Source organism: Cnephaeus nilssonii (genome assembly GCF_951640355.1).
Source record: "Cnephaeus nilssonii genome assembly, chromosome: 2".
NCBI classification, from domain to species: domain Eukaryota; kingdom Metazoa; phylum Chordata; class Mammalia; order Chiroptera; family Vespertilionidae; genus Cnephaeus; species Cnephaeus nilssonii.
In genome coordinates this window covers 34,068,185-34,126,403 of record NC_137073.1, presented here as the reverse complement: position 1 = coordinate 34,126,403, position 58,219 = coordinate 34,068,185, and the positions used below count along the sequence as shown (strand labels likewise).

General features: G+C 47.7%; 2 protein-coding genes across 2 annotated transcripts; one reads left to right on the top strand and one right to left on the bottom strand.

Moving 5' to 3' along the window:
• Nucleotides 1–7,493: 7,493 nt before the first annotated feature.
• RHBDD2 (rhomboid domain containing 2) lies at nt 7,494–19,229 on the bottom strand. Its single transcript, XM_079760618.1, has 4 exons — nt 18,968–19,229; nt 16,317–16,724; nt 11,099–11,249; nt 7,494–8,609 (listed from the first exon to the last, which is right to left on the bottom strand). Exons 1-4 carry the CDS (start codon nt 19,143–19,145, stop codon nt 8,255–8,257), a joined length of 1,092 nt encoding a protein of 363 aa, XP_079616744.1. The 5' UTR covers nt 19,146–19,229; the 3' UTR covers nt 7,494–8,254.
• A 73-nt stretch (nt 19,230–19,302) lies between these two features.
• On the top strand, nt 19,303–57,930 carry LOC307093001 (C-C motif chemokine 26-like). Its single transcript, XM_079760637.1, has 5 exons — nt 19,303–19,414; nt 37,635–37,748; nt 53,668–54,411; nt 54,500–54,614; nt 57,790–57,930. The coding sequence occupies exons 3-5, from the start codon at nt 54,339–54,341 to the stop codon at nt 57,914–57,916; spliced, it is 315 nt and encodes a 104-aa protein (XP_079616763.1). The 5' UTR covers nt 19,303–19,414; nt 37,635–37,748; nt 53,668–54,338; the 3' UTR covers nt 57,917–57,930.
• Nucleotides 57,931–58,219: the final 289 nt, after the last annotated feature.

The window sequence follows — 58,219 nt, the reverse complement described above, 5'->3', positions numbered from 1 at the left end:
TCTCAGGTAAGGAGAAGGGAAACCAGATTAGCAGGATTTGACACCTGCAGCTCAGGCCAGCTGTCTTCTCTTATAGCACGGGGAGGGACATGGGCTCAGTGCTGTCCCGGCACCCATGGCCAAGGTGGCAGGGAGCTTTGCTTCGCCTGATAGAGCCCTCGGGAAGTCAGGGCTGAGACAGCCTCCTTCTCTCTGCCTACTTCCTCAGACAGCGGAAAGGGGAAGAGTGTGGAGCAGGTGAGACCTGGGAGAGTAGGATACCTGGGCTCCATCCTTCCATCTGGGGAAATGGTCTATGCCGTATTTTACCTCTAATGCCAGGTAACTTTTCCATGCACCTGGAGCCCTGAGAATAATAGAAGAGGGACCACACCCGGGAGTGTAGAACAACAACAACAAAAAAAACAACAGAGGTCTCAAGGGTTTTAGATTCATTTTCTGCCAACCACAGGAATGCCCCTGGCCGAAAGCCCGTGGCCATAAGCCAGTTCATCGCATGACAGGCCTGGAGACCTGCGGAGAGCCAGTTCACCCTGTGGTAGAGATTTCAGGCCCCTGGAAGGGCCAGCTCTGCTTGTCCCTAATCATCCAACCTCCTCGAGACCCTTGAGCCCTGGGTTCACAGGGGCAGCTCCAGGGGAGAGCTCAGTTTCAGCCTGGTTCTGTCCCTAGGCAAATTTGTGTGGCTCCCTTCAGACCCCTGCACCAAACAAGCAGGGAACCTCACAGTCTCTACCGCCCACAGGATCGAGACCAAGTTCCTTAGGCTTGGAACCTCCACCATGGCGCCTGTGGCCTCTCCACGGTCATGTCTTTGCTGGCCCTGTGGACCCTTCCACACCTAAGTTCCTGGCTAGTCAGACTGAACACATTTGTCCTGAAATATGCTGTTCTTTCCCCCGGGACACCCTTCTCTACATTCCACTCCGAGCGGGCTGCTCTGCGCTCCAGGCCAGGTTCAGGGGTCAGCTCCTCTGGGACACCTTCCCTGGGCCCTGCAGGGCTGACGGCGCCCTCTTCTGTGCTCTGCAGTCGGGGAGCAGATGTCTCTTCTGGATCTGGTAATACTTTGGGTTTCATCTGCCTCACCAAATGGCACTGGGACCAGGCCTTGGTCGTTTGTATGTCCCCAGGCCTTGGAATGAGGCCCAGAATGCAGCAGGTGCTCAGTAACTATTTGATGAGAAGTGAATTAATGAATAAATTAGTAAGTAAAAGGGTGAGGGTGGACATTGCCAGGGGTTAGGCTCCCAGGATCTATGTATGGCCCTTGACTCTGAGTTCCCTGTGGGCCAGGTGGATAGGTCACTGGGCTTAGAGCACTAAACTGAGCATGAGTATGCCCTCTCTCCCACACCCAAGTTGCCCAATGCAGTTTCCCAGGGTGATAAGTACTGATTGAGCAACAACCACTGTGTGCAACACCACGTGCCATCTATCTCCCCACCCTCCAACTATTCTGTCCTGTTCCTTGAACCTGCCCAGCCCATTCCCACTGGGCCCTCTACTCTTGTTCCTCTGTCTTTCTGGAATGCTCTTTGTTCTGATCCTCTCATGGCTGCTCCTTGGATTCTTTCAGGTCTCAGCAAAAAACTCATCTCCTCAGGGAGGCCTTCCCTGATCTCAAGTTGCTGCTCTCTGTTCTCATTAGCCTGTTTAATGCTCTGTACCATGCTAACTCATATTTTTCTTGTTTATTTATTTGTCTGTTTGCCAATTGTCTTTCCCTCCCCTGCTCCTCCCACAACATACGCACACATTGTTAAGAAGGCCGCATTTGGCCATCTTGTTCACTGCTGCATCCCAGCACTGGAATAGCACCTGGCACACAGTAGCTGCTCAGTAGATGTTGAGTGGATGTTCAGTGAATGAGTATAAGTGAATGCCAGGCTTCTGGGAAAAGGGTCCGAGCCAGACAGTCTTGTCCTCAAGGAGTTCACGGTGCAGTAGTCAGACAGGTACCCGGAAAAGGCTAAAGGAGATGGATACAATTTGCCACCGTTGATAAAATCTTTCACCACCCACAGAAGCTGCATTGATTGCACATCACGCCAGGTGCCTCTGTTCTTTAATGTTCACAACCTCCCTAAAGGTAGGAATTACTATTTCCACTTGCTGGTAAGGGAGCAGAAGCTTGGGAGGTATGCCTGCCTCCAGGTCAAACATGAGAAAGAAGCATGGTTTTAAGCCCTCCCCTCTTTAACATAAACTGAGTGGCCAGATTATTATGATCACCCTATCAGTACTTCATTGGGCCACCTTTTGCCTTCAATACTGCGGCGATTCTTCTTGGCATTGACTCCACGATATGTTCAAAGGTGATGCGAGGAATCTGACACCATGCCTGATGAATAGCACTGTCCAGTTCTGTGAGATTTGATGGTTGTGGAACCAGCTGCCTGATGGCTCTTTTAACTTCGTCCCACAAATGCTCAATTGGATTGAGATCTGGTGATTGTGGGGGCCACCTAAGCAAGGTAAAGTCTCCCTCATGTTCTTGAAACCACTCCTGCACAATACCAGCACTGTGGCATGGCACATTGTCTTGTTGGAAGAAGCCATCTCGATTGGGATACGCCATCAACATGATAGAATGAACTTGATCAGCAACGATACTTAGGTATGTTGTGCTATTCAGACGTTGTTCCACACAAATTAAAGGGCCCAAATCATGCCAGGAAAACATGCCCCAAACCATAACACTGCCCCACTAGCTTGAAGGGTTGTATTCATGCATGTAGGGTGCATGCTTTCATGCTGTTTCTGCGAAATTATCACTCTGCCATCTGCATGATGCAACTGGAAACGTGATTCATCGGACCACATGACTTTTTTCCAGTGCTCGGCTGTCCAATCCTTGTGTTCCTGTGCGAATTGGAGATGTTTTATCTTGGTTAACTGCAGACAGCAAAGGTGTTCGAACAGGCCTTCGGCTTCCATATCCCATACGATGCAGTGTACAGCTAATTTGCCTACAAACGTCAGGTGGGCAAATAATCTGGCCACTCAGTGTGTGTGTGTGTGTGTGTGTGTGTGTGTGTGTGTGTGTGTATTTTTTTAAGAGGGTGAGTGGAGAAGGACTGGTGCCTGCAAGAAGAGCTAAAGGTGGGGATGGATTGCAGGAAGGGTAGAGGTCTATCCCATCCAGCCTGGGGTGGGGGACTCCTTTCTGCTCTCCCCTGCTCAGGGAGATCCCAGGCTGCAGATGGGGTTGGTTCTGTTTGTCCTGCCGACAGGGCCTGATGGGAGAGGTCTCACCTGTTCTTACCCAAGCTTCCTGTCTCTCTCCCAGAGTCCCCAGCCATCCTGGAAAGGTTTGAAGTGCTCCCACACGCCACCACCACCACCCCCTCCCCCCCCCCCCCCCAGAAGAGTCTGTTAGCAGAGGGCCTCAGGATAACTCCTGAACACTGGGCCCCAGGGTCTATGCCTGACCTCCTGGAGTCAGCACCCCCAAGTGGGCTCAGCTGGATCACATGAGAGCCCCTCCCAGCTCACTACTCCATCCAATGACCAGAGCGGTGGAGGGAGCAAAAACAAGTCAGGAGACCTGAGTTCTGTGCTGGCTCTGTTACAGAGTCACTGCGTCCTTAGCCAATAACTTCCTCTCTCTGGGCCTCACTATCCTGAATGCAGTGTGAGGGCTGGACTCTTACAGAGTTCCCTCAATGTTTGATGAGCCTAATTCATAGGAATGGCCCTTTGATGATGCAGTTCCAGGAAGGGTGTGATGGGCAAATGGAATGGGAGGTTTAGAGGACTTTCCAGTTGCCCTGTTCATTATGGGCCACAAATGGTCACACCTGCTCGTGAAGTGAGCCTTTCCAGAGGCGTCCTGCCAGCTGTCTGGTTATCTCACATAGTGCCAGCAGCATGGTGTGTTTGGGGAAAGACAGAAAGGTGGTGGGGACAAGATTGGGGAGGTAGGCTAGAATCATGTTGGACAAGGTGGAGGGAGAGGGAGTGCTTGCTTTGCTCTGTGAAGTAACATGTATACATGCATGCAGGTAGTGTGTACTTGTGCACAGATCAACTTATGCATGATTTTGTGCATGGATAGTTATGAATACATGTAGGTGTGTGCCTTAACCACATACATGTACATTTTTGTGGGTGCATATCTACCTGTTTGGACTTAATGTATGGATGAGGCCCCAGATTTGTGAGCTCAAAATGTTGTGTGTTTATGCCTGTGTAGGGTGTGTGTGTGGGGGGCCTGGGGCCTGCATGGTTCCAACTGCATTGGACACTGGGAAGGCCCGAGCTGTCCAGAGCCACCTCAATGGGCAGCCTACCTGGCCCTTGGTGCCTGGGGGCTGTAGCTAGCCCCCCAGGAGGAGGAGTTCCATTAAGCTAGCAGCTTTAGGATATGAGTTGGCCATGGCTCAAGGGCACAGTTGGGCAGGCAACTCTTTGGAGACCTTCCTGGGGGAGGGGATCTAGGTTCAAAACAGAACCATGGAACGAGGTTCCAGGCGACTGGAGATGGCCCCAAGCTTCAGGTCCAGGTTAGGGTGCTGCTCTTACAGCCAGCAACTGTCTAGGCATGGACGTCAGAGCTCAGGAAGGCATCCTGGGATAGAGGTTGGAGTGGTCCCCCTGTGGGTTTCAGGAGCCCAGGGGTCCAGCACCCACTCTGATGGTCAGCTCCCCCTCTCCTCCCTCCCCCATTCTATACTTGGGAAAACTTCATCCTACTGGATTGTCCTACTTCCAACCCTACTCTGGACTCTCCCCCCTCCCACTCACTGTGAGCAAGCAGGCACCTTCAGGCAGGACAGGAGCACTGGACTTCAAGTGGGAACACTGTGTGTATGTACACTGGTACACTCTCAGCTTGGCCACACTCTCCTTGTGGCCCCAGAAAGTCATTTTGTGCTCTATCTAGGCTTTGTTTCTGCCTGTCCAACCCCACTGGCCAGGGCCTCCTCACTTCCATCTTGGGCTACTGCAACCATCAATTTCCCGTCCACCTCTCAGCCTCTGTGCTCCACCTATTGGACCCCACCTTCCTGTCTTTGCTCACACTGTCACCCTCTGTCCTCCTGGTCCCTCCCTTGCCTTGTTAACTCTCCTCCCAGAAGTCTCTTCTCTGACTCTCCTAGGTGGGCTTCTCTCAGACTAACTCCACACAGCATGTCTCCCTTAGTGAACTAGGAGTGCATGTAAGGCAAGGCTGGTTCTTTTCCATCTTTATGTTCCCAAAGCTCAAGACAGGCCTGGAACTCAGTAGTTGCTCACAAAGTATGTGTTAAAAGAAAGAAAAAAAAAGAGAGAGGGGAGAGAGAGAGAGAGAGAGAGAGAGAGAGAGAGAGAGAGAGAGAGAGAGAGACACGTGTTGAAGGAACCCTTGCAGAATGCTCATTACGTGCCCTTTCACTGCCCTAGGAGCCAGCTGTTTTCCTCCCTCACCCCCAGGGCTGGGGAGCATAGCAGGCCCCAGGGGAGGTTCATAGAGGGCTGTCATAGTGCAATTCCGCTTCTCTGCTGCCTCCTGCTGCTGAAGAAAAGAAACTGCTGGAAGTTTCTCTGGCCGCAGTGTCCTGCCCTGCCTTGGGGATAGGAGACATTTTTTGGAGTGCAGGGAATAATGGCTCTCCCTTATGCTGAATGTGCAGTCTTCTTCATTCTCCCAACAACAGCCAGAGGACATGGTTGGCGCTGTCCTTCCCTCCCTCCAAAGCCCACTCTCCATGCAAGGGTATGAGCTGCAAATCTAATTCCCAGCTTTCCAGGCTGGTCAAGGGGCCTTCTGAGCACCTGTAAAGTGTGGCTGAATTACAATTCTTTATTTATCCATTCCCTGTCCCTCCCCTCAGACCTGGCCTGAGTTACCCCCAAAGGCAGGAATCACCTGTTCATTTGTTCAACAAATATTTATTGAGCATCAGCCTCATGTTGGGGGTTCTCTGATCTCACTGACCTGGGTGGATTTGGACTTTCATCTCAATCTCTAGCCCGACTTGAGATTGGCAGACAATCTGTTTTCAGACATGGGACACTCAATAGGAAAATGGGGAGGAACTTTGGATCCCCTCTAGGTCCTCTAAAATGTATGTTGAGGGGAGAAATGGCCCCCTCTGACCTCGGTCCAGGCTTCCTGCTATTAGCTGTGGCCAGACCAATGAAAGCCCAGAGGAACAGACTAAGAACCAGTCTCAAACAGCAGTATGGCAGGGGCCCAAGTCAGGGGCTGCTGTGGGCTGCGCTGCCAGCACCGTCCTGCCTCCTTGAAACTCCACTAGTAAAACCAGGGCAAAGGAGACGGTTGGACTCAAGGACCTCTGAGGACCCTCACAAGTCTGTTACTTGGGGACCTGTGAGAGGGCCCCCAGCCAGACCAGGAAATGCAGAGCTGGAACTAACCACTGGTGATCCCAAGGCCCACGGCTTCCGCAGCTCCACAGCACAGTCCACACAGGAAGGCAGACACAAGGGATGCCACCCTGCCACACTGGGAGCAGGTGCCCTCTCATCTGCTTCTGGGTCCAGGCCTGAGACTGGGGTGGAGGGAGAATGTTTAAGGAACACATAGCAGCCTGTGTTCACTGAATGACACCATGGGAAAGGTGCCAGATGTGGTTGGAGACAGAGGCCCCAGGCCAGGCCCTGCCAGACCTGCTCTGTGACTGCAGACAAATCCCAGCTGTAGTCTGGGCACCCAACTTCTTGGCTAGCAACCCTACTTCACAATCCCCCTGGGGAGTCATCCTCTGCGCTTCATCCCCCACCCCCTTGTCTAAAGTATGTGCCTGTCACTGTCTGCCCTCATCTAGGCTGGGTGGCTTTGTAGGTGTCTTATTGCCTCTAATACCCAGAATGTATCAAGGAGCCAGCCCAGAGTAAGCCATCTGGCTCCTGGAGTTAACAAATGTCATGTGTTAGGATATCCATGAAAACACCTGCAACTTGGCATGTGTTCTCAATGTGAGCCCGCTGCGAGGAGCTCCGGCTGATGGCTTACAGAAGCCATGAGCTCCCTCAGGCTCACAACCTGTCCTGTTCTGCATCAAAGGAGCCCCCTCCACCCCAAACTACATTTCCTGGGCTCACTTGCCAAAAGGTTCCTGGTTAATTTGGCCCATGGGAGACCCTGATGCTAGAGGACAGGTGGAGAAGTGAGGGCTCTTGCTTCAGATGCCATCACTGCCAGTGCCCGTATCACCCACTCCTTAGTATAAGGTCTTGCCAGGGAGTCCTTCTAGTGGTGATCCCACTTCTGGCTCTGGTAACACCCTCTTCTCCCTAAGAGTAGTGGCTTCCTGCTGTTGCCAATCTCGAGGTTGCCAAACCTTCCTGTCTGCCCTTTTAGTTCTCCCAGCACCTTTGCAGCTCATTTCCCATATCAGATCCCCACTGAGTGGAGGCCATTTGCCTGACTTGACCCCTGCTAGATCTCTCCACTTCACCATCACACCCTACATCACCCCTGCCCAAATCCTGCTCTCCATATTTCCCAGCCAGACCACAGAGACCACACACCAGATTAGAGGCTGTTTCTTTATACAAAGGTAATCAACACGATGGATCCACCAGCATGCTGCTGCGGTTCACATTGGTCCTTCTCACCACTTCTGGGGCAGAAGTCTTAAGGGGTGGGGAGTGAGCAGTCACTGCAGGGGAAAAACACTACACATGCCGTGCACACCAGCTGGGAGGTCCCAAAGGGCAGACACAGAAACTATACAGTCAAGAGTACTATACACAGTGACAGGAAGGAAATGCAGAGCTGGAACTAACCACTGGTGGCTACTGACAACCAAGAAGCCCAGCTGTGCCACTACAGAGTTAGGCATCGTCATATAATCAGTCTTGCTTCTGCTGCTACAAAATGGGGACAATAAACTATATTTCACAAAGTTGTCATGAAAATGAAATAAGGGCCTAGCTGATTTTGCTCAGTGGATAGAGCATCGGCCTGCGGACCGAAGGGTCCCAGGTTCAATTCCAGTCAAGGGCACATGCCTGGGTTATGGGCTCGATCCCCAGTAGGGGGTGTGCAGGAGGCAGTCAATCAATGATTCTCTCTCATCATTGATGCTTCTATCTCTCTCTCCGTCTCCCTTCCTCTCTGAAATCAATAAAAATATATTTAAAAAATCAAAAAAATGAAATAAGGACATATAGCAAAGTACTCAACATAGAGCCTGGCACAGAGGTGTTTAATAAATAATTTTTTTGTCAAGAAAACCTTAGCTCAGAGAGGATCTTCTTTAGAAGGTCAGATGTAAGATAATTTCCCTAGAATTTTCCATCAAGCAACCAGGATCCTTGAGCATTCCTTGGAGTCTGTAGTCTGTGGAGTGGGCAGGGCCCTGGAATATTCAGTGGCAGGGCAGTTGAGGGGGGTGAGGGGCTGGACCCCTAAGGAGCCTGCTACAGAACCTGGGTAGACACAGGAGTTAGGAGCTGTGCCAAAATGGTTCTGCACGTAACACAGGCCGGAGGCAGGCTGGTAAGGAGGCAGGCTGGGAATGTGCCCAGGAGCACAGGCTGGCCAGGAAGCTCGTTTCTGGCCACTCGCGTGCTGCATCTGGGCAACAAGGGGGCTCGGGGACAGGTGAGGGTAGCTGCTTTGTGTGGGGTAGGAGCCGGGCACAGGGTTCAGCCTGGAATGGAACAAGAGAAAAAATGGTTATTCGGCTAGAAATGCCAAGGCACATAGCACCCTCAGCTGACATTCCACATGAGAAAAGCTTGGGGTCTCTGTGCTACTTCACATTACAACGTGCTTTGGACAATGCTGTTACGGACTCTAAGTACTAACCAGGGAGAAAGGTTAAACTCAACGAAACAGAAAACAGATGCCCAGAGAGGGAAGGTCCCACTCATGGTCCTGTAGCAAGCCAGCAGGAGGAAGGGGCATTGGGCTCATGAGTGAGACCACCTGAGTGTAACCTACTCGCAGCAGCTTGCAAACCGGGTGGAGATGGGGACCAGATCACAGTAATCAGCGGCTGGCTCAGCAATTCTACCCAAAGAGAAAGGATCAATTCCTGTGGGAAGGAGGGTGGGAAGGCTCTAATGGGGTAACAAAGGGCTTGGGCCCAGGCCTTGTCTGCTGTGAGATTTTCTACCTGCGATTTCAGGAACAAACACTCACTCACAGCTCAAAGTCCTGGCTGGCTGAAACCAGGTGTGGGTAGCTATCTGTGCTGAGGCTCAAGACCCCAAAAACAGACACATGTGGCTGAGCCTATGAATGGAGGCACAACCTAAGTTTTACCCTCTGAACTTTTGTGCAAAGTTCCAAATATGGAGAATGAATGCCAATACCATTGATGTCTGTTAGGTGATTGGACTAAACCTGTGTACATTGTAAGTAAAACCTGACCTTACAAATCAAATGTACAAGTAAGTACTGACACCAGATACTTAATAGCACTTCCAGGATATTTTAAAATGTAGAGGTTTTGGCCTACCAGAAAAGAGCCTCCAGGGAGGCAAAGCTGTCTAGACAGCCATGTCAACTGCCCAAACACGTGTTGTAATATTGCCCGTGTGCCTTGTCAGACCATCTGACACTGTGTCCTGTTCTGGGTGCCTATAGCATGCCAGAATAATGAGGGACCAAACATGGGAGGAACTGAAAAAGTTACCATGTCCCCCACCCAGATCTGAATGTCACGGTGAAGCAGGATCACACTGGCACCAGTGAGTCAGTTATAGAGAGGTGACTGCAATTCAACATGAAGAACTTTCTCATCAGGGGCTGCCTTGGAGTGAGCTCCCAGCCACTAGGGCGGGGGTCCTCAAATTTTTTAAACAGGGGGCCAGTTCACTGTCCCTCAGACCGTTGGAGGGCCGGACTATAGTTTAAAAAAAAACTATGAACAAATTCCTATGCACACTGCACATATCTTATTTTGAAGTAAAAAAACAAAACGGCAAAAACACCCGAATGTGGCCCACGGGCCGCAGTTTGAGGACGCCTGCACTAGGGGGTGAAAGTTAAGACTCGGTGACCTTGACTACAGCCAGCTGTTTCAGAGGGAACTCTTTCACAGAGTGGGAAATTGCATTCGAGGACCCTTAAGTCCTCTCTAGACTCCATGAGAACAATTAAAAGTCCAAAAGCCACAATTCACCTCATTCTATATTTAAACAGTCTCCCACACAGTTAGACCTCAGGAATTACTTGTCTGGAGCAAAGTCGGTGAATGTGCATTTTATATTTTTGCAATTATCTACCTCCCCCAAATATGTGTTTTGAAAAATGGTCAAAGGGCTTTGAGCCTGTGAAGGTTGAGAATGTCCACCTCCTGAAATAAGAGCAGCCTCCAATTTATCCCAAACCCCATATCCAGGCAGTCACAGAGGGCAACATTTACCTCACAGATGGCTGAAGGCAAAAAGGGGCCACTGGCATCCTGACTTCACAGTGAGCCCTTACTTTTAGAGGAACTATGTCATCCGAGCATGGACAGGAACCAGAGAAGGACAAGAGGCCCACAGTGTGGCACAATGGAAAGGGAATAAGGAAGACCTGGAAGCAGGGGACCCTTGCTCTAGACTGAGCTTTCCTGCCTGTGTTACATGGAGAAAGACTCTTGTCCTCTTCGGACCCCCTCTCTAAAAGGAAGCAATGAGGCTACAAGAGCTCTGACAGTTTGCTTACACTGTTCATTGAGAGTTAATGAGCCTGGACTAGAAATAGTAAACTTCACCTTCTTTTGCTGGGTGGCCAAGAAAACCTGATCTCTCATGTCTTAGGATGTGCTACCTACTAAGCCACCAAGCCAGCTGTGTGGCCTGTCTGTGCTTCATACATAGTATGCCATGCTAGAGCCTAATCCAACCTGCAGAGTGCTTGTCAGTGCCGAGGGCTGGTAATAACACTGTATAGGACCACTCCCTCAAGCTCGCTGTCACAGTCAGTCACAAGTGCTTCTAATGCCTTCCCCCTTCCCATTCCTGCTCACTCCCTACTTCAGATGCAGTTGGCCAGAATCTAGAGTGCTCAGAAGACATCTGTGCATAGAATTTCAGGGCCCAGGGCTACTCACATCTGTTCCTTTTTTCCCGTGGCACTGAACTAGTCACACCATCTACAGGCCCTGGAATTGCTTTAATAAGATTTAAGAGTTCTGTAACTTACTTCCGGTTCTGGGCTGCCCTTCTTTCGGCCGAAGAACCTGAGATGTATTTGAATACCGAAATCCTCCTCATAAGGCTGAAAGGGAACATCTGGTCAAGCTTCAATGCTATTTTCTCTGAGAGGTCGAAGGAATAGCAGTATGTGAGGCCATCTGAGGTTGGCATATTAAGTAAAATTGGAAGCAGCTAAAGAGAGGAGTGCCAAACACTCCCCAGAGAAGAATACAGGTTCCCACATTTAATATACAGGGGCATTAGTGCTTTTTCCACCATAAACTCTGATTGGTTTTTCAAGCTCAGGGGAAAACAAAATTTAAGTTTCCATCCCCTATACCTCAGAGGGAACAAGGCCCAGCAAAAGGAGAGGGCAGAGCCCTGGCCGGTGTGGGTCAGTTTGTTGGGCATCATCCCAGGCACAGAGGGGTTGCAAGTTTGATTCCCAGTCAAGGCACATGCCCAGGTTGCGGGCTCAATCCCCAGTGGGAATTGTGCAGGAGGCAGCCAATCAATGTTTTGCTCTCACATTGATGTTTCTATCTCTCTCCTCCTCTCTAAAATCAATAAAAATATATTAAAAAATAAAAGTAAAAAATAAAAGCAAGGATTGGAGAAGCAACTATATGCTATCCACAGGAAACAAGCTTTGAATATAAAGACATTAAAAATGTAAGGATGAGACAGAGAAACCAAGATGGCGGCATAGGTAAACACCTATACTGCCGCCTTGCACAACAATTTCAAAACTGCAACTGGAAGACAGAACGGACATCGTCCAGAACCACTGGAAAGCTGGCTGAGTGGAAATTCTACAACTAGAAGGAAAGAGAAAAGGACACTGAGACTAAGAGGAGCTGTGGAGGACTGAGGTGCGGAGACCCATGCCTCAGAAAGGGCAGGCAGCTGAATACGCGGCTGGCTTACTCACGGCGCACGGAGAGGGCAGGCAGCAAGCGCGTGGCTAGCTTTCTCGTTCGGGAGGGAAACAAAACCTCCTGATTGCATGGAAATCCAGTTTCGGGTGAGACTTTGGGTACCCAGACTCATTTGGGAAGAAACTGGACTGTCTGGCAGCGGGCGAAACTCAAGAGCAGCCTTCTCTCAGAGGTGCGTGAAGCCATTGCCACGGGACACTGAGACACAGGGGCCTCTTAAGGCGGGGCTGACAGGAAACCAAGGCTGTCTGCTCCACCCCGAGACTCCGCCCCATCCAAGCTGAGCACAGAAGCTCCCAGCGGAGACACAGCTGATCCTCACAGCCAATTGGCCTGGAGGTCAACTCCCCCCAGTGATACTAACAATAATCTAGGCTTAATTACAGCAAGACTGCACACACAGCCCACAAAGGGGCACACCAAGAGTGTCTACCTCAGGTAACTGGGGAGGCTGAGCTACTGGGCCCTGCTAGGACACCTAGCACACAAAGCCACTCCATCAACTCAGGAAAGAAGCTAAAATGTGGAGACAAAGAGGGAGGTCACAAATGAAAGATGGAGGAAAGCAAACGACTGGATATAGAGTTCAAAACCACGGTTATAAGGTTTTCAAGAATTTCCTAGAAAAGGCCAATAAATTTAGTGAGACCCTCAAGGATATGAAAAAGGATCAACTAGAAATTAAGCATACACTGACTGAAATAAAAAATATTATACAGGGACCTAAAAGCAGACTAGAGGATTGCAAGAATCAAGTCAAATATTTAGAATACAAAGAAGCAAAAAACACTCCTCCAGAAAAGCAAAAAGAAAAAAGAATTCAAAAATATGAAGATAGTGTAAGGAGTCTCTGGGACAACTTCAAGTGTACCAACATCAGAATTATGGGGTGCCAGAAAAAGAGAGCAAGATACTGAAAATATATTTGAAGAAATAATGACTGAAAACTTCCCCACCTGGTGAAAAAAATAGACTTACAAGTCCAGGAAGCGCACAGAACCCCAAACAAAAGGAATCCAAAGAGGACCACACCAAGACACATCATAATTAAAATGCCAAGAGCAAAAGACAAAAAGAGAATATTAAAAGCAGCAAGAGAAAAATAGTTAGTTACCTACAAGGGAGCACCCATACGATTGTCAGCTGATTTCTCAACAGAAACTATGCAGGTCAGACAGGAGTGGCAAGAAATATTCAAAGTGACGAATAGCAAGAAACTACAATCAAGATTACTCTACCCAGCAAAGCTATCATTCAGAATTGAAGGTCAGATAAAGAGCTTCACAGATAAGAAAAAGCTAAAGGAGTTCATCACCACCAAACTAGAATTATATGAAATGCTGAAAGGTATTCTTTAAGAAGAGGAAGAAGAAGAAAAAGATAAAAATTATGAACAACGAATACATATCTATCAACAAGTGAATCTAAAAACCAAGGGAATAAAAAATCTGATGAACACTATTAATTGGTGAATATAATAGAATCAGGGACATAGAAAGGGAGTAGACTGACAATTCTCGGGGGGAAAAGGGGAGTGGGGGGTACGGGAAGAGACTGGACAAAAAGCGTACACCTATGGATGAGGACAGTGGGGGGGAGGTAAGGGCAGAGGGTGGGGTAGGAACTTGGTAGAGGGAAGCTATGGGGGGAAAAAAGAGGAACAATTGTAATAATCTGAACAAGAAAGATTTATTAAATTAAAAACAAACAAATAAATAAATAAAATATATAAGGCTGAAACCGGTTTGGCTCAGTGGATAGAGCGTCGGCCTGCGGACTCAAGGGTCCCAGGTTAGATTCCGGTCAAGGGCATGTACCTTGGTTGCGGGCACATCCCCAATAGGGGGTGTGCAAGAGGCAGCTGATCGATGTTTCTCTCTCATCGATGTTTCTAATTCTCTATCCCTCTCTCTTCCTCTCTGTAAAAAATCAATAAAATATATTTTTTAAAAAAGGATGAGCCCTAACTGGTTTGGCTCAGTGGATAGAGCGTTGGCCTGCAGACTGAAAGGTCCCAGGTTCGATTCCGGTCAAGGGCATGTACCTTGGTTACAGGCACATCCCCAGAATGAGGTGTGCAGGAGGCAGCTGATCGATGTTTCTAACTCTCTATCCCTCTCCCTTCCTCTCTGTAAAAATCAATAAAATATATTTAAAGAAATATATATAAGGATGAAAAAGTATATGCCATGCAAATCCCAATTTTAAGAAAGTAGAAAGTTGGAATAACGATTAGTATCAGACAACGAAGACTTTAGGGCAAAGAATATTAACATAGAATAAAAGGGTCTATTTCATAATGATAAAAGGGAACGCATTAAGATGACATAACAATCCTAATTGTGTATGCATCCAACTATAGAGTTTCAAAATATTTGAAGCAAAACCTAATGAGAACTGAAAGGAAAAAATAAATCCACAATTTTAGTTGGATTTCAACAGTTCTCTCAGTAATTGAGAGAACAAGTATAAAGAGAAGGCTCTGCCCACTCCTTTTGCTGTGCCTTGACCTAACTGACATATATTAAACTTTATACCCACCAACTGCAGAATGCACCTTCTTTTCATAAACACATAGAACATTCACCAAGATGTACCAACTGCTGGGCCAGAACTGACGTTAAAAGAGCTGTAAAATTACTAAGGATAGTCTCTGTTTCTAACTCTCTATCCCTCTCCCTTCTTCTCTGTAAAAATAAATAAAATATATTTAAAAATATATATATATATAAGGATGAAAAAGTATATACCATGCAAATCCCAATTTTAAGAAAGTAGAAAGTTGGAATAATGATTAGTATCAGACAACGAAGACTTTAGGGCAATAAAATAAAATTAGAAATCTATATCAAAAAGAAATCTGGAAAATCACCTAACTTTTAGAAATTAAGCAACTCACTTATAAATAAACCCTGGGTCAAAGAAGAAATCCCAAGGAAAATTAGAAAATACTTTTAACTGAGCGATGACACAACATATCAAAATTTGTAGAATGCAGCTAACATAGTGCTTATAGGGGAGTATTTAGGTTCCAATTTTCATATTAGGAAAAAGGTTTAAAATCAATAAAATAAAATTAAAAATAACAGCTATGTTATCAATGTGTATTTATATACTACCTATCCCAATAGATAATTGAATCACAAATTAAAAGTGCTTTTAGGAATGTAGCTAACTCCAATACAACCAATTCTAATGTTTAAAAGAGTAACCCGCCCTGGCCAGTGTGGCTCAGTTGGCTGAGTGTCATCCCAAGGTTACAGATTCAATTTCTGGTCAGGGCACATGCTCGGGTTATGGATTAGATTCCTAGTAGAAAGCATGCAGGAGGTAGCTGATGGATGTTTCTTTCACATTGATGTTTCTTTCTCTTTCCCTCTCCCTTCCCCTCTCTCTCTAAATCAATTAAAAACATATTTTAAAATAATAATAAAATAAATAAATATTTTAGATCCCCCCAACTGCCAAACTATTTATACAAGGGATGTAAAGCTTGTCCTAAGTTTTTAACTACCCGCCCTTTCATTAAAAAAGTGGGCGGTTTTTATTGTGATCGTGCACACACATGGATGTGTGTGTGTGTGTGTGTTTTTATGAGAAAAAGATTAAACCAAACAAAATTAAAACAAACAAATCTGTTTCCTATTCCTTTCATGGAACATTTCCAGTTCATGGATATTTCAGATTCTTCTAATGAAAACTCTTAACATAATTAGTCAAATGTACATTTACACCTTAGTTTACAAGGGAAAAAAAAATCAAATCAGAAATTTTTGTTGTTGTTAATCCTCACCCAAGGATATTTTTTCAAATGATTTTTTAGAGAACATGGAAGGGAAGGAGAGAAAGAGAGAGAGAAACATCAATGTGAGACAGACACATCGATTAGTTGCCTCCTGCACTTGGCCACGACCAGAGTGGGACTGAACCTGCAACTTAGGTACGTGCCTTTGACTGGACTCGAACCCGAGACCCTTTGGTGCATGGGCCAATGTTCCAACCACAGAGCCACACCGGCCAGGACTAAATCAGAATATTTTACTAACTGGAAACACTAAGCTGGCATGAAAAGAGAGCTATATTGATATTTTCCAGAGGAGGAAATTCTAGCCTAGAAGAGGGAAGCAACAGATCTACCCAAGACCATGAGGTTTTCAAAGCTGAAAACTATAACCTAGATTACCTATATCTGACGCCATGGCTCTACCTACATGACCCCTCTAGACTCCCAACTTGGTTTACTCTTTGGAATGTCAACGTTCTATCATTCCCTTCTAGGAAGGATACATGCTAGCCCAACTCCAAGTCCACAGACATTACTGAGAAAAGAGGTCTGAGGAATGAGCCAGGAGGCACACAGCAGGAGCCACGGCACCAGTATTGAGGGTACAACCATGCCGAATACCAGGGCCCTCCTCATCCGGGAGCGGACAACATTGACTCCCAGCATGGCAAAGGCCACTGGGGTGAAACCTCTGGCATCCTCCACTTCCCCCAACTTCAACAGCGATGACACGGTCTCAAATGACAAGTAGATGATAGCAGAGATGAGGGCGAAGATCACGGTGAAGAAGCAGTGGCGGACGGTGCCCACGGTTCTCTCAAAATTGCCAGCAAAGCGCCAGATGATGACAGCACCACAGAGCAGGGAAACTGGATTCTCATAGACAAAGATGTAGGTCACCAGCCTGTAAACTGTAGAGGGAGTTGGGTTAGAGGCCTGACAATGGGTTTCTCCAAGGTAGGAAAGACAGGTTACAACCCACCTAGGAAAGGGGGAGTAGCTCCTAAAATAGAGCACTGAGAACTAGTGAAAATCAGCCAGATAAGCAATGGGAAGCAACAAGGATCAGAACCCAAAATAGAGGCATAAATGTCTAAATCCCTGCTCTTTCCCACACCTGGAGTAAGTCTTATCAGTGACTGATTTCCATGTGGGAAAAAAAAAATACTTTTTTTTAGCACGAGATGGTCTTTGAATTTGTAATTTGCTTTATGCCCCCTTTTTAGGTTTTAATACTGACCTATCTCACCAGGCAGTTTGAGGGTTAATTAATTGTAACAGCTTCAGGGTGGATTGAGTGGGTGTCCCTTAACACTCTGTATGCCAGTCTCCTCGGCTGTAATCCTGACCTCTCCTTCCATAGTGGCTGTTCAGAGGAAGAAAAAAGGGACCATGAATTATTTTGCACCTATAAAGATCACTATAATCCTATCCAGCAAAAGGGTAATATGCAAATTAACCATCACTCTGTCACAAAGATGGCAGCGCCCATAGTGGCCGGGGCACTGGACGCTGGCAGCGTTGCCCCGACCATGAGCCCCAGCATCCTGCATGCCCCGGCCCGTGGAGGGAGGGCAGGCGGGCCTCTGGTGAGGCCAGCCGGGGCATGGGATGCTGGCATCGTTGCAGGCCGGGCTGAGGGACCTCCCCCCTCCCCCCCGTGCATGAATTTCGTGCACTGGGCCTCTAGTCTAGATATAAAATTATCACTAACAATGTAGGTGTAAAACTCAGAAGTCTTGCTTACCCAATCCTACAGGTAGAGTGACACTTTATGTGCAATAAGACAGCAAAGTATTTAACTTCTCTAAAAGCAGACATGTCTTTCATACTTTTGTCCTTGTAAGCCAAAACATTAAACTGAAGAAAGGGGACTGGTGAAGTGGCAGTAATACTGGCCTTGGAGCCTAAAGACTTGGAGTGGAATCTTGGTTTTATCATGTAAGGGAAGGCTGAGCTTAGTCAAGTCACCAGGCCTCTTGGCTTATTTCCTCATTGTGAAGTAACAGATTATACTTGAGGCCTTCAGAGGTCTTTTATGTGTCTGATTCTCATATGCCCATGAACCCCACACTCAGGGAAGCTGTAAATTAAAGAAAAAGGGGAGCTCAGTTTAGGCTGACATTTTGCATCTGTCTATGACCTCTCTGTATCCCAGTGGGGGAGTTTTAGATTTGAACAGGGAGGCAGGCTGTGATCCTCAGTCAGGCCATCTCTATTAGGATTCGTTATCTGAATCGTACATGATTATTTGTCAAATACTTCCACAACTAAAATTTCAAGTATAATGTGAAGACTCTAGAAGCAATTCTATATGATTTGGGGATTATATACCCCAAAACTCCAGTTCCAAAACATCACACGATGAAAAGAAAAATCTGGGTTCTGTCTCAACTGACTTACAGTTCTGTTTCTCTGCATTAGGCCTCAGTCTCATCTAACGGGCAATAATAAAGCCTACATAATGGGATCATCGAGAGGATTAAATAATGTGAAATGGCTTTGCAAAACAGCAAGTCATATAAATTCCCCACTTCCTCCCCAGAAAAGAATGGAATTTTACGAGCAAATGTGTATACGTAATTGCTCTGCAAATTTCTCTCCCCCAAAGAAATCTAGCCCCTCTCTCCATTAGCTGGGAATCCGAGTCAGGATTAAGATACAAACGAAGAAGCAGAAGAAATTCTAAACCTCAAGAGGCCAGTTCGCTTATACAGGGGTAGCCACAGATAAAGCTGTAATGTCTTGATGAAGACGCGAGGGAAAAAGACATTCCAGTTAGGCCCTAAAGCAGACTTGAGTGTGACTATGACAAGGGAGGGGGAGAGGAAAAAATCCTTCTCGGAACGTGCGCATGGGTGAATGAAACCTGTTTCCTAGCGAATGAATTGCGGGGGCCTTCATCAGTCCAGTGGAGACAGGGAAGGGAACAAATTAGAGCAGGGAAAGACTGCAATGATGACGAAGCGGGGCTCTGGAGAGACAAAGACGTGGAATGTGGGGCTGGTCCTCCGGGTAGAGAAGATGATGATGATGCGGACGGAGTGGCTGGAGGTAAGGCCTGATGGCGCGGGTGCTGGGAGGCCAAAGCCCAGGGCCTGGCGAGGGCGGAGGAAAAAGGCTGACACCAGGCGCTCGCGCCCGCCCTGCTCACCTTGCCAGTTGCGCAGGCAATCGGAACGCAGAGAGAGGCCGGAGGGCGGCAGGGGCGGCTGCACCGGGAACAGGCGGGGCCCGGACACCAGCAGCGAGAGCAGCGCCGTGAAGAAGGTGGCGGACGGCATCTCTGCACGCAAGCACCAGCTTCGACGTCCGGGGTCCGAGGCCGCCATCGCCACCACGGCTCCCGCGCCTGCTGGGCACCACCAACGCGCCGGCTCCTTCCGCCTCCCAGTGGCGATCTCCCCTGGCAACAGCGGGGCAGGCGGCCGGAAGCTCCGCCTCCCCCAGGCCCCGCCCGCTTCGAGCTGCCCAATCCGGTTGCGGGGACCAGCCTCCCTAGCGCCTAGGCAGCGGGGAGTCCTGCCTGCACCGTCTACCTCCGCGGGCTTGTGGCCCCGCCGGGCTCCGGACCGTGATTTGAATTTCATCTCCGCTCTAGGTACCTAATGACTATAGTCCCTTGTGCTTTACAGAACACTCCTCTCTCTCTCTCTCTCTCTCTCTCTCTCTCTCTCTCTCTCTCTCACTCACACACACACACCACACACCCCCTTATGTGTGTTTATCCCGGTTATAGGGATGAGGTCTGGGGAGGTCCCTGGGTCATTCAGTTAAGTGGCAAAGACGGAATTAGAACTCAGGTCCTCCCACTGCTAAGGAACAGGTTGGGGACCGGGACACCTATGCTATGGCCTGGGTTTGGCCAAATGTACAGCTGGGGCAGCCTTCCGTGGCTGGTTGGAGAGGCAGGAACGGGAAACCCTAAAGAGGGATTCGATGAAGGCACTGAAGTGTTAGGAATGTAATACACCACCTTAATAACCAAGATTTCAGCACTTGAAGTTAGAAACGCGCTTTTGCCAGAGAACAGCTGTTTAAGGTAGAAGAACACTGGAATATTGTTGCCCTGATTACAGATGCTCTAGAAGTTGAGGCAACTTGCCCAAGGTCCCAAGTGGGGAACGGTAGTACTGGGATTTGAACCGGGCTTGCTAGGCTCCAGAGTTCTGCCCTTTTCCCTACATTTCCCTCTAATGTCCTGCCTCCGTCTGTAAATTTGACGTGAGGCCACACGGACTCCTGAAAAATAAATGCGTCGCAGTCTGTGCTGGATATTCAGATCCATTCTCAGGCCCTACTCTGCCCCTTCTCTGTAGCTTTAGCAGTGTCTGTGTTCCCCTGAACATCAGGAAGAGAACCAGAGATTCTTCTTTTGTGTTTAGTATTAAACTATAAGCATAATTTTCCAGACATAAATATAAAGCAGCGGGGCATACTTAAATGAATACTGTGTACATGTAAACTAATGCTGCTCATGACACAGCAGTGGGCATGAAAATAAAGGTTTTACTCAACAGGATGAAAGATATAAATCAGGATCGTGGTGGAGCAGCTAAAAATAGTGGGCGGGAACTGAGGCTGCTGGAACTGAAGTCTGAGCCTTGGAAAGAGTTAGGGAGGTGGTGGTCCCATCTCCTCTGTGCCAGTCAGGCCATTCCAGGAGTTCCGGGTCTACTTCTAGACCCACATTCTGAAAAAAAATATGTGGAAATACTATAGCTTGTCCAACAAACAGTGACCAGGATTGGGAGCTGGGGGGAAGAAAGAGGGAACAAAGAGACTTTCCTTTCAGAATGGTCTTTCCTAGAGAAGAGGGAGTAGGTTGATTCTGTGTTTCTCTGGAGTGGAGCACTGAGGCAGAATGGTGGAAATGGCACAGCGGGACACACGCTTAAGAAAGAACTTTCTGACAGCTTGGGTTGTCCATCCATGGAATGAGCTGCTTTGATCCATACTGGGCTTCCGGGTATGTGCAAGCAGAGGCCATCTGGTGACTTGATGAGAACGTTGAAGAGCATCGGGTTGAAGGTGGAACTAGATGCCTTTTAAGATCTTTTGGGATCTTCAGTTCTAAGACTCTATAAACAAACACAAATGCATATGGAGGGTTGATACACTTACCAGAGGGTTGAGGATAATCTTATTTGGTTTGGCAGAATGAGTTGTGATGACTGCACATATCCTACAGCCAAAGGCTGTGAAGTCGAATGCAGGGAGCACCCAGAGGTCTCCTGTCTCTTAATTTTGTCTGTCTCTCTGATTCTGCCTTCCTCTCTTCATTTTTTTCCAGTTACGCCTCCGGAAAACCCAAAGACCTTCCTTAAACTCATGGGGGTGGAGAACTGGAATGAAAAAAAAACAGAGCCTCCTTCAGCAGGAGGGCATGGGGATGGGGCACCATGGGACTGTGAGGTCATTTTTATCCTATCTGCTTTGCCCTTGGTCCACAAAGAGACTTCCGGCCTCAAATGAGCTACCCAGAGACACCTCTGTTTACAGTGCTGCTGGGCATCCTCCTCCTGTGTGGAGAGTGCCTGGTTCTCCACATGCCAGACTCTGAGGCTGGGGTGCAGGTGACTTCTCGGGGAGCACCCACACCGGTGTGGACATTTCTAGCTCAAATCTGTCAGCAAATGCTATCATCTCTACCTGCAACCTATTCCTCACCCAGCAGCCTGGGTACTTTATTAAAAAGTAAATTAGAGCCCGGTTGGCGTGGCTCAGTGGTTGAGTGTCGACCTATGAACCAGGAGGTCATGGTTAGATTCCTGGTCAGGGCACATGCCTGCGTTGTGAGCTTGATCCCCAGTGTGGGGCATGCAGGAGGCAGCCTATTAATTATTCTCTGTCATCATTGATATTTCTCTCCCTCTCTAGAACCAATAAAATATATTTTAAAAAAAGAATGCTTATTTTAAAAAAGTAAATTAGAAGGTACTCTTGTTACAATTTAGAATTAATAGGACACCCCAAATGTCCAATTCCTTGCTAACCTTCTTCAGCTCATCTTCTACCACTCTACACGCCCTGTGGGAGACGGAATAATGACCCCATCCCCTACCCCCAATGATGTCCTTGTCCTAATCCCCAGAACTTCTGTGTAGCAAAAAGGGACTTTGCAGATGTGATTAAATTAGAACTCTTGAAATGGGAAGATTATCCTGGATTATTTGAGTGGGCCCAATGGAATCCTGAGTGTCCATTTAAGGAGACAAGGAGGGTCAGAGGGAGAGAAGGTGATATGATAGCAGCAGAGGTTGTAGCTATTGGAGCTATGTGCTTTGAAGATGGAGGCAGGGGCCATGAGCCAAAGAATGAGGCAACCATGAGAAGCTGGAAAAGGCAAGGAATCTGATTTTCCCCTAGCAGGGGTGGGGAACCTTTTTTCTGCTAAGGGCCATTTGGATATTTCTAACATCATTTGTTGGCCATACAAAATTATCAACTTAAAAACTAGCCTGCTATATTTGGTCAAACAATTAACTCGCCCCTAATGCCTTTGCAGGGCCCGGGCCAAATAATTTTGTGGGCCTTATACGGCCCAAGGGCTGGATGCTCCCACCCCTGCCCTAGAGCTCCAGAAGGAACAGGTCTGCTGACACCTAGGTCTTAGCCCATTCTGGACGTCTGACCCCAGAACCGAAAGATTATAAAGTTGTTTTTCCCCCCAGTCCTTTTTATTATAGTAAAATGCATATAATATTTACCATTCTAACCAGTTTAAGTGTGCAGTTAAGTGCTATTAAGTACATTAATTTTGTGCAACTAGCGCCACCACCCGTCTCTATAACTTTTCATCTTGTAAAACTGGAACTCTATGCCCATTGAACAATAACTTCCAATTCCATACTCCCTCAGCCCCTGGAAACTTCCATTCTACTTTCTGTCCATAGAGATTTTGACTAGGTACCTCCTATAAGAAGAATCATGCAACATTTGTCTTTTGTGACTGGCTTATTTCACGTAGCATAATGTCCTCAAGGCTCATCTATGTTGTAGCATGTGTCAAAATGTCCTTCCTTTTCAAGGCTGTGTAATTTTTCATTGTATGGATATATTACATTTTGTTTATCCATTCATCTATCAATGGATACTTGGATTGCTTTTACTCCTTAGCTATTGTGCATAATGCTGCTTAGAACATAGGGGTACAAATATCCCTTTAAGACTTAGTTTTCAATTCTTTGGGGTATATATCCAGAAGTGAAATTGCTGGATCATATGATATTTCTATTTTTAATATTTTGAGCAGCTGTACCATTTTACATTCTCACAACAATGCACAATTCCAATTTCTCTATATCCTTATCAACACATTATTTTTTTTTCATAGTAGACATCCTAATGGGTATGAAATGGTAATTTGTGGGTTTTTTAAAAATATGTTTTATTGATTTCAGAGAGAAAGCAAGAGGGAGAGAGAGAAAGAGAGAGAGAGAGAGAGAGAGAGAAACATCAATGATGAGAGAGAATAATTGATCGGCTGCCTCCTGCAATCCCCCTACTGGGGATCAAGCCTGCAACCTGGGCATGTGCCCTTGACTGGAATTGAACCCAGGACTTTTCAGTCTGCAGGCTGACGCTCTGTCCACTGAGCCAAACCAGCTAGGGCAACTTGCGTTGTTTTAAGCCACTAAATTTGTAGTAATTTGTTACAGTAGCAATAGGAAGTGAATATATTCCCTCACTACACTGGTGTCCTTCCTGTTTTCTTTTCTTCTTTTTTTAAATATATTTTATTGATTTTTTTACAGAGAGGAAGGGAAAGGAATAGAGAGTTAGAAACATCAATGAGAGAGAAACATCGATCAGCTGCCTCCTGCACATCCCCTACTGGGGATGTGCCCGCAACCAAGGTACATGCCCTTGACCGGAATCGAACCTGGGATCCTTCAGTCCACAGGCTGACACTCTATCCACTGAGCCAAACTGGTTTCGGCGTCCTTTCTGTTTTCAAACCAGCCAAAATCTTTCTCGCTTCAGGGCCTTTGAATGTGCTCTTCCTTCTGTTGAAACATTCTCCTGGATCTTAGTGTGATGGCCTCCTTCTTAGCCATCAGGTCTCCAGCTCAGACGCTGCTTCCTCAGAAGGGCCTTCCCAGATCGCCCTCCCGTTATTTCTTCTTTCCGTGCAACTTGCCACAGTTTCGTGTCATCTCATCTACTCATGTCTCTGCTTATCTGATTGTCACTATTACTAAACTGAGCTCCCCAATGGCAGTGACCTGCTGTGTCCTCCTCCAGCACCTAGAATAGAACCTGGCACATAGTCAGTGCTCAGAAATATTTGTTAGTCCCTCCTCTACATAGCTGGTGTCTGGAGCGCAGAAGAAAAGGCCGCAGTGGGTCAGAGGGCTTGCGGAGGTGATGAGCACCAAATGTCTCACTTTGCACCACCAAGACAGCTCTGGGATCAGTGCCAACCACCCACCCACCTTGGCCAGCCAGGGTGTCCCTGGATTTACACCCCCAAACTCCCACCTGCACCCTAGGACGAGTCTGAGGAAGGAATTGAATGCCCTGGAGGGGCGGGGGTAGGGTGAGGACTGCAGTGTGGCTCCCTGTTGCTCTTCCCTCTCTTTTTTCCTGTCGGGTGAGGATGGCAGTGGTGCAAAATGGCTTTTGTTATCGGTTCCCTACTCAAGCTTCTTTTAGCGGCACTCAAACCTCAAAGCCATGTCCTCACTGCCCCCTGGTGGACAGTTCGGTGCAGGGTTCCTTGAGTCTGGTGGAGAAATGGTCCCCTCTCAAGGCAAACGCTGCCCCCTCCTGGTTGTCTCGGGAGGCTGCTCGCAGTTACATGGAAGGCTTTAATTTGGGGACAGCTGAACAGGCCCCTTTAGATCCAAAATCCTGATGGCAAACCCTCAAGGTAATGTGACTGCAGCCTTATGTGGCATTCATTTGCCAAGCCGTCTTTTTCCAGTTCTCTTTTTCCACACTCACAGGATGGAGTACAGAGCAATAAGCCTAAGCACATTATCCCCCTTCCTCCCCTACGGAAGCAATGCCCGTTCCTCACACCTCTTCTGGCTGGCATCTGGTTTTTTTTGGGTTGTTCAAAAATTACATCTATACCTGGCCGGGTAGCTAAGTTGGAATGTTGTCCCAGTGCACCAAGATTGTGGGTTCGATCTCCAGTCAGGGCACATACAAGAAGCAACCAATGAATGCATAAATAAGTGGAACAACAAATCTCTCTCTCTCAAATCAATTTTAAAAAAACAAAAATTATCTTCAATGTTAGTAAAATGGTTGTGTGTTTACAGTGTAGTACGATATAGCTACATGCAATATTATGCTGCAATTTAAAATTATATTTATCAACCCAAGAGAAGTGAAAAGGTATTCCCACACAAAAACTTGCACCAGGGTGTTCATAGCAGCGTTATTCATAATAGTTCCAAAGTCAAAACAACCCAAATGTCCATCAGCTTGTGAATAGATAGACAAAGGTGGTGTATACATACGAGAATGAAATGCTGAACATGATATAATATGGATGAACTTGGAAAGGTGCTAAGTGAAACAAATCTGAAAGGAGCACATATTGTATGATTCCATTTATATGAAACTAGAGGCCTGGTGCATGAAATTCGTGCATGGAGGGGGGTTGTCCCTCAGCCCAGCCTGTACCCTCTCCAATATTGTATGATTCCATTTATATGAAACTAGAGGCCTGGTGCATGAAATTCGTGCATGGAGGGGGGTTGTCCCTCAGCCCAGCCTGTACCCTCTCCGACTGCCCGTTTAGGCCCAGTGGTATCGGGCCTAAACGGGCAGTCGGACATCCCTCTCACAATCCAGGACTGCTGGCTCCCAACTGCTTGCCTGCCTGCCTTCCTGATTGCCCCTAACCGCTTCTGCCTGCCAGCCTGATCACCCCCTAACCACTCTGCTGCCAGCCTGTTTGCCCCCAACTTCCCTCCTCTGCCAGCCTGGTCACCCCTAACTGCCCTCTCCTGCAGGGTTGATCACCTCCAACTGCCCTCCCTTGCAGGCTTGGTCCCTCCCAACTGCCCTCCCTTGCAGGCCAGGTGCCTCCCAACTGCCCTCTCCTGCTGACCATCTTGTGGTGGCCATCTTGTGTCCACATGGGGGCAGGATCTTTGACCACATGGGGGCAGCTATATTGTGTGTTGCAGTGATGATCAATCTGCATATTACTCTTTTATTAGATAGGATAGAGGCCTGGTACAGGGGTGAGGGCCAGCTGGTTTGCCCTGAAGGGTGTTCCTGATCAGGGTGGGGTTCCCTTGGGGTGTGGGGTGGCCTGAGCGAGGGGCCTGTGGTGGTTTGCAGGCCGGCCACGCCCCCTGGCAACCCAAGCGAAGGCCTTGGTATCTGGAATTTATTTTCCTTCTACAATTGAAACTTTGTAGCCTGGAGCGAAGCCAAGCCTGGGGCTCCCTCCGAGGCCGGCAGCCATTTGTTTTGGGTTATAATTGAAACTTTGTTGCCTTAAGCGGGTGGGCCTGGCCAGGGTGTGCAGAAAGCTTTGCTTCCCCTGTTGCCAGCGGCAACCCTGGCCTGCTCTCTCAAGCTCCATTCTGCCGCCATTTGTTTGAATTTGTTTACCTTCTATAATTGAAACTTTGTAGCTTGAGTGGAGGCTTAGGCCTGGCAAGGGCTGGCAGAAAGCTTGGCTTCCTCTGTTACCTAGGAAACCTTGCTCTCTGTGGCTGTAGCCATCTTGGTTTGGGTTAATTTGCATACTCGTGTGGCTTGTGGGCGTGGCTTGTGGGTGTGTCGGAGGTATGGTCAATTTGCATATTTGTCTATTATTAGATAGGATGTCTACAGTAGGCAAATCCGTGGAGACAGAACATATATTAGTGGTTTCCACAGGCTGGAGGAAAAGGGGAATAGGGAATGAGTGCTAACAGGTATGGTATCTTTTTATTGGGGTGATAAAAATGTTTTACAGTAGTGGTGAGGGTTGCGTATACTGAATATACTGAAAGCTGTAGAACTGTACACTTAAAATAGTGAATTTTATGGTATGTGAATTATATCTCAATAAAAATATGTGCAAAGAAATACAAATTAAAAAAACTAAAAACCTGGTAGAAACGTGTACCAAAAAGAATGAACTTTATTGTGCATTAGTTTAAAAATAAATTTTAAATATGAAGAAATTTCAAGTATCTTGAGGGTGACCCTACATCTGAATCAAATTTGTACCTCCCAGAAGTCTAGTACATTGCCTTTAGCAGTGGTGTACTAAAGTCAATGATAATGAAATCAAAATTATTTCCTTCGGGCAAGCATTAGCACCTTTACGGTAATTACTCTTTTATTTCCATGGCTCAGTGCTGACAAGAGGTTCCTATTTCTTGGTGACTGACAAGCCTTCAGTTACAGTGAGTGCACATTGACCTGGAAAGTCACTTTCTGTGGCGTTGTCAGCTGCCAACCTAGGTCAGTGTGCACTCTGCCTTCCAGAACAAAAAGACACCTCAGTCTGACTGGACAGACTGCCTTCCACCCATAATTTCTCTTCGGTACATTCTGACCCAACTTCCCCTGCCTCTTCCCTGGAGTTTGTAAACATGTGTGTACACATACACACTGGATTATGACCTGAGCAAGAAATAACCTTTTATTGGGTTAAGCCTCTTAACATTTGCTGGTTTATCTTTCTCAGCAAGGCCCTGGAGCAAACAGATGGCATACATACTCAAAATGGGGCCCTTGAGGGGAACTTAATTAAAGGGACTATTTATAAAGGTGTGGGTGAGGTAGAGATGGTGCAGTACCCCAGGGCTGGGGATGGCTGAAGCCATTACATCTCCTAGGCCTGAAGGGGAAAGGAGAGGGCATAGTTCCTGAGCCTGATGAGAGTATCTGTATCAATAGAGGGATGAGCCACCTTGCTGGTACCTTCCATTGGTCAACTTCCCCTGAAGCTAAGAGCTGGGGAGCTCCTGGTGGGTAAAGGTCAGCCTCCTCTACAGAGAAGAATGTAGAAGGGTGGAGAGTGTCTGGAGGATGTAAACTATCCTGTCCACCCTATTAGAGCTGCCACTGCTATTACCCTAAATTATACTGCAACCGAGAGTCAAACCTCCTTTACAGGAATTTATTCTCTACAGTTTGTGGGTGGGGTGGGGCAGGGGCAGTGAGGAGGGGCTGGAGGGGAGGGATGCATCAGCTTTGAATCAGAATGCCTGAATTTAAAGTGATAATAAGATTAACTTCCCAGCTGTGGGAACCCCTTTCACGTCCCGCATGGTTCAGGGTTCAGGTTCAGGGTTCGGGTTCTGGAGAAGGCCACACACAAATGAGAGAGACTAGAAAAATATTAATTTGGAAAATGGAGGCCAGGCAGAAGCCCAACTCTAGTGGGAGGACTCCGCTTTGCTCTGGCCTTGCCATCCCTTTTATTCAGGTTTGGGATACACCCATTGCCCTTAGGCAGGCAATTCCAGTAACAGGCAGATTATCTTATCAGTAAGGATTTACATGATTATTTGCTGGGGAAGTTGCTTCAGCTACCATTGTTTCAATTAGATAGGGAGTGGTTGGCTCTGACCTTTCAGAGCTTCAAGGTTGACCAGACTTCCGGGTTCCTTGTCCACACCTTTCTAATTAGTGAGACAATGATCAGTTTCTGGTACCCAGCCCTGACTGGTTTGGCTCAGTGGATAGAGCGTTGGCCTGTGGACTGAAGGGTCCCGGGTTCGATTCCGGTCAAGGGCATGTACCTTTGTTGCGGGCACATCCCCAGTAGGAGGTGTGCAGGAGGCAGCTGATCGGTGTTTCTAATGATCTCCCTTCCTCTCTGTAAAAAATCAATAATATCTAATCTAATAATAGACAAATATGCAAATTGACCACACCTTCGCTATGCCCAAGCCATGCCCACCAGCCAATCAGGATGAGTATGCAAATTACCCCAACAAAGATGGCGGCTAATTTGCATATCAAGACAGCGTCAAAGAACCCAAGAGCTGCAGAAGGGAGTAAAGCTTCGGAGAAGCAAGCTAGCTGGGGGGAGGAGAAGGGAGAAGCGAAGGCAGGGCCGGGGGCGAAGGGAAAAGCAGGCGGGCTGGCCGAGAAGGCGGGGCGGGTGACAAGGGAGGAGCGGAGGCGGGGCCGAGTAGAGTGCAGCAGGAAATCCTATTGCAGGATTTTTCCTGCAACGGGAACGCTAGTATATATATAAAAAAAGATTTACTTCCCAAATCTGTGAAAAGGAACAAATAACTTAATATGTGTGGAAGTTTTATAAAGTACTATACTATACAAAAATAACTTTCTGTAATACACCCCACTAGGAACCCTCTCCAGGATCACAGGCTAACCCAGACTCTCCATTCCTGAAGACTTACAGCTGTCCCACACAAGGGATTAATTTACAAGTATTGAATTTTCCACTCTGATTTCATGAAACTATTTTTTCAAATCTTACCCTAAACCTCTGACACCAGTGTCTTTATTATCACCAAACTGTTGTGGGGTCGAACCCTGGAGTCAAAAATAAGACCACCAGAGGCTGCTAGTTGATTTAAAAAAAAGCAGGCAAGGATTTATTGAACTGGCCAGGACGGCTGAGAGGGCACCACATGCAGGTGGCCACCCTCACGACCGCCCTGTTCCAGGTGTAGGCAGTCCTTTTAAAGGTCTAAACCACAAGAATTTTCCTTTGTTCTAAATGCTAAATTCTAAACATTGGAATGCAGACTTATCTTGCGAAAGCAAATTGTACAAAAGCAGGACTGAGCAGGGTTAATAATCTCTAAAGGTAGTCAACTCCTGGAGCCACTGAGTCAGTGTGAATCAATCTCCTGTGGTTCTGGTCCACAGGCACAGGAAAATTACCTTTGTGATGTGGTATGGATTAATGTGAGTTTCCAGGTCTCAATCTGGGGGCTGAGGTAGCTACCCTATTGTTTAAGCAAGTAAGTGTGTGCAGACGTCAAAATAGCAGGGTTAAAGTTTAAACAGCAGTTTTTACCTGAGATGAATGTATGAATGTTCTCAAAGCCTTATTTCAAAACTCTCCTCTTAAACACACACACACACACACACACACACACACACACACACACACACCTTTCTGTTATGGGACATTTTTTAAAATATATTTTTATTGATTTCAGAGATAACGCCAGTGGTCTTGATCTGGCATCTAGAAGGGTTTAGGAATCTGGAGAAGGCACTGTGCATAAATTAAATAAGAGTCCAGAGACGAAACATAATTTTGAAAGGCATTATGGGGAGTCAGAAAAGACTTAGCTAAAAGGAACTAAGTTCTTGTTGTCTCAGGACCCCTTGCTTTTTATTAACACAATTTGTCCTAAGGCAAGGTGGAGATATACACATCAAAGGCCAGGGTTTCTACACAAATCCATTGTCAGATTGGCTGTTCAGGTGTTTGGCCAGGAGGAGACAATAACATGTAGATTAAGATGCCCTGAGCTGTCTGGCAGCAAGCAATCATCCTTTTCAGGTTTGGGGAAATGCCTTTCAGCCATCCCAGATGATTCAGCCCGCTGATATGCTGGAATTGGCTTCTGGCACAGAAAGGGAGAGGGAGAGATAGAAACCAATGATGAGAGAAAATCCTGGATGGGCTGCCTCCTGCATGCCCCACACTGGGATCAAGTCCACAACCTGGACAAGTGCCCTGACCGGGAATCAAACTGTGACCTCCTCCCTGTTCACAGGTTGAAGCTCAACCACTGAGCGATGCCAGCCGGGCTGTTAAGGAACATTTTAAACAGATATGTAAGTCAAGAGAAGAGAATAGTGAAACCCAAGTACCCATCACCAGCTTTAATAATTACTATTTTTAAAAAATATGTTTTCATTTCTTTCAGAGAGCAGAAGGAAGAGGGAGAGAGGAATAGAAACATCAGTGATGAGAGAGAATAATTGATCTGCTGCCTCCTGTATGCTCCCTACTGAGGATCGAACCCACAAGCCCAGCATGTGCCCCCACTGGGAATTAAACCATGACCTCCTGATTCATGGGTCCACATTCAGCCACTGAGCAATGGCTTTAATAATTATTAATGCCTGGCCAATCTTGTTTCCTATACACCTCACCCACTTCTCTCCTATATTATTATTTTCTTTTTTAAACAAATTGAGGTAAAAGTCACATAACATAAAATTAAGCATTTTAAAGCATACAATTCAGCAACATTTAGTACATTCACAATGTTGTGCAACCACCACCTCTGTCTAGTTTCAAAACATTTTCATCTCCCCAAAGTAAAACTGTATACACATTAAGCAGTCACTCCCTTCCCCAGCCCCTGGCAACCACTAATCTGCTTGCTGTCTCTATGGATTTAGTTTTCTGGATATTTCATAGAAGATGTGACATTTTGAGTCTGCTTTCACTTAGCACAATGTTTTCAAGGTTCATCCATGTCATTGCTTCATATAATTCATTTCCCCAATATATTGCAATTTTTTATCTAGACTTCTGTTGATGGACATTTGGATTGTTTACACATTTTTGCTATTATAAATAACTAAAGGCCCGGTGCACGAAATTCGTGCACGGAGGGGGGTTGTCCCTCAGCCCAGCCTGTACCCTCTCCAATCTGGGACCCCTGGAGGGATGTCCAACTGCCCTCTCACAATCCAGGACTGCTGGCTCCCAACCGCTTGCCTGCCTGCCTTCCTGATTGTCCCTAACCATTTCTGCCTGCCAGCCTGATCACCCCCTAACCACTCCGCTGCCAGCTTGTTTGCCCCCAACTTCCCTCCTCTGCCAGCCTGGTCACCCCTAACTGCCCTCTCCTGCAGGGTTGATCACCTCCAACTGCCCTCCCTTGCAGGCCTGGTCCCTCTCAACTGCCCTCCCTTGTAGGCCAGGTGCCTCCCAACTGCCCTCTCCTGCTGGCCATCTTGTGGTGGCCATCTTGTGTCCACATGGGGGCAGGATCTTTGACCACATGGGGGCAGCTATATTGTGTGTTGCAGTGATGATCAATTTGCATATTACTCTTTTATTAGATAGGATAGAGGCCTGGTACAGGGGTGGGGGCCAGCTGGTTTGCCCTGAAGGGTGTCCCGGATCAGGGTGGGGTTCCCTTGGGGCGTGGGGTGGCCTGAGCGAGGGGCCTGTGGTGGTTTGCAGCCTGGCCACGCTCCCTGGCAACCCAAGTGGAGGCCCTGGTATCTGGAATTTATTTTCCTTCTACAATTGAAACTTTGTAGCCTGGAGCGGAGCCAAGCCTGGGGCTCCCTCCTCGGCTGGCAGCCATTTGTGTTGGGGTTATAATTGAAACTTTGTTGCCTTAAGCGGGTGGGCCCGGCCAGGGTGTGCGGAAAGCTTTGCTTCCCCTGTTGCCGGGGGCAACCCTGCCCTGCTCTCTCAAGCTCCATTCTGCCACCATTTCTGTTTGAATTTGTTTACCTTCTATAATTGAAACTTTGTAGCTTGAGTGGAGGCTTAGGCCTGGCAAGGGCAGGAGGAAAGCTTGGCTTCCTCTGTTACCTAGGAAACCTTGCTCTCTGTGGCTATAGCCATCTTGGTTGGGTTAATTTGCATACTCGCTCTGATTGGATGGTGGGCATGGCTTGTGGGCATGGCTTGTGGGTGTGTCGGAGGTATGGTCAATTTTCATATTTGTCTATTATTAGGTAGGATGCTGCTATGAACATGCATGTACATGGATTACTTTAAGTGCCTGCTCTCAATTCTTTGTGGTATATTCCTAGTAGTAGAATTGCTGGGTGTTTTAAAGGTATCCAGAATTTGTTTTAATCAGGCATGCAGACATGAAAACCACTGTCATGAAGGAAGACATTTATACTCATAGATCCCTAGAAACGGGGTACAGCATGTTACACAGGGCAACATGAGTGTAAGGTTCGAGGCGCAGGAAATGGGAGTCGTGGACCAAGGCATGTTAAAGGAGGAAGTTTATTCCGCATTAACGAGTGAGATTCATTATGGAGGAGGGTAGAAAAACCAGAATTAGAGGAAAAGGAGGAGGAGAAGGACCCAGCCGGACTGCCTCGCAGACTGGGGAGACAGCAACACGTGCAGCGGTGAACACGCCTTTAGAGTGGAGGAACAGGAAGGGGTGGGGCCCGGGGCACTCAGCAAGCACTGATTGGTGGTTCAATGTCTCGGGAATGTCCCAGCAGCAGACGCAGGTTAGGTCATACTCCGCCCACCAGTTGGGGGAAGGGAGGATCTATCAATGAGGAAGCACCAGTGTTGGTCAGGAGGCACGGGGATCTGAGGAAAGTGTGGGCAAGAGCCTTTATTAGGCTTTCTGTGGAATAGGCAGTGTACGCAGCGTTAGAATTGGCAAGGTTGCCCGAGTTGGGTGGTATCTGGCCATGGGGTGATTAGGGCAGGGGGATAGTGGCCTGGAGTGGAGAGCCCATAAAGGAGGTGGTTGGGGTGTGGGCTCTGGGTTGATTTGTTTGCATGTGAAAGGCCCACTCACAGCCCAGTGAGTTGTTATTTCTAGGAATTAGCTAACCCTGGGGACGGGGGAGGTCTCATGAGTGTCAGCAAGGCCCCAGACGTTAAATCATCAAAATACAAAAAATAAAAAGACATGCTTAATTGGAGAAAGATAAATACCACATGTTCTCACTTATTTGTGGAATACAGTGAACAACATAAACCGATGAACAAAAATAGATCCAGAGACAGAGAAGCATTGAACTGACAAACCTCAGAGGGAAGGCTGGGGAGAGTAGGGTAGCGGGGGTGGGGAATAAAAGATCAACCAAAGGGCTTGTATGCATGCACATAAGCATTACCAATGAACACAGTCACTAGGGGGTGAAGGCATGTGCTGAGGGGGGTGAGGGGGGAGTGGCCGGAGAGAGGTCAATGGAGGGAAAAACAAAATATTGTAATAGCTATGTATGGGCCAAGGGGAGTACTTGAAATATTAGGGGGACCACTCTGTAAAGCAAGCAGGTCAAACTCGTGGCCCACAATAAATATTTTTGCGGCCCAGCCAATATAATGGTATGTAAGAAAAGTTTTAAAAAAATTTTATAACTTAATTTTTACAATATCCTGTTATACATAATTATTACAACATTCAGTAATGACTGATTACTCTAATTGTGTTGCATTCATTTCTCTTACGCACCTTTCACACAGGCACACCATTTCTCTCCACTAATACTAGCAGTGAATATTTTAGCAGCCGATTGCCACATCATTAGTCTTGGACTGACTTCTTGGTGTGTGCAACAGGATATATTTCACTTCCGGAGAACAAGAAAAATAGGTTTATTTGCATTATGCTTATTAATTTGTGCAGTTACTCAGTGTCTGGTAAGTTAATGTTCAAGAAAAAAATATGAATTTTTATTAAAACGTTCTATTATTTTATGTTAACGATACTCATTTATTTCAGCCCTTTGTATTCAGCATGTCTCTATCAAAATAAACCTATGTTTATTTTTTTGTGGCCCACATAAAATTAAATCTTGTTTATTTGACCTGTATTAGCCTTTGAGTTTGACATGCTTGCTGTAAAGTATATGATTGTCTAACCACTATGTTTTGCACCTGAAACCAATCCTATATAATAAAGAGGTAATATGCAAATTGACTGTCACTTCAACACACAAGATGGCCACCCCCATGTGGTCAAAGATGGCTGCCCCCATGTGGACACAAGATGGCTGGCAGGGGAGGGCAGTTAGGGGTGACCGGACCAGCAGAGGAGGGCAGTTAGGGGTGACCAGGCCAGCAGGGGAGAGCAGTTGGGGTCAACCAGGCTGGCAAGGGAGGGCAGTTAGGGGTGACCAGGCCAGCAGAGAAGGTCAGTTAGGGGCAACCAGGCTGGCAAGGGAGGGCAGTTAGGGGCGACAGGCTGGCAAGGGAGGGAAGTTAGGGGCGACCAGGCCAGCAGGGGAGGGCAGTTGGGGTGACCAGGCCTGCTGGGGAGGACAGTTGGGGGTGACCAGGCCAGCAGGGGAGGGCAGTTAGGGGTTACCAGACCAGCAGGGGAGGGCAGTTAGGGGCAATCGGGCTGGCAGAAGAGGGCAGTTAGGAGCGACCAGGCTGGCAAGGGAGGGACGTTAGGGGCGACTGGGCCAGCAGGGGAGGATAGTTGGGGGTGACCAGGCCTGCAGGGGAGGACAGTTAGGGGAGACCAGGCTGGCAGGGGAGGGCAGTTAGGGGTGACCAGGCCGGCAGGGGAGGGCAGTTAGGGGCAATCGGGCTGGCAGGGGAGCAGTTAGGCATCGATCAGGCTGGCAAGGGAGTGGTTAGGGGTGATCAGGCTGGCAGGCAGAAGCGGTTAAGGACAATCAGGCAGGCAGTTAGGCAAGCAGCTGGGAGCCAACAGTCCTGGATTGTGGGAGGGATGTCCGACGGCCCGTTTAGGCTGGATCCCACCGGCCTAAATGGGCAGTCGGACATCGCTCGAGGGGTCCCATATTGGAGAGGGTGCAGGCTGGGCTGAGGGACAACCCCCCCCCCCCCGCCCCGGTGCACAAATTTCATGCACCAGGCCTCTAGTACAGAATAATATTGAGTGTGAACTATAATTGGGAGAAAAGATGGAAAATCGTATGTTACATGTTTTTCATCATCATAATAATTTAAAAAATTAAAAAGTAAAAAAAAAGAGACATGCTTAACACACTGGACCATATGGTAATTCTATGTTTAACATTTTGAGGAACTGTTTTCTATAGCAGCTGCACCATTTGCCCTTTCAGTTCTCCTTTCAGTGAGGGCCTCAGCCACCAGACTTTGTGGATCAGCAGAATCTGATCCTTCCTTGGCTTCCAAGCAGGAACTATTTCTATAAGGAGAAGAACGGAACCTAGCTACAGGCAAGACAGGAAAACCAGCTGGTTAGGGCTTCCTGTCCCCTTCTGCTCTGGGACTTCTTGCTTTCTTAGGGCTCAGCTCCTCAGCTATGGCCCATTAGAAGGACCCTTGTCCACATGCTCAGAGGCCTTCCCTCCTCCTGTACCCACCTTCTTTCAGTGAGCTTCAGGTTAGTAAATACCTTCCAACCTCCCTCTCAACACCACTGTTTTCCCTTCTTGCATCTCCCAAAACTTAAGGACCTAGAGACCCCTATGTTTTCATCCTGGGTCCCACCCAGGGGTATGCCAAAACTTGATTGCACTGACCTGGGAGAACATCTCTCCCCAACTCCACTTTCAATAACATCAGGCCATAAGCTTGAAATTGGCCATGTTAGGAGTATTTACACCACAGGAATTAGCAAACCCTACGAATCAGAGCTTTCCCCACAGAGCCAGTTGTTAAATATTTACCAGCACATTACTGGTCCCATCTTACCTGTCTGTCAACCAAGACCTACTAAAGTGTTTGCTGATAACTGGTGGTCGGTATCAGCTGTTTTTATGTGGAGTTCCTGAGTCCCCTCCCCTGCAGGTCAGCCTGGCCCCAGCGGGGCAGAGCCAGCCAGGTGGTGGCAGCTATAAGTCAGGCCAGCATGGCCTGAATTGTTAAGGACAAGGGGATATGGGCAGAGCATAGTCAGTTTCTGCTACACATACACACACACACACACACACACACACACACACACACACACACACACACACACACACCTTCACACTCTCCTGGTTTCATTTAATACTTGTGGGTTTATTTCAATGTACATTGGAAAAATACAGCCAGTACACTAAAGCTATGATTTCATGGATATTTTTGGATGAAGTCAATTTAAAAAACACACAACATTAAATGTATAATAAATTGGGTGACGAACAGAAAGATAAAAATTATAGAGATGATAAGAGAATGAAGTTTGATTATTGGTGATGGGGTACTAGTGAAGACTTTTAGGCAGGGGGGTGACCAGGACTGGATTGCACTGTAGGACGAGCTTTCTTGTATTTGTGTGCAGAAAAATTGGAAGGAGGCAAGTTGGGAGGCAGTGTAATGGGGTTGAGAAGGAACACTCAGATCCAGGAGATGTTAAATAGGGAGAATCAACAAAAGTAGAGATATTATTAGATATGGAGAAGGGGACAGTGGTGCCTTCTCTGGACAGTAAGGTACAACACACTCTCCACCTTCTCTCACCATTTTCTGGAATTCAGCCACATTCTGCTGCTCACCAGATTCATGTTCTTCCCCTTGGCCTGGAGTGCTCTTGACCCCTGGTCCCCCTGGAGCTCCTGCCTGTCCTCTGATGCTTCCCTGATCTCTCACACAGAGTCTTCCCTTGCACTTCCAGAGCCCTTTGCACCTGCCAGGTGCCTGGCACCAGCAATGAGTCCCCTTCTTGACATTTATTTCAGGCCAGTCACTGTGCAAGGAATTTAATGTACAGCAGTTCCCTTTCCCCATGTAACACCACTGGGAAGCAGAGGGTTTCACCCCACTTCACAGATGACAAAACTGAGGCTGATACAGTTGGATCTGCACCCAGGCCTAAGCCTCTAAAACCTATGATCTTAATCACTGTGATCCCGATGCCTTATTGTCCTATATTGAAGTTATTTGTTTATGTTTGTCTTTCCAGTGGACTCGGAGCCCTAACGGCCTTGAGTCTGAAATGGGACCTTCTCTGGATTCCTGAATCTCAGGGCTGGATAGGACTTCCTCATTTGAAGCTTGAATTTCCTACTCGGAGCTCTGCCAACAAGTGCTTGCATGCCCCTGCTTGACAGGGATCTAACTATCATCTAAATGGTCAGATCTATCTCTGGATGGCTTCACCCACCGTGAATGTCTTCCTCCTTTGAGCTTTACCTCTTGACCTCTGTTTCTGCTTCATTTGGAGCTCCTTCGCTCCCCTGGACCGTACCCCTCCCAGGACCATGCTTAGGGGGTGTGGTAAAGTTCATCTTGACAATAGACTTATTGTGCTCTCCCACAGAGAACAGCTGCCACCCCTGCATCTGCATCTGTCAAGGTCTGCCAGTTGCCATGCAGCCAACTTCTCAGAAGTCTTTATGAACCTCGGGCTCCGGAATTTCCAAGCCAAACAAAGGTGAGATGTATGGGAGGCTCCCTCCTCTGCCTGGGAGGCCCCTCCCACTCTTCCTGCCACCCAGATCTGATAAGTGAAGGGAAACATTTCTACACTTGGTGTTGGGGCTGTCACTTTGGAACCACCAGGGAAGTGGTTCCCAGGACCATCTCCTGTTCCCAGTCCTCTGGTATGTGTGTTGTATGTGTTTGATAGCAAAGAGGGAGAGCACCATGGGTAGCAGAGACACCCTCAGCCTGCTCTCCTGAATCCTCTAAGCTCCCCATCCCAGTGCCCATCCATCTTTATGGTGCCCTCCTGCTGTTTCCCCTGCTTTAAACCCCAGATACTACATCTCCAGCCACCTGTAGTTAGGAGGCTGGGGCAGGAATCCTGGAGGGCGCTAATGGAGCCTGAGTAAAGGTGGTGGCAGTAAGGGTCAACAGGAAGGGATGGACTTGAGAACTATTGAGGAAGGCCCTCAATGTGCTGGAATTGACACTACACAACAGAGTAGGCCTGCCTGGTGTCACGGCAAGGGCACAAATTCTTTACCAGGAAGATGCTGGACCAGCCCTCTTGCATCATGGCTTTGAGGTCTTGGGAAAGTCATTTAATGTCTCTGAGTCCCAGTTTCATCACCTGTGAAATAGGGATAATAAGAAGATCAAATAAGAGTTTAGAGGGGCCAAGTGGGGCTTTAAGGGAATAGCTGGAGGGATACAGGTCTGGTGGTGATTTGTCAATTCATAAAAGGCGAGTCTTGAATGGAGTCTTCATTGAAGATCAAGAACCCGCCCCCCTCCCCCCCCCCACACACACACACCATCCTGGGAGGTGGCCTTTCACACCCCCATCTTACAGCAAGTGGGCTGGGCTTCATAGAAGTTAAACACCTGGCCTGTCTCCATCAAGTGAACAAATAGAGGCAGAGCTCAAACCCTGGACAGTCGGCCTTTAGGGCTAGGTCCTTCCCATGGTGCTAGACCGTCAGTGTCTGGGGCTTGGGTTGAGTGGGGGCATTTGGACGTGTGCAATCTCTGTGGGCCTCTAGTACCTGTCTGCAAATGTCAGGATAGGTGAAACACCCCCCCCCCCCCAAGGGCCTTCTTGTTCTAACATTTGGATCTCCAGACCTTTCTCTACAGCCCTGTCTGCTACATACTAGAAAGCTCTGTAAGAATCCCCCATACTCTGAAGTCAACAGTCCCAAATAGCTTTCACTCAGACCTGCTTTCCCTAGTGGATTTTTCTCTTCCTTGAATGATCCCACCTGCACATACACAACCAAGTTTGAAACCTGAGTGTTATCCTGGTCACCTCCCTCTGCTTCCTCAACCAACAGGACATTAAATTCTGGCAAATTCACTTCCTGAGTAGTTCTCAAATCCATACTCTTCTTCCCACTCTTACTCCCTCCACTCCTCCGTCCTGGATTCCTATCGCAGCCTTCACACAGTCCCTCCACCCTGGTTATCCACAGCCAGAGTGATTTCTGTAAAATTCCAGAGTTGACCAAGTCACTCCCTCCCCCTTGAAAACATAACCTGTGGCTTCCAGGACCTGGCACATGCTTCTCTATGAGGTCTCCATTCCTACCCCTCAGACCTTCCTACCTCCATAGGCCTTGCTCAGCTCAGGAGTCACCTCTTCCAGGAAGTTTTCGCTGGCTTCTTCTGCTCTCCAGTGTGACACCTAACCTGTATCATAATTGCCTAACCTGTGTGATAACAGCTCAATGCGAGTTCCCAAAGGCAGGAGTGATATAAGTAATAGTACTTCTCCCTGGGCACCTGATGGGAGTGGGCAGGGAGATGAGCCTCCAGGGTTACTAAGGAGTGAAGTCAGGAGGACCTGGCTCTGTGATTCTGGGGAAATCACCTCAGCTTCCTCACCCATAAAACTAGGAAGAGAATTCAGAGTCAACAATCATTTATTGAGCACCAAATGTATACTAGGCACCATTGAGGGTATACAGCATGGGCAAAAGTAGGTTTACAGTTGTTTATATGGAAAATACAAAAATCCTATATAATAAAAGCCTAATATGCTAAGTGTCCGGTCATCCAGTAGGACGTTAAACCAATCAAAGTGTAATATGCTAATGATATGCTAAGGCTGCTCAACTGCTTGCTATGACATGCACTGACCACCAGGGGGCAGACGCTCTGACCAGTAGGTTAGCTTGCTGCTGAGGTCTGGCAGATTGGGACTGATCGAGAAGGGCCAGACATGCCCTGGAGCCTTCCTATGATCCCTCCCCAGCCCTGATCGTGCACTGGTGGGGTCCCTAGGCTTGGCCTGCGCCCTCTCACAATCCGGGACCCTTTGGGGGATGTCAGAGAACTGGTTTCAGCCAGATCCCACAGGCCAGACTGAGGGACCCCACTCATGCACAAATTCGTGCACCGGGCCTCTAGTAAATAATAATATAAGAATAAACTCTGGAAAAACATGGCGGCGGGAAGGGAGTGAGCGGTCTGTGTGGCCCCGCACCCGCAGGAGGCAATAGAGGGAGCAGCTGAAACGAGAGGAATCCAGCCCAAATTGGCGAAGGAGAAGCGGCTGGTGAGACAGTTTGCAGCTGGGAAGGGCAGAGATTTCCTGGAAAAAGAAAACAACTCCGAGACCATGTGGATTCCTGCAACAGAGAGGAATTGACAGGAGTGCTCCAGCCATGAAGTCAGAAGAGAAACAGTCCAGAGATGGAAGACGCTGACCATGCCTTGCCATACTAGCAGTCAGCAGATGTGCATCACTGCAGATTGCCCAGGACCAAACCAGAGAGGGTCGGACCTGCATTACCACCATTTGTCCACCATCCAGAACTGAAATATCATGGCTGTTATGAACACATAAACAACTGTTGGACATAGAAATTGGGAATCAAAAGAACTGTTGGCCTAGAAAGAAACTCACTATAGACGGATTCATTTGCCTCTCAGCATAACCATTATTGTTTGTCTCATTTTTGGTTCCTATAAGTGTATTCCTAGTATCACATGAGCTCACTCATCTAGGGGAAAAGATGAACAACATAGACTGAAGAACAAGAACAGCATTGATCAGACTGTCAGACCTCAGAGGGAAGGTAGGGGAGGGTGGGGACAAGGGAGATAGATCAACCAAAGGACTTGTGTGCTTGTATATGAGCCTAACCAGTGATCACGGACAACAGGGAGAGGGGGCATGCGTGGGGGGGGGGTTGAGAAGGGAATGGGGGGGGTTGATGACAAATATGTGATACCTTAATCAATAAAGTAATTTAAAAATAAAAAAAGAATAAACTCTGTGTTTCACGTACTCACAACTATAAACCTATTTTTGCCCCACCCTATATAGTAATGTTATCTTAACTAGCCCTCTGGACTATTGTATGAGGCAGATAGAATTATCTCCATCTTACAGTGGACAACTATGGCTCAGAATGGTGACCTAGGACTCCAAATACTTCATAGCTGCCTCTCACACAAGGCAGGAAATGTGAACTAACTGTATAAACAGTGGCATGCCATAGAAATGTGACATTTATATTGTTAGGAAATTTTCCCACTGGCACTAGGCCCAGATCCATAGCCTGGCACCCCCAGCTCAGAGCTGGGCTGGAAAAGGACATCTCGCTGCCCCCTCCCAATCCTGGCATCCTTATCAGCCGTACTTCCTCGCATAGTGAGTGAACTGGAGGCATCCACCTTCTTTCTTGAGGGTTTTCAATGCATTTTCTTATTCCTTCCTGTGGGTAGACATCCAGCATTACGTAAAGGCAGGAGTTGGCCTCCCCCGTCTGACAGGACTGTGACTGAAACAGAGACATAGACCCAGAGACAACATCATGGTAGTAACTTGCTAGGAGGCTGGACAGCAGCTCATCCTCCGTGGGCTGCCACACCTACCTCCTCCTAAAGTGCTCCGGGCTCCTGCCAGGTCTCGGGGTGACACATCATTTTCCCCACAGCCTCACCATCAAGCAGGGCCTGATGTTCTATTTTAACCCTAAGAAGCAGTGGGTCCAGAGGTGCATGAAGAACCTGAATGCCAAGCGGAAGAAGACCTCCATTGAAGCTAGAGCAATGGGCACCAAAGTCCCTCTTCAAGACAGCCTACCAGCAGCTCCATCTAACTACTGTCCCGGCCCCTGTCCTAGGTAGGGTCTGGCCTTGGCTTCTTGCCAGGCTGCTTAGGGCCTGGTGAGCCAATGGTGATAAGGGAAGAGCTAATGTCCCTGTTTCTTAGCCTCATTCGCAGGGGATGTGTCCAGTCTAGTGATTTTCAACTGGTGTGCTGCAAGAATTTTTAAAACATGTGGCATCTAACTATTTAGTCAGGGGCACTGACCTCTTTTCCTTAGATTGCCAAATAAAAAAATGACAGCCTGCCGAAACCGGTTTGGCTCAGTGGATAGAGCGTCGGTCTGCGGACTGGAAGGTCCCAGGTTCGATTCCGGTCAAGGGCATGTACATTGGTTGCGGGCACATCCCCCGGTGGGGGGTGTGCAGGAGGCAGCTGGTCGATGTCTCTCTCTCATCGATGTTTCTAGCTCTCTATCCCTTTCCCTTCCTCTCTGTGAAAAATCAATAAAATATATATATTAAAAAAAAAAAAAAGACAGCCAACACAACAATAGCCATCTGGTTTGAATGAATCAAAATCATACTTTTTTTTTTTTTTGTCAGATTGGCAAAAAAATGTATTTTTTGCTGTGCCACAGAATTTTAGTAATTAGTTTATAATGTGCCATGAGATGAAAAAAGGTTGAAAAATCACTGGTCAAGCGAGTAGAAAACCAACAAAAGCAGAAGGCCCATTGGTGGCATTCACTGCTAGATCCTGACCGTCCTTGCACAGTTCTCATAGATATAATTAATAAGTTTTCAGGAGCTCGTTGGTTGTTTTTGTAAATTAAATTTATTGGGGGTGACATTGGTTAATATGATCATACAGGTTTCAGGTATGGGTTTCTATGTTACAAGATCTGTATGTTTCACTCTGTGCCCACCACCCAAAGTCAAATCTTCTCCTGCTCTTTGGTATTTGTAATGAAGTGGGCATAGAGGATCAGGATGATTGACCAGCATGGGTAGTTTAATTCTTTTGTGAAGATATGGCTTCAAGGAGATGTACTTTGTGACATGCTTTGCCCCATGCTGCTTTCCCCAAAGATCTGCTCTGACCTGAAAGCTGGTTTCCCCCAACAAGATGGTGTGGGGGCTCCAGGGGGAAAAGGATCCCAGCTATTTTTTCCTATGAATAAGATACATGTGATCTATATATCAAGAGTGTGGATACACTTGCCCTTCTCAAGTAACAATCCAAGTAAAATGTTATTTCTTTTTGAAGGTAGTTGTATCCTGGGGACAGGGTTGAGTGTGAACAGAGAGTATCCTGAATTGTCTAGGTGAGGCCTGAAGGGGATGAAGGCAGCCTGGTCCCAGGGCATTATTCTAGGAGTGGTCTTAGCTAGCTCTTGGGAGTCCTGCTATGAACTTTAAAAAATACACATGCACAACTGGATTCAATTAATTTTTTTAAATGTCAACATGATACATTATTGCACAACGAGCTGTTATAGGCACGCTAGAAGGCTATAAAACTATTAAATACTAGAGGCCCGGTGCACGAAATTCATGCGGGGGTGGGGTGGGGGGGACTGTCCCTCAGCCCAGCCTGCACGCTCTCCAATCTGGAACCCCTTGAGGGATGTCCGACTGCCTGTTTAAGCCCAATCCAGGACTGCTGACTCCCAACCGCTCGCCTACCTGCCTGCCTGATTGCCCCTAACCGCTTCTGCCTGCCAGCCTGATCACCCCCTAACCTCTCCCCTGCCAGCCTGATCGACACCTAACTGATCCCCTGCCTGCCAGATTGCCCCAAACTGCCCTCCCCTGCTGGCCTGGTCACCCCTAACTTCCCTCCCCTGCAGGCCTGGTCACCCCTAACTGCCCTCCATGCAGGCCTGATCACTCCCAATTGCCTTCCCCTGCTGGCCTGGTTGCCCCCAACTGCCCTCCCCTACAGGCCTGGTCACCCCCCAACTTCCCTCCTTTGCAGGCCTGGTCACCCCAACTGCCCTCCCCTGCAGGCCTGGTCACCCCCAAATGCCCTCCCCTGCAGGCCTGATTGCTCACAACTGACCTCCCCTGCAGGACTGGGTCCCCCCAACTGCCCTCCCTTGCAGGCCTGGTCCCTCCCAACAGCCCTCCCCTGCTGGCCTGATCGCCCACAACTGCCCTCCCCTGCCAGCCATCTTGTGGTGGCCATCTTGTTTCCACATGGTGGCAGCCATCTTGTGTGTTGGAGTGATGGTCAATTTGCATATTACTCTTTTATTAGATAGATGATCTCTGGCTTCAAATAATTAGGGAGAAAAATAACATATTTGCAAATCAAGAGCAATGTGGGTTTAATACTTTATTTAGTACTTTATAAGCTGCATGGCTTTGAAATATGCACTCTCTGAGCCTCAGTTTCCCTAATCTGTAAAATGGGGATAATGAGATCTTTCTACTTTGTTTGCATTTTCCCCAGAAGCAGACCCTGAAACAAAGATTTGAGTGCAAATATTATGCCTGAGGGAGGGACAGAGAACATTACTAGGAGGATGGGGAGATAATACACAGCAAGGAAGGCAACTAATAAGAGTGCATTTCAAGCAGAGGGGAGTTAGAATTTAGTCCACTGGGAAGTGGTGTGAGACCTACCCAATCCACCAGTCACTGCCAGGTGTGGGGAGGGGTGTCTTTTGCAGGTGGGGACAGAGCAACTTCCGTGGTTTAAAACAAGCCTTCAGGTGCAGAGTTTGCAGAGCACAGTAAGGTCTTGCAGTACACATTCAATACACAGCAGCTATTAAAGTTCTTTTAACTCCAATAGGAAGCAGAATAGAGTGGTGCCACACAATACAAAGGAGGGGACATTCTGATGTGGGTGGGAGGAGGGAGCCTGCAGAAATCCTCAGCAGACTTGGCATCTGAATGGTGACTGGGGCTTCACTCTGGAAAGAAGAGTGTGTTTCTAAGGATTAAAAAATAAGGCTGGAGTGTTCAGGCATGAGAGACCCAACTATAATGGCTAGACCATACATGACAACAGAACTCTGACCTACAGCCTCGGAAACAACCAGCCAGAACCAGCACAACTTGGTCAGTGACTGCCGGCTTCTTATTAATCCCTCTTTTTCCAGCTCAGGACCAACCCAAGTAAGCCAAATACACTCCCAAATCAATCACGTAAGATGTTTGCTTCTAGTTAACTCACCTCCAGCTTCTTTGTGCCAACTACCGCCAATCAAAGCTGGCCTGCGCCTTCCCTTTGGTCCGCTCTGAAGTTCTCCCACCCCACCTGCCTGTGAGTCTCTCTGCCAAATGCTAGTGATCGTGGCTGAGAGAGGCTGCCAGTAAGAGGCTTGTTCGGGGGAGGAAGATGTTTTCCTGTCAGGACTGCTGACATCCTATTCTAACTCCAGGTCTCAACACTGAGGCCCCTTTCTCAGGAAAGGGATATCAGGAAACATGACCCTAAGACACTCACCTCCCCTCTCAACCCTGGCAAAGCTGTTTGTTCCAAAGAATTCCACGGCCTTGTTTCTACAGGTTGAACCTTCTTTTTTAAAAGTTTATCTAATTCCCCAGAATTACAGGACTGTCAATTTCTAGGAAACCCCTTCAGAACAAACAAAGCGTTGTTTCCTCCTCACAAAGCTGTGGTCTTTTAATCCAGCGTTTCCTCTGAGACATAGGCAGCTTCAGGGGAAATTATTCTGTTGTTGACCGCACAGGGGAAGGGTAGACACGTAGGACAGAGAGGGAACCCCAGGCACTCTCCTCACACCCCAAATTCCCTTCCCGCCTTAACTCCTGCGCAATCCAACCTTCAGTCTTTTAAAAAATATATATATTTTATTGATTTTTTTACAGAGAGGAAGGTAGAGGGAGAGAGAGTCAGAAACATCGATGAGAAACTTCAATCAGCTGCCTCCTGCATGCCCCCCACTGGGGATATGCCCGCAACCAAGGTACATGCGCTTGACCGGAATCGAACCTGGGACCCTTGAGTCCGCAGGCCAACGCTCTATCCACTCAGCCAAACCAGTTAGGGCCCAACTGTCAGTCTTTCTGCCTCTTTGCCAATGGTAATTACCACTTTTAGATAAGGTTTTGGCCTCTGCATTTCCTGATTGCAGGGAACAATATCCTGTGACTGGCTTTCCCTGGAACTATCACATTCTCCTCCTGGCTTTCTAATTTCCGGGCAGTGCTCAGCCCCATGGAATGTACACTTCTGGCAGGATGCTGCAGGGTGTGGCCCAGGCACAATCTCACCCAGTGACCCTTTGAGACTCACTTGGACTTCTGTGGGAACTCAGAACCTGGAAGAGCTATACTTCTCCCAGGCAACCAGCTGTTTGTTTTATGATCTGGATGCTGTGAGTCGTGGGACGAACTGCATTTCCCTTTTTGTTTTGGTTCATTGAAAGTTTTCAGCCTTTGCCCTCTCTACAAGTATGGCACCTTACTGCTTTGATCCTCACTTAAGTACAGAGTAGTTTTGGCTACTGGGGCAAGCAAACATTGAGGCCCCTTTCTCAGGGGACAGGACCCTAAGACACTCACCTCACCTCACCTCTCTGAGCCTCAGTTTCCTTGGATGGAAGTGGGGATAATAAACCTCCCTCAGAACTGCCATGAGGATAATGGAGTAAATGATTACAAACAAAAAGGATTTGTCTTTTTCTAATTCCAGGAAACATGTTTTTCTTTTCTAGATTCCACCCTGCTTCTGTTAGACCTGTTGACCTTAACAAACAAAAGAGCCAGTTAGTTTACCAGCAAAACGGATTTATTTGGGAATAGCAGAAGAATTGCAATTCAGGATAAAGCAAACTGTTATGGGCAGGTTGGAAGAACAGAGGGGAGGGTTTTTTATTTTTATTTTTTTATTTTTTATTTTTTATTTTTTATTTTTATTTTTATTTTTTTATTTTCTTACCTCAAGGTTTTATTTTTTATTTTTTTTTATTTTTTAATTTCTTTATTGATTAAGGTGTCACATATTTGTCCTCATCCCCCCATTCCCATTCCACACCCCTCCCCATGGATGCCCCAACCCTCTGTTGAACTTAAGCATTGGTTAGGCTCATATGCATGCACACAAGACCTTTGGTTGATCTCTCCCCCCTCCCCCCACCCTCCCCTATCCTCCCTCTGAGGCCCGATAGTCCGATCGATGCCTCCTTGTTTCTGGTTCTGTTCTTGTTCATCAGTCTATGTTGTTCATCATTTCCCCTAGATGAGCGAAATCATGTGTCACTAGAGATATACTTATAAGAATTGAATGTGCGATGAGCAATAATAGTTATGCTGACAGGCAAATGAATCAGTCTGTAGTGAGTTTCTTTCTGGTCCAACAGTTCTTTTGAGACCCAATATCAATGTCCACCAGTTCCTTATGAGTACATGTCGGCACTGACCCCTCAGCTCTGGATGGTGGACAAATGGTGGTAATGCAGGTCCGACTCCCTCTGGTTTGGTCTCGGCCGGATCCAGGGGCACGGCTTCACCCGGGTTATTTTTTTATTTTTTAGAGATATGTTTTTATTTATTTCAGAGGGAGGAAGGGAGAGGAAAAGAGAGATAGAAACATCAATGATGAGAGAGAATCATCTATACTATAGGAAGGTGGGAACACAGGAATAAGAACAGAGACTCACTAAGGCAGGGGTCCTCAAACTTTTTAAACAGGGGGCCAGTTCACTGTCCCTCAGACTGTTGGAGGGCCGGACTATAGTTTAAAAAAAACTATGAACCAATTCCTATGCACACTGCACATATCTTATTTTGAAGTAAAAAAAAAACAAAACGGCAAAAACACCCGCATGTGGCCCGTGGGCCGGGCCGTAGTCTGAGGATGCCTGATCTATAGGCAACTTCCTGCACGCACCACACTGGGGCTCAAGCCCGCAACCCAAGCATTTGCCCGACCAGGAATCGAACTGTGACCTCCTGATTCATAGGTCAACGCTCAACCACCAAGCCACATCAGCTGGGCCAGAAATTTATTTTTACACAGTTCTGGAGGCTGAAAGTTCAAGATCCAGGTGCCCTTGGTTGGTTTTTCCTGAGGCCTCTCTCCTGGCCTTGCAGATGGCCACCTTCTTGCTGTGTCCTCACATGGCCTTTTCTCTGTTCATGTGGATTCTGGTATCTCTTCTGCTTTTTGTTGTTGTTGTTGTTATTCCTCACCTGAGGGTATTTTTTCCACTGATTTTTAGAGAGAGTAAAAGGAAAGGAGGGAGGGAGGGAGGGAAGGAGAGAGAGAAAGAGAAAAAGAGAGAAACATCAATGTGAGAGAGACACATCAATTGGTGTTGCCTCGCACACCACTCTGACCAGGGCTGGGGATCAAACCTGCAACCCAGGTATGTGCCCTAGAATGGGAATGGAACCCGAGAACCTAAAGTTTAGGCTGTGCTTACTCTCAAGGCCCTCGGGAAGAATCCTCCCTTGCCTCTTTTTACCTTCTGGTGGCTCCCAGCCATCCTTGACGCTCCTTTGCTTGTATGTAAATGCATCACTCCAACCTCTGCCTCTGCCCTTGCTTGGACTTCTTCCCTGTGTCTCTGTCTCCTCAATTGGACTTCTTATAAGGATACTCTTCTGGGTTTTTTTCTGTCTACTCACTACAACGCTACTCTCAATACCTCACTTCTAACACCCGATGTGGGAGGGGTTTTCTCACAACCCACCAATTCTCACACACCAGATGAGTATCCTACAATTTAACTCAATTCTGACACTGTCTGCCTGAAGATCATATCAGATGCTATGGGCTAAGGGCTCAGTCCCACAAGGCTGCCCCAACTTCAGATGCCAATTAGATCAGAGGTTCCCAGGATCAATAATTTTCTAGAGTGACTCACAGAACTCAGGAAAACAGAGTTATTTACTAGACACCAGTTTCTTATAAGGTCTATAACTCAGGAACAGACAGATGAAAAACATGCACAGGATAAAGGATGGGAAAGGGGCATAACCACCCTCCCAGAACCTCCATATGTTCACCAACCCAGAAGATCTTTGAATTCTGTTCTTTTGGGATTTTTATGGAGGCTTCATATGTAGGCAGGATTGATTAAATCATAGGCCACTAGAGATTAATTCAACCTCCACCCCTCTCCCCTCTCTGGAGATTGGGGGGTGGGCTGGAAAATTTCAACCTTCTAATCACAAGATTGGTTTCCCTAGCAACCACTCTCATCCTGTGGTCACCTAGGACTTTCCAAAACTTACATGATTAATACTATAAACAGGTGTGGTTGAAAGGGGTTTGTTACAAAAAAAGAAGACACCCCTCTTGCCTTTATCGCTTTGGTGCTATTTCAAGAACTAAGGTTAAAAGACCAAATAGTGTCACAAAAGATGCTCCCATTCAGAAAATTACAAGGGTTTAGGAGCTGTGTGCCAGGGGAATGCAGACCAAATATATATTTATTACAAATCACACTATCTCAAGAGCCCACCCTAATCCAATATAGCCTTCTCAACTAATTATAGCAAAGTCCCAATTTTCCAAATAACGTCATATTCTGAAGTTCTGGGTTTTTGGGAATTGGGGGGGGGGGCGGGGGTGGCGGGGGAGGAGAAGACACTATTCAAACCAGTACATATGAATTGCAAAAATCTTCCAACCTGCAGATTACCTTTCCCTCTTATTTAAAATTATCACCTGAGGATATTTTTTCCATTGATGTTTAGAGAGAGAGTGGAAGAAGAGAGGCAAGGCAGGGAGGGGGGAGAGAGAGAAAGAGAAACATCGATGTGAGAGAGCTACGTGAAATGGTTGCCTCCTGCATGCCACATGCCCCAATTGGTACAGGCCCTTGACAGGGAATTGAACCCGGGAGCCTTTGGTCTGCAGGCAGATGCTCTAACCCCTGAGCAACCATCCAGGGCACCTTTTACTCTCTTATTGGTGTCTTCTAAGGGGTAAAAGTTCCAAATTTTATATAGTCCAATTTATCAACTACTTATCAGCCCTTTATAGATAGTGTTTATGTATCCCATTTATGAAACACTTGGGTTCCCAGCACACTATGCCTGTTCATTAAAGTTGAAACTGGTGTGACAAGGTGGCCAGTAGGATGATTGCAGATAAATTGAAGGCATAAGGGAGTTTAGCCTAAAGAAGAGAACATTCAGGGGCAAACAGGGTAATGGTTGTAGCAGTTGTTGCTATCCAACCCATATCCCCTCATCATTCCCAAAGACTGCTCATTGAGGACCTCCTGGACTCAGCATAAGAGCCTTTTTCCTAATCACAGAGCACACTCAGTCTGCTCAGAGGACAAGGAGTATGGGACGCAGCCTTCAATCAATGCCAACCAGAGAGCTGGGGGGTGAATGTCTCTGCTGCCTCAGCCAGCAGTTGAGCTGACTCAGATTCTGCCCCGCTTCCAGACCCCGCAGCGAAACTGAGCCTGAGCTAGCTGCTGCCCGCTGCGTAACACACCTCCTGTTGGCACTGGCTCTTCCCAGCCTGGCATCCCCCCTCCTCTAATGGCGTCTTCAGGAATCACCTCCCTCTGAACAGCTTACACCGGAATCCTTGTCTCAGGGCCTGTTCTAGGGGAACTCAAACTAAAACAATCATCTTCAAACCTGCTGAAATCTCAATTTCCTCATCTTCTAAAAGAAGAAAAGAGAAATTAGGCGTTTTTGTATAGAGTTGGGCCAATAAGTAGAAGCAATGGGAATATAGATTTCAGCTAAATTTCTTTTAAAAAATATATTTGTTTATTGATTTTAGAGGAGGGAGGGGGATAGAGAACTGTTCACCCCCCACCCCCCTTACTGGGGATGGAGCCCAAAATCTAGGCATGTGCAGTAACCTCTTGATTCATGAGTCAACCACTGGACCACACCAGCTCGGCTCAGCAAAGTTTTAAAAAGAATGTAAGGCCGTGTGCCCCTGGATCCAGGTGAGGCTGGGTCCCGGGTCCGGGTGAGGCTGTGCGCCCCTGGATCCAGGTGAGGCCACGTGACCCTGGGTCTGGGAGAGGCCACGCGCCCCTGGGTCCGGGTGAGGCCACGCGCCCCTGGGTCCGGGGGAAGCTAGATCTTGGGTCCGGGCGAGGCCGTGTGCCCCTGGATCCGGGCGAGGCCACGCGACCCTGGGTCTGGGAGAGGCCACACGCCCCTGGGTCCGGGGGAAGCTAGATCCCGGGTCCGGGTGAGGCCGTGTGCCCCTGGATCCGAGTGAGGCTGGGTCCCGGGCCTGGGTGAGGCCACGCACCCCTGGGTCCGGGTAAGGCCACGCGCCCCTGGGTCCGGGTGAAGCTGGATCCCGGGTCCGGGTGAGGCTACGTGCCCCTGGGTCTGGGAGAGGCCACGCGCCCCTGGGTCCGGGTGAGGCCACGCGCCCCTGGGTCCAGGTGATGCTAGATCCCGGGTCCGGGTGAGGCCGTGGGCCCCTGGATCCGGGTGAGGCTGGGTCCCGGGTCCGGGTGAGGCCACGCGACCCTGGGTCTGGGTGAGGCCACGCGCCCCTGGGTCCGGGTGAAGCTGGATCCCGGGTCCGGGTGAGGCCGTGTGCCCCTGGATCCGGGTGAGGCTGGGTCCTGGGTCCGGGTGAAGCCACGCGCCCCTGGGTCCGGGTGAGGTCGCGCACCCCCTGGGTCCGGGTGAGGCCACATGCCCCTGGGTCCAGGTGAAGCCGTGCCCCTGGGTCCGGCCGAGACCAAACCAGAGGGAGTCGGACCTGCATTACCACCATTTGTCCACCATCCAGAGCTGAGGGGTCAGTGCTGACATGTACTCAAAGGAACTGGTGGACATTGATATTGGGTCTCAAAAGAACTGTTGGTCCAGAAAGAAACTCACTACAGACTGATTCATTTGCCTGTCAGCATAACTATTATTGCTCGTCTCACATTCAGTTCTTATAAGTATATCTCTAGTGACACATGATTTCGCTCATCTAGGGGAAATGATGAACAACATAGACTGATGAACAACAGCAGAACCAGAAACAAGGAGGCATCGATCGGACTATCGGGCCTCAGAGGGAGGATAGGGGAGGTTGGGGGGAGGGGGGAGAGATCAACCAAAGGTCTTGTGTGCATGCATATGAGCCTAACCAATGGTTAAGTTCAACAGGGGGTTGGGGCATCCGTGGGGAGGGGGGTGGGATGGGAATGGGGGGATGAGGACAAATATGTGACACCTTAATCAATAAAGAAATTAAAAAAAAACTTCAATAAAAAAAAAAAGAATGTAAGAAAACTTTGTGACACACCGTCAGATCTGTCCTAGGTTGAGCCAAGTTCAAAGGTGAATTCCCTATCACTCAGAATAGTTAAAACTGTCTGGGATGTATTTGAAAAATGCCAGCTAGCCTGGAAAAAGTCTATGGTTCAAGATTGCCGGGAGCCAATTCCAGCATGTCATAATTACAAGAGTTTTATCAAAAGGTTGATGAAACTTGGGGACTCAACAAGGACTGAGTCACATATGTAATTACCTATTGGAGTGTCTAAAGGGCACTTCCTACAAACCTGAATAGGATGGCTGTCGGCTGCCAGACAGCTCAGGGCATCTTAATCTACATGTTATTGCCTCCTGTTGGCCAAACACCTGAACCAGCTGTAGGCTATTCCCCAATCTGTCAATGCTTCTGTACCCTACCCTTTGAAGTGTATTATCTCCACCTTGCCTTAGGAAAAACTGTGTGAATAAAAAGCAAGGGTCCTGAGTCAAGGGGAATCTTTAGCTCCTTTAGCTGAAGCTCCTCTGACCCCCAATGCCTTTCAAAACTATTGTCTCTGGACTCCTACTTAATCTACGCACAGTCTTTCTCCAGATTGCTGAACCTCTTCTTAATGCTGGGACAAGAACCCCAGCACAAGATGAGTAGTGAGTGGCCTTTTTTTTTTTTTTAATCTTAATTTCAGAATTTTAAAGTCTGGGGTCATATCAGGACTTAAAATAACTGAGCATAGATAATCATGAAATTCGGAAATGAAAACCTCATCAACCCCTCCCTAAGACTTTTCTGGCAAAAGTCACTGCCCCTTTTGGGAATTCACTTTCTCTGTGTCAGCCAAATCTGGCTAAAATACAGATTTCTGGTCCCTGCCCACTCCCAGCCCCCATCAAGAGCCTGACTCAAGAGGTGCAAAGCAGGGCCTGGGAAAAGTATGTCTAAGACTCTGGGAAGTTGTGTTCTGTCTGGCTTAGGATCCTCTCCCATGGTCGGCAAACTGTGGCTCACAAGCCACATGCGGCTCTTTGGCCCCTTGAGTGTGGCTCTTCCACAAAATACCACGGCCTGGGCGAGTCTATTTTGAAGAAGTGGCGTTAGAAGAAGTTTAAGTTTAAAAAATTTGGCTCTCAAAAGAAATTTCAATCGTTGTACTGTTGATATTTGGCTCTGTTGACTAATGAGTTGTACTGTTGATATTTGGCTCTGTTGACTAATGAGTTGTACTGTTGATATTTGGCTCTGTTGACTAATGCTCTATACCACATGAGATAGTTCCAAGTGCCCCCAAGCAGCTCTGGCACCCTGTGGGGGGTGATGTGTGTGTGATACTAAGAACATAGGAGGCATATTCTTGTTCTTTTTTTACATTTCACTAAAACTATGGTTTTGGCTCTTTGTATAGAAACAGGAATTTATGAAGGATGAACTCATCATACTTCTGCCAGAACCAGCACATGGCCTCCTCTTTGCTGATTCTGTTTGGCCCCAATGCAGCCAGTCCTACATTTCATGTCTGCAATGCTGAAACCTGGCCTACCCATCACCACATGAAAATCCAGGCTGTAGATACAAATACTTGGGTCATATTTGACCCCCAGATTGATGTGTTCCTGGGTCCCAAAACCAAAGTTCCCAGTATCTGAGAAGTTATTTTTTTTTGTAATTCATACTCTCACACCTTTAGACCTTTTCCAAGATTTCTTCTGCCTTGGCCCCACGGACTGTGCTGTGGACGGCAACCTTTTCATTTCTTCTGATGCCAAAGGAGCTGACGGTGTATCTGGCTTTGGAGAACACGGGGATCTGGCCTGGGAGCTTCTCCAGGACCTTGGCTGGCTGAGTCAGCAGAGCTTTCAGGTGTGAAGCTCCTGCATGGGGTTCTCCTCTTCACCTTGATCTGCACCACGATGAGAAACAGGCAGAGAGCCGGAGCCTTATTCTTGAACGTCCATTGCCATGGTCAGGCTGCCCTACACACGTCCCGAGACTGGTCAGACCTCACCAAGAGATAAGCAATGTTTATAAAGCAAAGAAAGTTTCAGCCAAGAACCAGGTATTTACCTGGAACAACTAATGGTGTGGTAAAGGATTTTAGGTCAGTTTGCTGGAATGATTTAATTTCATTCTGTTTTCAGAGGAGAAAGTGGTGACATAAAACTGGGCCAGGCTCTCAGTTGCATGCCGGCTCCTCCCATCAGCTCCACCCATGATATTGTCTCACTTTTCAATCTTCTCAAGGATATCAGATTACTCATTTTATCTGGAATTATCTTTAGGGACCACTGGGCCCCATAAAAGGGCGTCTGGTCAGGACAGGAGGAATTGGGGAGAAGGCTGTGAAGGGTTTGCAGCACCATGAAGAGCTTCCCCACAGCTCCCCCGGTTCTCCTACTTTTTATCCTGAGTGTCCGTCTTGGAGCTGCCCCACGTATGTAGCTGCCCCACTCCCTTTCGGGATGACTAGGAGTAGAAGCAAAGGGGTGTCTCCAATCTCCTTCCTTTCACTGTTTTTTTAGGTGGCAGTGATGTGGCCAAATACTGCTGCTTACAATTCATCCAAAGGACCCTTCCCTGGAACTTGGTGCAAAGCTATGAATTCACCAGGAGCAGCTGCTCCCAGAAGGCTGTGATGTGAGTATTTCTCATCTGGACGTTAGGGTCCCTGACAGCCGGGTAGTTGGGTGGGTGCAAGCCAGGCCCCTACAGTGCCAGGATGAGCTTCAGGATGGGAACCTGGGAACTTGGGTTGTTATCCTTCCTCTGCCGCTAACAAGTGTGAGTCTCAGCTTTGGTTTCCTCACTTCCCTATCCTGTGCCAGGCATGTACCAGGCACTGTGCTCAGTGCTGAGTATAAAAGAGCAAACAAGACAGCCCTTATAGACCTTACATCTAGCATAAGAAAGGGGGCATTAAGAGACATTTTCACAAAATAGATGATCTCAGTTGTGATAGGTGCTTGAAGGGGGACAGCAGGAAGGACAGCAGGAGAGGGAGGCAAAACTTTAACCTCTTAGGCTGGGCCTGAGAATTAAATTGACAGACAGATGAATAGGAGAAAAGTGTACAGCTTTCACATGTACGAGGAGCCCTCATAGGAAAATGAATACCTCCCCAAAGTGGCAAAACTTAAATGCATTTATACTAAAGTAAAGAGAGGCAATTGTGGGAAAGTAACTAAAATGTATGGGGGAGGCCGTAAAGGATGATAAGAGTTATCTTACCAAGCTCTGTTTCTACAGAATTCTCTTGGCCTTGACTCCCTACTTCTGGTAACAAAAATGTTTCTTTCCTCCTGGTACAGGGAGGACATTTTTTTACAGAGGGGTTTTATCTCCTGCTTCCAGGAAGAGAGGAGGAGGTCAGAGAGCCCTTCTTGTACCAGATTTATTTTTAAGTGCCTTTAGCTCAAAATAATCTTTATGCCAAAGTGGCATATTTTGCAGCAGCTTATTCTGCCACTCTGTAGCATAGTCACAGGAGGACCTCACTCAGTGTCAGGAGATCCCCCTGAGGGAGTGACATTTACACTGAGACCCTCAGGAACAGTGGGAGTGGCCTGGGTAAAGGGGGCAGGAAGGAGCATGGGTGTGCCAGGCAGAGGGAGCAGCAGGCGAGTGGAAGGAGGATGAACATGTCACTGACCAGGCAGACGGGTAAATAGGAGCCAAGACATGCCGGGCTCATTGGTAGCAGGAGTGATGACACATATCTCACAGGCTCCCTGGCAGGACTAAATGAGCTACTATGTGTGAAGCATTTACTGCTGTGTCTACACACAGTGAATGTTCAACAAATGTTGTGTAAGTGGCAGAATTTGGGCACATCACTGCCACATGCGGAGGTAGGGTGACAACCCAAGTTACCAAGATTCAACAAAAACATCTTCAAGTGCAACTACACAGGGAGCAGCAGGTCACTGCTCCCCTGGACATGGGTTCCTGAGCATGAGAGAATGGTGCAGAGAGGAAGAAGGGGCTCTGGAGGGCAACCTGAATGCCAGCATTCTGAGACAGTTAAGGAGGGGAAAGAGACACTCAAGAGCCTAGATATGGACGGGGGCTCTCTGGGGCTCAGGATGCCCTGGGCCTCTCATTTGTGTCTTAATTGGCTTTCTGGTGCTTTGAAGTCATCAACACTTAACCAGCAGCCGGCAAAGAGCCCTGAGCTGGACTCAAAGCAATGGCTCTGTCACTTACAAGCTGTGTGACCTTGGGCAAGTCAAGTTTCCTGTAAAAGGAAGGTGAGAGGTTTTGGTGGATCCAAAATTCCAGAGGGCTTGGCTGGGTGTTTGTGGTCCGATGGTGCTGGAGCTGGAACAGCTGGGGCTCATGGCATCTCTCTCTCTTCAGGGCCTCTCTGTGTGGTCTCTTTGTTGGGCTAGTTCAGGCTTCCTCACAGTATGGTGACCTGGGGTAGTAGGACTCCTTACAAGGTGGTTCAAGGCTGCAGCATAGATGATCCAGTAAACCAGGCAGAAGCTCCGCCATCTCTTCTGACTTAGCCTATGAAGTCACACAATGTCACCTCTGGTGTGTGAATTATACTCTGTTGGCTGACGAGCCACTAAGGCTGGCCTAAATTCAAGGGGTGAGAACATAGACCTCCATCTCTCAATAGGAGCAATGGCATGCTTTCATACGTCCAGAAAGTTCTTCCTCTCTCTTATTTTCCATTCTCTTGGCTTTTCTCCCCTGTGTGCCCTGGGGCCCTCCTGAGAGCCCTGAAAACATTGCTGGCGCTGCAAGGTGCTCCAGGCTAGAACGACCCGATCTATGCTCTCGTCATGTCTGACGCCCAGGGTGCATGAGGCTGGAGGAGATTCAGGGACATTAACCACAACCCCCTTCTTAGTGAGATCACAGTGGAAATCAGGAATCATATATAAGGAATGCAGGAATCATGGCAAACAACCCACGATAATGTGGTTATGAATTAAGTGGCATAATGTGTATAAGGTTTCTTTTTGGGGGTGATGCAAATGTTCTAAAATTGATAGTGGTGATGGTTGTTCCATCTATAGATATACTAAAATCCATTGAGTGATAATTATATGCTTTAAACTAGAGGCCCGGTACATCAATTTGTGCACCAGTGGGGTCCCTCGGCCTGGCCTGCGGGATTGGGCCGAAACTGGCTCTCTGACATCCCCTGAGGGGCCCAGATTGCGAGAGTGTGCAGGCCAGGCCAAGGGACCCCACCGGTGCACAATCGGGGCCAGGGAGGGACGCGGGAGGTTGGCCAGCCAGGGAGGGACTGCGGGAGGGCTCCAGGGTGTGTCCAGCCCATCTTGCTCAGTCCCGATCCAGGCCCCAGCAGCAAACTTATAGCGACTGGTCGACCGGTCGACTGTCTGGCCCCTGGTGGTCAGTGCACATCATAGTGAGTGGTTGAGTGGCCTTAGCATATCATTAGCATATTACACTTTGATTGGTTGGACGGCCCACTGGATGACCGGTCACTTAGCATACTAGGCTTTTATTATATAGGATGAGTGAATTGTATGGTGTGTGAATTATATCTCAGTAAAGCTGTTAGATTAAAACAAAAGAGTTAAGAGGCGGGGTACAAGTTACATTCTTTGGACTAGAGTGGGTGGAAAATGTTTCCTGAGGGAGGTAGGCCTGGAAGCGTGGTTTCCAGCGGAAAGTGATGTATCCGACAGGAGGGAGGACAAGGGCCAGAAAAGGGAGCAGGGACCGTGTGTCAGGGGTGTGGGAATGCTGGAATATGAGTCAGGCAGCTGCCTCTCCATCCCTTTCCAGGAGGCTAAAGTCAGTATTGACTGTCAGCATCTCTTTCCCACAGATTCACTACCAAAAAAGGCCAGAAAGTCTGTGCACAACCAAAGGAAAAATGGGTGCGAAGATATATTTTGTTACTGAAAGCTCAACAAAATTCGACACTGCTGAATTTTCAGCCCAAGGACACCTGAACCCTCTCTTGACCCTGCTGTCCTTGGCAGAGCATGGAGAATTTCTTCAAAAGAAGGCTCCGTGGGCCTGGTGGGGAGGAAAGGTATTTTCTACCAGTTTTTGTTGACGAAGGTTTTTTGTAAAGATTTGACTTGCTCATCAACATTCTTATTCAATAAACCTGAGTTTTCTTCAAAGAAAAGAAACTGAGTCAATATTTTTAAAAATATGTTTTTATTGATTTTTAGAGAGAGAGGAAGGGAGAGGGATAGAGAGATTGAAACATCATCAGAAACATGATTGATCAGATCAGCTGCCTCTTG

Bases quoted from the DNA above. Each gene is read 5' to 3' on its own strand.
- LOC307093001 (XM_079760637.1), top strand. From the start codon at position 54,339: ATGAAGAGCTTCCCCACAGCTCCCCCGGTTCTCCTACTTTTTATCCTG. The intron at 54,412-54,499 runs GTATGTAGCTGC...CTGTTTTTTTAG, and splicing joins CCGTCTTGGAGCTGCCCCAC to GTGGCAGTGATGTGGCCAAA. The intron at 54,615-57,789 runs GTGAGTATTTCT...TCTTTCCCACAG, and splicing joins TGCTCCCAGAAGGCTGTGAT to ATTCACTACCAAAAAAGGCC.
- RHBDD2 (XM_079760618.1), bottom strand. From the start codon at position 19,145: ATGGCGGCCTCGGACCCCGGACGTCGAAGCTGGTGCTTGCGTGCAGAG. The intron at 11,250-16,316 runs GTATCCTTCCTA...TGCCAACCTCAG, and splicing joins ACTTGGAGTTGGGCTAGCAT to ATGGCCTCACATACTGCTAT. The intron at 8,610-11,098 runs GTAAGTTACAGA...GTTCCATTCCAG, and splicing joins AGGGCAGCCCAGAACCGGAA to GCTGAACCCTGTGCCCGGCT.